The 56,081-nt window shown below is 46.2% G+C and overlaps 2 protein-coding genes across 3 annotated transcripts; both read left to right on the top strand.

Moving 5' to 3' along the window:
- Nucleotides 1–30,058: 30,058 nt before the first annotated feature.
- On the top strand, nucleotides 30,059–30,385 carry LOC140221648 (uncharacterized mitochondrial protein AtMg00820-like). The gene has a single exon (XM_072291384.1). The coding sequence runs from the start codon at nucleotides 30,059–30,061 to the stop codon at nucleotides 30,383–30,385; it is 327 nt and encodes a 108-aa protein (XP_072147485.1).
- Nucleotides 30,386–34,093: 3,708 nt separating this feature from the next.
- Nucleotides 34,094–39,220, top strand: LOC117852986 (putative zinc transporter At3g08650). Of its 2 annotated transcripts, XM_034735331.2 has the most exons (7): nucleotides 34,094–34,389; nucleotides 34,519–34,783; nucleotides 35,313–35,887; nucleotides 36,560–36,844; nucleotides 37,823–37,951; nucleotides 38,052–38,149; nucleotides 38,227–39,220. In XM_034735331.2, exons 3-7 carry the CDS (start codon nucleotides 35,477–35,479, stop codon nucleotides 39,038–39,040), a joined length of 1,737 nt encoding a protein of 578 aa, XP_034591222.1. In that variant the 5' UTR covers nucleotides 34,094–34,389; nucleotides 34,519–34,783; nucleotides 35,313–35,476; the 3' UTR covers nucleotides 39,041–39,220. The 2 variants fall into 2 exon arrangements, with proteins under 2 accessions (XP_034591222.1, XP_034591214.1); XM_034735323.2 differs by lacking the exon at nucleotides 34,519–34,783.
- Nucleotides 39,221–56,081: the final 16,861 nt, after the last annotated feature.

Raw genomic sequence — 56,081 nt, 5'->3', positions numbered from 1 at the left:
CTTTTCGGAAGCTTGATTAGCGATTGCAGCACTGCACTCTTCTGTCATCTTGATGTGATCTGTAGTGAACTGTGGAATCTCTCGCTTATTTGTCAGGATATCCTTGAAGTAGCGAGCGTAGGTTGGATCTTGTAGAGCGTCCAACAGTTGCATATTGATGTTCAACCTGTGCACAACTTCAATAAACTTCTCAAACTATTTGTCAGTTTTACCTAGACGATGGCGAGGTTTCTCTAGCAGAATCTTTGTGTCATCTTGATCGACCATCTCAAACTCTGGCTCCTCCATTTCAATCTCCCGAGCTGGGGTAGGTGTCTTCACCTTTGAAGTCATCTCTACTTCTGCAGCTAGTTTAGGCTTCCTAGCTCCCGCTGGACGTTCTGGATCTTCTGTTTCCTTGCCTGCGCGAGTTTGAATAGCTTTAGCTGATTCTGGATTCATCGGTTGTCCTGAAACCTTTCCTTGATTGTTTGTAAAATGCCCAGCTAACTGTGTAACTTGAGTCTCTAGCATCTTCATCATGTTTATCACTTGGTGGTTTGAACTTCCGACCTCTGTCACTTTGCTATCAATATTTTCCAGAATCTTGTCTATAGTCTTGAACTTAGTGACAGTATCTTTGTTGATCTTGCCTTGCTCCTCCATAAACTCCTTCAGCTGAATGCGAAAGGCACTATGTTCTGAATAGATGAGCTTGCATTGAATTGAGGTCTATTCTGTCCATACCAATAGTTGGATGGTGGAAACCACTCTCCCTTCTTCATGTAGCCTAGCAACTTTGCTTCCTCTGGACAGTTCTTCCCAACATGGCCGTAGTTGCCACACTCTTCACATGTTGATCTTGCTTCTGCTGTCTTTAGGTCTATAGCTTGAGCTTCCTTTATCTCCATCTTCTCTAATCTCCTCATCAGCGAGTCGATCTTTCCTTCGAGTAATTGATGACGCTCCACCTACAACACTCCTTGTGTATTTCCAATAGGTTGAGCTGGTAATAGGCACCCAGATGATGCCCATGCATCGTTGTCTGCAACCTTCTTGAATAACTTGAAAGTTTGAGTTGGGGTGAGGTCTATAATTGATCCTCCAGCTGATGCATTGATGATTGACCTTGATGCTGGTGTCAGCCCTTGATAGAACTTTTGGACTAGGTCCTCCTTTGGGTACTTATGGTGTGGAACTGCACGGATGTAGTCATTAAAGTGCTCATGAGCTTCAGCAATCGTCTCGGAAGCATATTGAGCAAAAGTAGCTATCCTACTTCTAACATTCTGAGTCTTGGCTAGTGAATAATGTTCAGTTAAGAAAGCCTTCATCAACTCATCCCAATTCTGAATTGTTGCCACCGGTAGAGAGTAAAACCAATGAAGCGCTCTTCCAAGTAGAGAGTAAGGGAACGACCTTGCCCTTAGTTAATTCTGAGTAACTTCATCCACGTCGAAGGTGTTGCCTAGTTACGTAAATGCTTGTAGATGAAGATTAGCATCCTCCTTGCCAATGAATGGTGAACTCTTCAAGATCCTCAGTCTTGAAGTATTGATCCCAAACTGTCGGCTGACGCTGCCCAATTCATGGATAGGTAAGTCATTGATGTTCGGAATGCAAAGTTTCCCAATAGTAGGCTCTCACTCCGGTTGTTGATCTCCCATTGCAGGTGCTTGCGGTACTCTGGACCAACTGCTGCTCCTCTTGGACTTGCTGGTGGTGTCAAATTTAGAGTGGACAATGATGATGATGATGTTTCCAACACTTCCAATTCTTCCTTAATAGCTGATCCCCAGCTTTCTTGCTTGTGCTAAACGTCTTCCTTGCCTGTAAAGTTTTTCTGGATCATCCACGAAAATTTTCAGTTTGTTGGAGAGGTAGTCGTCCATCTCCTGCTAGCGTTAGTGAAAGCAAAAACATATATACAAGAACTAGATCTGAAATTTTGATTGAGATTGCAAAAAAACAAAAAGATTAAAAAGAAAAGACTGAAAAATCATGAACAAAAAGTTATATCTACAGATGCATAGTTAAACTAGAACTTGACTTTTAGTTCCCGGCCAACGGCTCCAGAAAAGCTTGTTGACGGCTATTAGCACACCAATTTGTGAACCGCAAGCGTATAGATCAGTTGTACCTCATCCCTTAGAGTATTCCCCCAAGGTTTATCAATCCATGGAACTTATAACAGAAGATCTATTTCAACTAGCATTGTTAGTATTAACTTGGTGTTTATGAGAGATTCAGATCCAATCTACTAAGCATCTACAGAAAGATAACAAATAGAGCAAAGGTAACCAATCTAGAGCAACCTAGACTATGCGTATGTTGTAATTCTAAGCATGGATAGCAAAGTAACACAGATATGATGTTAGTAAAAAGTATCTTTAAATCTACACCTCCGTTCCAGATCCCAAAACCTCCCACCTTACACAAGAAAAATCCTATCATGATTGTCGGGCATACATCCATAGACCCACCAGAAGGTTTGTTTGGACCCATACGAGGAGAAGTACATCGAGACATACCAGGACATGGAGATTATGATATAGGGTGGCGTAGTCTACATGAACTACTAGGAGACTAGTCATAGATAAGGAAACTACTATTTCGAGTTAGAGTAGAACTCTGTAATCGTATCCGACTAGTACTCTTGTAAAACAACTACCCTGTAACCCTGCTCCCCCGGTATATAAGGGCGGGCAGGGACCCCCACCAAACGAGTTCAATCCAATACAAGCAAACAACACACAGGACGTAGGGTATTACATGATCTAGTGGCCCCAACCTATCTAAATCGCGTGCCAACGTATACCATCAAGCTCTTGATTTCAGTGACACCCACCAACCAAAACTCTACCTCGGGTACTCCCTTGGTATGTTGCCAGGTTTAAATACCGACAACTGGCGCGCCAGGTAGGGGCAAGATGCCAAAATTCTCTAGGCGAATTCGATGGCTCAAATCATCATCAAGCCTACGATCACGTTCGAAGCCGGCGCGACGTTCGTCTTCGGCTCCTAGGTCTGCATCGCCAACGGCACTGGAGGTTTCCATCGCTACATCCCAGAGGCCCCAGAGAAGAAGAAACTCGACGTCACCGTTTGTCGACATGCTACGGTGGATTTTGTTGAGAAATTCAGCAAAATTTTCAATCTGACAAATAGTGAGCTCAAGTACAACTCGGACTCTACAACAACTCGGACTGGCTGCCACGAGCAAGCAAACAGGCCATCGTGTGGACCGAATCAAACTCCAAGTCAATTCCCGTTTGGACTCCGAAATGCGACTTTGGTTTATCAAGCAGCTTTATCCAAGCCACAATCCAGATTGGAGGCGATTGAGAACCACAACCTCGACCTCTACTCGGATTCCATCAAAGAAATTCCTTTATCAGGTCCGCAGCAGGGTCTGGTGATCACCTCAACTCCTCAAGGCAAATTCATCTACTGGCCAAGCATGAAGCCGTCCTTCCTTAACCAGGATAACGAGTCACAGCTGATCGCCAACCTTGAGATCCTACCATACCAAGAAGGAACACCCTTGTCGCCAATCTATGAAGAAGATGGTTGTACAGAAGTCATCACCTCAAGCTCTGGCAGCTATACTCTAGAAAGAGAACTCTTCACCTTAATCACAAATGGGGAAGAAGGTGAACAACATCAACCAAGAACCCCCCAGCAAGAGTGTCACCCAAATGATGTCTCACAAGATAAATTATCAGCCAACGTTATTGAAGAAACCGAAAGCCAAAGGACTTGGTGGAGGGCAAGAAACGCACAGAGAGCAGAACGATGTCTTCAACTAGCCGCCCAACTTCCAATTATGAACGTCGATAGAGCATTCAAAGTAGTGCAAATGCGGCAACATAATACACCACTCACCACTATTGGCTCCATCGACCTCATCACTCGTGCTATGCCTCAAGACAAGTACAGTACTTTGATACCACAATTGGCGGAACATGCCTATGAACTACTCGAAAGAGCGACTCCAATTCCATTGGTATCTCACACCCCGTCGGGGTGTAGTATACATGGCAGCAGCAGAGACCATGCAGGACCTTCATCTCGACCACACGAAGATGCCAGACAATGCGGGGGCGCAATTGGGGCTCCGAGGCAAAACAGAGATGTACTCGAAAGCCCAAGACAACACAGGGGTGCGCCTGAGGGTAGTCGAACAGCTTCTAGGGGAGGCGCTCGCCACCATAGAGCTGACCCTGAACCCTCACCAGTCGATGGTGATCTTAGGAATAAAATCAACAGTAACCGTGATGCACGCAACATCATCAACAACCAGCGTCGGGAGCATAAACTTGAAGAAGACCACTGGGGTGATGACAATGATCACTTTCCCACCTTTACAAGATGGGTTAGGAACACAATCTTACCAGAGAAATTCAAACATTTGGGTATCTCCAAGTACGATGGCAAACAAGATCTAGTTCAGTGGCTCCGCTGCTACTCGCTAGCAGTCCAGGCTGCAGGGGGGACTGATGACATAAAGGTTATCTACTTTCCTGTATGCATTGAAACTACGCCACTGACCTGGCTTGAATCCTTGAAGCCCAATTCCATCAACTCCTGGCAAGACTGGAAACGAGCTTTCACTAGCAACTACGTAGGGGCAATGCATTGCCCTGGTAACAGGATCGACTTGGCACAAGTCAAGCAACAACGAGATGAGTCACTACACAGCTATCTACATCGTTTCTTTGACAAAAAGGCCACAATTGTGGACATCTCAGAACCAGACATGATAGATTGCTTTCGGAACAGCCTCTATGATCGCCACATATTCCAAGACTTTGGTAGGCGTCGTCCCGCGGATGTCAAGGCCCTCAAGATCATGGCCTAGTCAACGCGAGAAATTTGACTCAAATCGCAATCACGGCCGTGACAACAACAATAATCACGTCAACAACTAAGAGGAAGATAGAAACCACAACGACGATCACCGAAATAACTACTCGGGCAACCAAACCCGCAAACGCAAGGCTGACAATACCATCGCAGCAATGACGAACTCAAGTAAGAAAGGGTCTAACATAAATGATGTTAGGCCCGCATTCCGCGAGCTGCTGAAGAAGCAGTGCCCGTGGCACCCACACAGCAAGCATGTTGTGATAGATTGCTACAGCCTACGCGGGGTAATGAAAGATTTGCCAGAACCCCCTAACAACAACAATGACAACGGAAAAGGCAAGGTAGACAAAGGTGAAGATGGTGAAAACAAGTTCCAGACCCCATCCAAGACCGTCAACGTCATCTTCGATGGGATCCCAAGCACTTCCTCTAAGCGGTCCAAGAAACTAGTACGCAGAGAGATCATATCCATTGAGCCCGCTACTCCCATGCCCCTCAAGTGGTCTGAGGTACATATTACCTTCTCCAGGAAGGAGCAATGGACAAATTTCTTAGAACCAGAATGGTTCCCCCTCGTCCTGGACTCGGTTGTTGCTGGCTCAGGACTCACCAAAGTACTCATCGATGGTGGTAGTGGTCTCAATGTCATTTTCTCCACAACTCTACAGAAGATGGGCCTCGACATTACTAACATGCTCACCCCAACGAGCTCTCTGTTCTATGGGATCATCCCAGGCAACGCAGCTATACCGCTTGGACAGGTAGTCCTACCACTTACCTTCGGAACCAAAGAACACTACCGGATAGAATACATCCGATTCGAGGTGGTTGACTTCGAGACTTCTTGTCACGCTATGCTCAGAAGACCAGCATTGGCCAAGTTCATGGCCATTCCGCACTATTTGTACCTGGTATTGAAGATGCTAGGATCCAAGGGAGTACTCTCCCTTCGTGGAGACTTGCAAAGGTCATACGAATGTGACATAGAAGCTGTTGAGTTGGCGGCGACTACTCAAGTACCCAGTTCGATACAACAAGTCTTCACTGCTTCAAAGAAGCTCTCCCCGATGGAACTCGAAATCCCGGAGAACAAGTCGGGGGCTGCTAAGGTCAAACTAGCAAGTGGTGTGGACTTCAAAGCCATCGACCTTGAGATCGATGACTCCTCCAAGACAGCCCTGATTTGCACAGGGCTGGATGCCAAATAGGAAAGCACGCTCGTCAGCTTCCTTCATGCAAACCGAGATATTTTCGCATGGAAACCGGCAGATATGCTAGGTGTGCCCAAGGAGTTGATCGAGCACTCACTCAATGTACATCCTAAAGCTACTTCAAAGAGATAGCGACTACGCAGATTCGCCCAGGACAAAAGAGGAGCCATCAAGAAAGAGCTAGCAAAACTACTCATGGCAGGCTTCATAAAAGAAATCTTCCATCCTGAGTGGCTCGTCAACCCAGTCCTGGTCCGTAAGAAGAACAACAATGAATGGAGGATGTGTGTGAACTACGCAGACCTCAACAAGCATTGTCCTAAGGATCCCTTCAGGCTCGCAAGTATTGATCAAGTCATTGATTCGATAGCTGGATGCGCATTACTCTACCTCCTGGATTGCTACTTAGGATATCACCAGATAGCCCTCAAGGAAGAAGACCAAGTCAAAACTGCATTTATCAATCCTTTCGGAGCTTTCTGCTACAAAATAATGTCCTTTGGGTTGAAGAACGTAGGAGCAACATATCAACACGCCATCCAGATGTGCTTTGAGAAACAACACCACCGCAATGTGGAAGCGTACATGGATGACGTGGTAGTCAAGACCAGAAATCCAAATGATCTCATCGCAGACTTGGAAGAGACCTTCACTAGCCTGTGAGTGTTCTGGTGGAAACTCAACCCAACAAAGTGCTCTTTGGCGTTCATCATTAGCCATAGAGGCATTGAAGCAAACCCTAAGAAAATCACCGTCATCACCAAAATGCAAGCTCCATCCGGCATCAAGGACATTTAGAAACTGACAGGGCGCATGGCGACCCTCAATAGATTCATTTCAGGGCTTGGAGAATGTGACCTCCCTTTCTTCAAACTAGTCAAACGGCAAGACAAGTTCTAGTGGACAGAGGAGATGGACAAGGCTCTACTACAGTTGAAGGACTTCCTGTCAAAGCCACTGATCCTCACAATGCCAACCCTAAACGAGGACTTACTATTATACATCACTGCTACTACTCATGTCGTAAGCACGACAATAGTAGTTGAAAGGTTGAAACTAGGTCACGCATACAAAGTCCAGAGACCAATTTACTTCATCAGTGAAGTACTCTCAGATTCCAAGACCCGGTACCCACCAGTTCTGAAGCTACTTTACACCATACTACTCACCTCGTGGAAACTGCGACATTACTTCCAGGAACACAAGATCTCTGTGGTCACTTATTTCCCCCTATGCGAAATTCTCCATAATCGAGACGCCACGGGCAGAATCTCCAAATGGGCAGTAGAACTCGGAGTGCTATCCCTAAAATTCAGGCCAAGAACTGCGATCAAGTCTCAGGCTCTAGTCGATTTTATGGCAGAGTGGAGAGAAAATCAACTACCAACACCAGCAGAACGCTCAGAGCATTGGGTCATGTACTTTGATGGGTCACTCAAGCTCGAAGGCGCTGGTGCAAGAGTACTCTTGATATCCCCCAAGGGTGAACAACTCAAATATGTTCTCTAGATATTCTGGGAGGTGTCCAATAACAAAGCCGAGTACGAAGCACTACTACATGGGTTACGCCTAGCAGTATCCCTGGGGATCAAGAGATTACTAGTCTACGGCGATTCACTAGTAGTCATCAACCAAGTCAACGATGAATGGGACCGCAACAAAGAGAACATGGATGTGTATTGTAAAGAACTCCGCAAGCTAAGCTGGAAAATAAATTTTCAAGCCTGGAGTTCCACCATGTTGTCTGTGACAACAATGTCGCTGCGGATGTCCTGTTCAAGATGGGTGCAACACATGCTCAAGTTCTAGCAGGAGTCTTCATCCACGAATTTCGCAAGCCATCCATAACAGAGCAGGCACCCTCAGCAGCCACTGATCGCGGTCCCATAGAACCAGACCGAGAGGTTATGATGATTAATGTGGATTGGAGAACCCCTTTTATCGACTACATTAAGGAGCACAAACTACCCTCGGACAAAACGCAAGCAGAACAAGTCTTACAACGAAGCAAAAGCTACATACGCATCGGAGACAAGCTATATAGAAGAGACGCATATTCAGGAGTACTCATGAAGTGTGTTACACGAGAGGATGGCAAGGACATATTGGAGGAAATACACAAAGGGATCTATGGCAATGATGTATCTTTGCACATGATAGTGGGCAAGGCCTTCAGAGCAACGTTCTACTGGCCCACCGCACTAGCCGATGCAGAGGAACTAGTCCGTCAATGCCAAGGTTGTCAGTTCTTTGCAAAGCAACAACATGTTCCTGCCTACAAGCTCATCACGATACCTCCAACATGGCCCTTCGCATGCTGGGGACTCGATATGATTGGTCCACTTCCAACAGCACCCAAAGGATTCAATCGAGTACTCATGGTGATCGACAAGTTCACAAAATGGATCGAAGTGAAGCCTGTCACCTGCTCCAAGGCAGACAGAGTACTTGACTTCCTCGACGAGATTGTCCACCGCTATGGATTCCCAAAGCGGATCATCACGGATTTAGGCTCCAACTTCAACAACCACGAATTCTGGGAGTACTGTGAAAATAGTGGAATCGACATTCGTTACATCTCCATCGCTCCCCTAAGAGCCAACGGCCAAGTTGAGCGCGCCAACGGGATGTTACTTGACGCCCTGAAGAAAAGGCTACACGACATTGGCAACACCAAGGGAGGCAAAGTGGCTCAAGGAACTACCCAACGTTCTCTGGGGGCTATGTACTCAACCGTGCAAGCCTACAGGGCAATCATCCTACTTTCTGATCTATTGATCAGAAGCCATACTCTCTGCCGACATCATGTGGAAATCTCCCATAGTCGAACATGACAACGAAGGCGCGACAGAAGAAACAAGGCGTCTAGACATAGACAGCCTAGAGGAATCCCGATGTGCAGCACTTGTCCAGTCAGCAAGGTACCTTGAAGGACTCCGCCGTTACCACGATCGCAACGTCAAAGAACGCTTTGCTCTAGATGAGTTACCTCTTGTTCATATCTGCTCATGCTTCTTATCTATCCATCTCTATTCATGCCTGTTCACAATCATCTTGCAACTAGAATCATGTTTCCTGATGCTTAGTTAGTCTAGATCCTGTGACCTTGTTTCCATGGATTGATAAACCTTGGGGGAATACTCTAAGGGAAAAGCTACAACTGATCTGTGCGGTTGCGGTTCAAATTGGCGCGCTAACAACCGTCAACAAGCTTTTCTAGTGCCGTTGCCGGAGAAACAAGTGATCAAGTTTTAGATTAACTTTTGTATCTGTAAATATTTTTTCTTATTCATAATTTTCCAGTGGATATTTTTCTTGTATATTCTTGATCTTATATAGTTCTCGTATATATTTTTCTAACCCTAATATGAGAGGGACTTGTGCCTCTAAAAAAAACAAATATTTTCTTTTCTTTTTGTGCATGAGGAAAAAAAAGATTGCAGGCAAGTCAAGCGAGCAGCTGCAGAAGGAACATCAACAATGAAGGATGAAGAACCACCACTTAGTACTTCATCAAACAAGTTCAGCCAAACCTCAACAACAATTAGCAATGGGAGAACAGCCTGAACGCAAGCTTAGCGACCTCTGGACACCGAGCATCGAAGATCTACCGATCCTGAACATAGCTAAAGTTGAAGGCCCGTTCAAGATCAACACTTCAATCATTGAGAAGGTGCAGCACAACACACTCACTAGTAAGGAGGATGCCAATCTACATTTGTAGTCCTTCCAGCATATTTGCAACACCTTCAGATTGGACGACGTCGACAACAATCAGCTACGTGCAAGACAACTCCCGTACTCTCTGTTGGGCAAGGCACTTCGATGGTTTACATTCTGAAAGCATCAACGGTCGAGAATTGGGAGAGTCTAGTGCAAGAATTTGTTGAGAATTTAAGATGATAAATGAGGTATGCCACTGTGTCAATTATTTTTAAGATTAATGTTTCTTGGACATTTGTTTGTTCAAGCAACAGGTCTTGGAAGCAACCATGTCAAGAAAAGAGGGAAGATTGGAGAACCTCTCTGCATAGAAGGAGATGATCTAGAGGTGATAAGGACTGGAGGCAACAAGATTAGAAGCACCATGACACTATCAATCTTCTTCAATGGGATGCTCAAGAGCTTCTAATTGAGTAATGCAACCAAGGAAGAAAACTGCTCAGATCGTCAACACAAAGCCCAAGAGCCTCCTCTGATCCCGGCACCTTGGCTAAAGCAAGAATTATGGAGAAGACGCATCATTGCCACCATGCTACTCGCTGGTGAAGCAATGGTGATGACCTTGTAGCCAAATGGTGCACGACATAATGCTCCAAAGACCACAAGATTAAGATCACCAACATCTCCAGATCAATTCACAAGAAGCTACTGTTGTCATCAAGATTTTGCATGACCTCAGAAGAAAACAACAGAATAGTTTTGGATATTAAGAAGCCCCATGAAGTCTACATTCCAACGAATCAAGAACCAAGGCAATCGGAGATTCCCACAAGCGGTTATGGCCAAATCGTCGAACGTCATGCGTCCTGAAATCAGTTCTGGACATCACGCAGTGCTAAAATAAAACGGGCATAACTCTCTCATTTGAACTCTGTTTTAGATGAATGACCACTCCTTGGAAAGGTAATTTCATAAAATTTTCAATAGAGCTATATTTGGGTATATGTTCTGTTTTGTATGCAGGGGAAAATCCACGAGTAAGAGGAAGAAGCAACATGATGAGAACAAGACAGAGGAGATGAAGACGACAACAATGAAGAGGAGCTTGGGCAATACTTTCATCAAGCATACATGATCAAATTCAGAAGCTTAGAATATAAACAAAACCTCTGGAGTATTGGCAAATGAAGACACAAGCAGGCAGTATTCAACACATGGAGATGTTAGAAGCGAATCGTGATGGATTACAAAAGATTACATTAAGCTACATGGATACTTTGATTCTCGCCAAGTACTACTCACCAGGGAAGATGTAGATTCTTTGCAATCGGATATCAAGCTTCGCCAGTACACTATGGAGACAACCTCTAAGGCATTCAAGCGCTTCAACGACTATCCTGTCCACATCATAAATATCCAAGAAGGGACCTAGTTGTGAAGTTCTATGACGGGTTGACAATAGCTTCATGTGCAATCATCGATGCGTCCACTGGAGGTTTCATTGTTGACCTCCCTTCCACTTAGGCTAATACTTTGTATTTTGTTCAAGAAGGTTGGTAATAATGATGCCTGAGCATCAGCGGGAAACAGCAAAAGGCGTGCTAGAAGTGGAGCATGTTGATCATCAACATCTCAGGTTGAACATTGCTGTTGTGATCAATTTTTTGCCCATAATCAGAGATGTACAACAGAATAAAATTAGATATTCAGAAGCTCCATCAATTCTTCTTTCCAACGCATCAAGAATCGTCAAGTTTGGATATCTGTAGAAGGAGTTACGATGAAATCTTTCAACGCTACACGTTCTGAAATTAGCTCAGGACAGAAAGCAGTGCCGGAATAAACGGAGCGTAACTCACTCATCTGGAGTCCGATTTGGGTGAATGACCACTTGTAGTGGAGCAAAATTTTTGTACATGTTCTGTTCTGAAAGGAGGAATTCAATGAAGAAGAGACAGCAGCGAAGAACGGTGATGAAAAATGAAAACATGGAGGCAAAGATTGACCTGTAGATGAGAAGAATGGAAAAGCTAGAGATGAGAAGTCAGTTGCACAGCTCAGAGGTCAATGCAAGCCTATAGAAAAAAAATTGGAAAAGAGAAAATAAATAAAGGGGAAGAAGAAGACTGCAACACCACCACAGGATGCTAGGTAGAGCAGAAATCTGAAGGTCCAGCTGTAGACGATAAACGAAGTGCTTTGCGGGAGGCAACCCGACTGTCGAGTTAGGTAATAAGCTTTTAGGTGGACAACCCAATTTTCTTTGAGTCATTTGAATAGAGTTTAGCTACACTAGTCACTTCTTGATCTTATGGATGTTTTTGTTGAACACTTTGATGCATGATTCTTTGCTTGGTCGTTAACATTTTGTTACTTTTCAAACCTTTTAACCAAACCTTTGACATAACCCAACCTATTTTTTCTTTCTTTTTATCACCCTTGAAAAAAACTAGAACCAGATGAGTCAGGATGAAAATCTTTTTTGGTTTATGCTTATTGAAAATCTAGTTTTTCTAGTTAGAGTTTTCTAAGCTTTTTATTTTTGCTTCTTTCAAAATTCTCTCTTTGTTTTAGCTAAAATTAGGAACCCAATCCCATAACCGCTCATGGTAAAAATTAAAGATTATTTAGTCTAATACAATAGACTAAGATCTTTTATTTAACCTAAATTAATGTGATCAAGAATTCTTGATTTACATTGGTTTTTGACAATGAACTTCACCTCTGATTTAGATAATGGCTCGATGATTGCATTGAGCATGATTTTATTTTTAAGATCAGAGATGAATTTTCATGCTGAAAACAATAAAACCATGACCAAGCATTGATCATTTTTTAGCCATGGCTTTTGCGTTTTGCTTTGCTTGCTCGTGTCGCCAAGAAACCCTGGTGTGCTCTCTACAGGAACCATGAAAAAAATATTGAGCTAAGAAACGAGCATGATAATGAACATGTAATGAAAGTCCCCAATCAAAGGATCAGTGTCAAACCACTCTTCGAGTTGATGCAAGGACATGATAAGGAAGAACAACCGCTGGGTAATGGACAAAGCAACCATTGAAGAAGGGAGAAGAAGATGAAACAACACTCATACTCTTAGTTTGCATATCTTTCTCCCCTCCTTATTTTACATATCACAAGCTATGGCAGTGTTAGCATGTTTTCAATTTTGTTTTTAGCGTGTTTGTCGAACGAAACATTCATCACATTGAGCTTAATTTCATATGATTAATATTGATGATGTTGTTTATACCTTATGAAATATGATGGATGTTGTCGCCTTGTTGTTGTATTTAGTTATGCATAGCTTGATAGGTGCTCCCTGAACATGATTTAAAATGAATGAAATGCCAGCTAATTTTTGTGGAGGTTAAATGACTTTTATTAAGACCCACATAATTCTTGTTGCTCTCCTGTTTAAATTTACTGAAGGCTTATTTTTGTTTTCATGGAATAAAATCTTTATGCTGGTCACTTTAGTAATAATTCTTACAAGAGTTCTATCCTATCCAAAGCCATATTTTTGCCTTCATGATAAACCTTAGATTGCATGTTTATATTTCACATGAATTTGATTAGGATTCATTTCTATGGTATGAGACTTAGAAGCTGGTCATTCCTTTGCGAAACAATTCTTGCTAGCCTTTCTGTTCATGCATTGTGATTTTTCTACACTGAAAATTTTGCAAACCTCGCTGGGCATCCAACCAAAAACCGAAATATCCTTTTGTGATTACCCTCCTTGACCACAACCCAATATGAGTATGGAATAAATTCTCAACGTCAATTTACAAGATCTATTGGCACCTTTGCATGATAAACTAGATTTGGAGGAAGCTAGCTATGTGCAGAATAAATATGGAAGGAAAAAGAGGCAAGATAGGGCCAAGTCGATCGGCGTGGATACCCTCAAGCTAATCAGCCTGGGTGGTTCCCTCCTCTGGAGGCTCCAAATTTTGGCATGATGACCTCCCGGAAGAATCAAATAATTTTCTGCAGACCAAAGGATTTTATACTTACGTCAGCAGTGATTTATTCTCTTTCATGCTTGAGGACGAGCATCATTTAAGCATGGGGGATGGGGTCATTGCATTATCTCTGATTACTGCTGAGTAAGTATTATGTTGCAAAAAGTTCTGAGGAGGCAAAAGAAAAAAAAGAAAAAAAGAGATGAGAAAAAGAAGAAAAAGAGCAAAAATAAAGGAAGAAAGAAAGATGAACAAAAATGAGAATAAAAATGCTCCTCAGTTCTTTAAGCTTTATAAGATTTCTAGTGCCCTAAATGATAGTCCATACTCATTTTTTCGACCATGTGCAATCCGATAACGAGGACTTCATTTGTGCCTCGGGATCATTCACTTGCCACTTGCACATGTCGACTTATCTAAAAAGTTTGTGTTCCATTCTCTCCCTCTCCATAAGCAATTATTTCTCCATGATCTTTTTGACAAGTCTCAGTAAACCCAATAGAAGTTTTTTCTAGTTTGATAATATTCTGAATATAATACTTTGCTAGGACTGTTTCTACCCACCAAGCCCCAAATAAAGCCTTCCACTTATTTATATGAGTAGAATAGGTTGATAATGTTCTAGCACATGCTTTGAGAGACTTGTTGAGCTGAGAGTTCCCGATGAGTAATTGCAAGAATTTTGTTGCTGATGTTGATCTAGCTCTTTTTGAAAATTGTGCTCTATTGAAATAAAAGTTCTGAAGTTGATTTAAATTTGAGAGCACTGTTCTAAATTCTTTGTGGCTTGTTCATCACTGAAAAATGTCTATCCTCCATAATGATAAGCAGGCTACAACTTAAATATTAATTGAACATCTAAATGGAGCGCCATGTCTTGCTGTGTATGATTAAGTGCAGGGTTAACACTGAAGGGCAATGTTGATTTCTATTGAAGACTTAAGCTCGAGGACGAGCAAGGTTTAAGCATGGGAGGATTGTTTGTTGGCCCTGGAAGGGGAATCTCACCTCCCCTACCAGTTCCCAATTTTTAAAGAGCACTAGAGACCGTCAGGTCCTTCTGGGCCAGCTTATGCCGCATTATAAATTAACCCTCTTAGGGCCTCAGCCCCATCTTACCACACTCAAGTTATGATTTTAATCGAGGGAGCTTTGACTATGTGGGCTCGTAACCATGAGCCTCGACTATCCAGATAGATTTATGACGCTAAGAGGTGCAAGTTAAATTATTATCTTAGTAAATTTTAATGTCTATGTAAATATAGGATAAAAATATGATCAAGGGGTTGGTGCTAGGACTTGCCTTCATTAAAAATCCTTAGCATGTTTTCCTAGGTTGACCAGGGCCCTAGCTTCTCGTTGGAGTTGTTGGAGCTTCCGTTGGAATCTCAGGAGTCCGGATCTCCTCGTCGGGGTTGTAGCCTAGCCAGGCTAACGTATCTATGCGTCTTTTGGATGACCGACCCTTCGGCTTCATATCTTCTGGATTGTTGGACGGTTCTTGGTCGTGTCCTCGGATCACACAAGCATGACATCATACAAATAATTAACACTCAATTCCTAGCAATCAATATATGACTAAAGAAGATGGAAAAGGATGGATATTTTGGGAATTATTTGATTTCTAAGGATAATCCCCAGATAAAGGATGAATGGTTTATTAATTATTTAGAAATAAGTTTCTAAATAATTAATGGATAAATTTGATGAATTTATAAGAGAATTCTAAGAAATTAAGAATGTATTTTCTAGGGTTTTGGACCAGCGGCATAATGGCTAGGTTTTATTAATATCTAGGGTTTTGATTGAGCGGCATAACGACTAGGTTTGGTTGATAGAATCGGATAGCATAACGGCTGATTTTTGGAATAGATTTTTGGTGTTGGGTGGTGTGAATGGATTTCAAGGCTAGAAAACTTGTGTGATGAGCTCGGCTTCGACCTGAGGCCTAGCCCTTTGGCGGGTGGAGCGTTGACAAGTTTCCTAGGTCTTGGGTTCGTGTGGGCGCTGCTTGATTGCTAGGGTTAAGGGCTTGAGAGCTTGCGTGACGGGCATCACTTCGACCTGACCTGGTGCTAGAGGTTCGCTATCCAGAGATAGGTGGAGCAGGAAAGATCAAGTGGAAGCCAGGGAGCTGGTGTGACGAACTCACTTCGACCACTAGGGTAGAGTTCGGGCAAGGTGAGTCAGATGGAAAATAGAGGCCAGATCTTGTCGAGACGGACTCACTTCAGCCACTGAGGTGAAGCCTGGGTAATATGGGCATGGAAATAGGCTTATGTGGCCCTAAGATATTTTTAGGAATTTTCCTAAGATTTTTGGAATATGGATGGACAAGGTGCAAATTCCTAGGTACATTTCTATAGGGTTTTCTATTTAGGTGGGGGCTAATTATTTGGAAAATGGCATGATTGTGATGAAAAATAGTAAATGAAGGCATGGATGGGTTTAGAATACTATTTAGTATTTTTGGTAAATTTTTGAATAAAGGAAGGGCTCTAAGTAGGATTTGGGGTGTGCTTACCGGACGCAGGGGCTGGGTCAGCCCGGTGTACCGAGCGGTGGACCGGAGCCGCTGAGCCTCTTTTCCAGGTGAGCCGCGTCCACAGGGGGGTGGGGGCGCCGGGCTCGCCTGTCGGCCAGGGGGAAAGGGAGGAGGCGGATGGCAGGGGTGACGCCGTCACCCCCGGGTGGGGCCTACCTGGCGGTATGAGAGAGGAGGAGGGTGGACGGGGTGACGCCGGGGCGAACAGTGCCCCAGCTTCTTCTTCCTCGTGCCAGGGCTGCCATGGGAGGAGGCAGGAGGGTGACTGGAGGTTGGGGGAAAGGGTGCTCCGGGCCTCCTTTTGCCAAGAGGAAGGCATGGGGAGCAAGAGGAGAGCACGGGCGACCCGTTCTGATGGTTGGGAAGGGAGAGGCGCGGCCACCAGGGGATGATGGTGCTGCCCGCCTCCGTGCGGTGTGTGTGCTATGGGAAGGGCCTCACCTCCCTTTTATAGGCGGGGAGGTGCCGCGCGAGGACGCCACGTCGATTCGTATGGATGAGAACGGCCGGTGTAGTGTGGCAACGAGGGAAGGGAGGGGGGATGTCTCGGCCGGAGGGTATGAGGATGACCCGGGATGACGTCTTGACGGCGGCGAGGATAAGGTCGAGCTGGGGCTCTGCACGGAGAGGATGGGCACGGGTTGGGGGAGGCTTGCTTGCAGGCGAGGACAGGCGCGGGGGAGCTGCTCCTGGCGCCAATGCGTGGCAGAGCAGAGCGGCAGTGGCGGTGCTCTGCACGACGGGAGCGAAGGGGATGGCGCCGTGGCGCAGGGTGGTAGGGCAGAGGGATAGACGAGGAGGTAAGGTGGCCTGCGGGCGGCCGAGGGGGATGCAGCTGTGCGGAGCACTGGCTTTTTTTTTACCGTGGTGGCGTGGCAAAGCCACTGGCGGCGCGGAGGGAGCAGTACCGTGGCGGCGGCGGCGTTGACCGCACGCTCGAGCTGGGCCGCGAGCGAGCTAGCTGGGCTGGCGACGCGGCCTGCAGAGCAGGCTAGATGGGCCACAGGCGAGGAAAATGACGGGGACGAGCCGGGCTGAAAGCGCAAACGGGCCAGAAGGGAAGCCGAGTGGGCCGCGAGGGGTGGAGGCGAGAAGAGAGGAAGTGGGCTAGACTAGAAGGGGGAGTGGGCCATAAATGAGGTTGGCGGCCTGTTAAAAGTTAGAAATGGTTTTCTATTTGTTTGAATTTCAAATTTGAAAGGAGTTTGGGGTGTCAGCTCGTGCTGGGTATAAAAATGAAACATTTTGGGAGGGTTTGGGGGTTTAAAGTTGGTTCGATATGATCATGATGGCTAGTGTATTTAAATTTAATTTGAATATTGATTCTAAGATTTTGGAGAGAGATATGTGAGGTGTGAAGATTTGTTGGACTCAAGGATCGGAGTAATATTCAAAAGGAATTTAGAATAGGGTTTCTAAAGCAATCAAGTGCATAACATATGTAGTTTTAATGCATGGTTTTATTTGTAAAAGGAGTTTTGAATATTCGGGAAAAGAAGGTAGGTTTAGTTTTAAAGAAAAAATTTAAAAAGTTCATATTTTTAAATGCTCTAAAAAGTGGGATGTTACAGATGTACCCCCACTTAAGGGAATCTCATCCTCGAGATTCAAGGGTTAGCAAGAAAGACTAGGGTTATCTTGGCTTCTTCTTGATAGTTGCACCGTATTGCTTGTTCTGCGGTGCTCTTCAGAGGTCCTTATACTATCCCTATGCCTATTCTCATATCCAATATTTTCCTTTATTTCCGTATGCCATCCGTTTTTCTCCACATATTTAGCCTTTCTAGGTGTACGTTGGGTTGGGTGAATGAGTGGACATCTTTCTTTTTCTCCTTGTTTTAATCCTCAAGTTCTTGAGTTCCTATTATCCTTTTGTATCTGAGTTACTACCCCACTTAAGGAGACTCAACTTGGGATTCTCTTAAATTCCCTTCTTTTTCAATCTAAGATTTCCTTTTTCTTAGATTATTTCTGCAACTACCCAAGATTTTCTTCATCTTAGGTGATTTTCTTTGACCAAAATTCGTCCAAGGTTTCCTCCTACTTGAATATTCCATGGTTTTCTTTTATGGTACGTACCAAGTGCACCATCCCTATGATTCACTATTCTTGAGTTGGTTTATGGGTACCATCCCAGTGTTATCTATGCTTACTCTAGTGCTATGCCACTAGGTTAATGTCCTTAGATGAGGTACCAACTCTGGGTTACCATTTTCTTCTAGCAATTCTACCTCACTTAAGGCGATGAAACTTAGTGGGGGTGCCTTTTGAGTGCGGTTAGGGTTACATTCGTTCTTCCGAGTTAGGCAACGATCTCCAATTCTTCATAACCCTAGCTACGCTTTTAACCTTTAAAATTTTGTATGGTGATTCTTCCACCATAGTTAATATTCCAATTCAATATGATGACCTTCCTTCAATCATCATTTTTTTGGCGGTTGCCTCTTTCAGTTCCTATTTGCCTGGTAGGTCCTCAAGGGTAGGTCATCTATGGGAGTGTAGTGTTCCGGGTTTCCTTATTCTTATGGTGATTCTATCCTTCCTAGGATAGTCGAGCTTACGGGGTTAAGGCCCTTAGATATAGTCAAGATTATGTCCATCTATCCATATGTATTTCTTATAAATCCTGACCATATTTTCTTCCCTTAAACCTTGTGTGGTGGTTCTTCTAATATCTAACTTGCTATTCTAATTTGGCAGAGTGATTTCTCTTCAATCATTTCTGATGAGGACATCACTACTTTAGATACACATGACACTCCTCCAATTGTTCTGCAGGGACCAATCACTAGATCTCAAGCTAGTCAATTGAACCAATAGGTGAGCTCGTTCTTATGTACTTCTTTTAGTAATTTTGAGAATGGGTTGCTACCTAATGATGTTATTGTGCTTAGGAACAATGGAAATGACCAAGCAGTACTTGAGGAGAAGCATGGAGGTGGAGAGGTCTAGCAAGGGGTGTCCAAGTCACACGGAGGCCCAATGCACATCAACTTTGAGTCTACCTAAGAGTACAGGAGCAGTCTGCCTTAGATTGGACGCCCAGGCCGCATACGGAATCGGATTTCGACATTCTATGTATGGATGGAAAGATAATTTGATAGATCTTCCAATGGCTCTAGTCCCACATTAAAATTCCATCTAAGTCAATGGAAATCATCAAAATAAGTGGATGTCCAGAATCTTTCAGGGTGCTGTGCCACCGTCTTTCGGGCCGGTGGGCCGTGTATCGTGTTGGAGCCCATTAGGGGCGCGTTCATGGGTCTTGCATGCCCCTAAATACTTTATATTCAGTAGAGTTGGCCAAGTTAGGGTTTGATTTTTGCATAGATTCAATCTGTCATTGACAGTCGCTGTTCATCGGTTTGTGAGACCCCAACGTTGTGTGCTTAATCCAAGGTTTTTTGCAATTGAGTTGCGTTCTTCCTTGCCCTTGCTTCTGTTCTCGATTTGCATGCAGGGGATAGCCTTCGTGGAGAGGTCAACCAGGCTACGCACAGTTGATAACCAGAGGAGAAGTGGTGCTTTGATTGCAGAGTTCAGATCTTGCTGATCAGAAGCCTGATCGAGTGCGTTATTTCTCCACCATATTGAGAGTTACCCTCACCTGACAGAAGATCAGGCACCCTAGTTCCCATCAATTTCTCTCTACCTCCAGGGTTAACTATTTTTGGTTTTATGATGGGTTCTATGGTTTGATACTTCCTCCTCCTTAGGTTTGGGATCAGAGGCACACTATCCAGGGTTTTGAAATTGGGTGACTACTTCTTATCATGACTTGGTATGATCATTTTTCTGATAATTTAGTTTCCTAATGCTCTCCAATATTATGGTGGCCACAATCCTTCGTCTGTAATATCCATTGGCAGTCAAGGGTGGTTTTATCCTTAGTATTTGGGGTTGGAAGGTTCTTTTTCATCGAGGAAGCTGTTCCGACCGGATTGTCTTAATCTGACTTTTCTTAGAATCTTCCTACCATATCACCACCTTTTGTAGAAGGCTTTGGATTTTCTTTATGCGATGGTGGTATGTTTGTTTATCGGGGCATGCAAGTTTCTTGATGATTTGGTTCTAGGGTGACTACCTCTCATCTAAGGTAGGCGTGGTAACCTATCGAGCTTCTCCTTTTCCTATTAGCCTCTACGGTTTTCTTTATCCTATTACCTTTTGGTATGAATTATTTACTATTAAGGTGGCTTTTATTTAATTTGCCCTAGTTCATTTTTTTACTTCTACTTTTATCCTGATTTGATTATTATTATTATTGTTAGTATTATTCCTACGTTTGTTTAGGTTTTCTCTATTCCCTTTTATCTTGGGTTTTATTATCATCCCTATGTTTCTTATGTTACCTTTCCCTTCCTTATTTCATGTGAGTTATTTATTACTAATATGAGCCCTAGATTGTTTTGCTTTAATAGTATATCTACTCTCTTTACCCTTATGGCTATATTTGTTTTGAGGTATGCTATTATAATTACATTTTTAGTTTTTCTTTTATTTTTACTATTCCACCTAGTTTCCTAAGGGTTTCATTATTTAGGGTATATTAGTATAATTAGTTTTTATTTACTTTGTTTATGCTTCTTTTTTTATCCTAATTAACTTAGCCCCTTTTATGATTTCATTTATGGTTATTATATTTCCTTATATTTTTAAACTATATCTTTAAGGTTTTAGTCACCTTTATATGTTTGTATAGGTTGATACTACTTATTTGCAAGGATAATCATACTTAGGAGGAGGAGGAGGAGGACGACGAGACCTACATTGAGGAGAACTCGGACGAGGAAGATGAGGAAACGGCGGTGGAGGCCAAGAAGAGGAAGCGGGCGAAGGCGGCTGCGGCGCGGGCTGCGAAAGTGGCGTTGGCGGAGGTTGTGAAGGAGGAGAGGGCCAAAATGCGGTCTGCCAAGAAGAGAAGGGAGGAGGAGAGGGCCAAGAAGCGGGTTGCCAAGAAGAGAAAGGGGGAGGGGGAGGTGGACTCAGAGATGGCCAAGAAGAGGAGGCGGGTGGACTTCGACATCGGCGTTGGTCCCTCCAATGCCGGTCCCGCGGCTCCCGCCATTGTCGATCTCGTGGCTCCCGCCATTGTTGGTCCCACGCTAGAGTCATTGGGGAACTCCTCGGAGGGGTCGTTGTAGATTACTCCGATTTGGGGTTTTCTTTTGCATGTACATAGGTGTTCTTTTGGATGGAAAGATCAATGGATTGTATCCTTTTGGATGGAAGATTGATCCCCTATTTTCCTGCTCTGTGAATCTAGTAGGGAGATCCCCTGCTTTCTAGTCTGAAGATCAATCCCCTATTTTACTGCTCTGTTTGCTCTATGATGGGACATCGGCAAGAATCTGTTCATCTTCCTTGCTGCTTTGGTTTTCTCTGGTCATGATGCTGCGTCATAGCCTGCCATGCCATGTCTTGAAATATGATTTTTTTTATTCTTATCCCACCGCACCGCATTGCAGCAAAAAAGTCAATGTTTCCCGTTGAATGTTCATGAATGGACTCTCTTGTACTGTGTACTAGCAACAACGGCTATCTTGTCTTGTGTATTTAGAAACAAATAACTATCTTCCCTCATTGATTTTTTGAGTGGTTGAAAATTAATATGTGATGAAAAGTTTAGTCCGTCCTATTTACTTTTCCGACAATGGATCATACATCTGTACCTTGCCAAGAATCGCTACTTCTGATCATTGCGCCGATGATGTATTGTCACTTTGCTAATCAAATTGCATGATTTCATTTTGCTATTTCCAAGAGCTCCAACCTTTTCCTAAGGAGATTAATTAGATTGTTTATATCTGCTACGTTGTTCTCCTACTCACATAGCTTAAGAGGCCAAGATAGATCAAATTTTATGCTTCATTTAATGTGATTGTAGTTGGAATAGTGCATCGGTTTTTTTGAAGGTTGAAAATTGATGTGAGACGAACATTAACAAATAATGTAATACTATTTAGCTCTCTCTCAAAACTAAGGAAATCATTGCTCACCTTGCTAAAATTCAAACCATTTTTCCAACAAAGAATCGAACATTTTGGTCCGTCCTATTCACTTTTCCTCTAACGGATCAAACGTCTGTACATATTTTTTCCAAAAATTGTAACGGATTCTAATTTGTACCCAAGGATTAACATGGTTACCGTCCATGTTCTAACACCGTGTTATGTCAGATCCTCCACGTCCACGCAGCTGATCTTCCTTGGTTCTCGTGTAGGCATGGTTACTTGAAACGAATTTATGCTATTCCCTCAATTAATTCCCAATGGGTCGTTCTCCTACTCGCATGCCCCTAGAAACCAAGATGGATTTAATTTTATGTTTCATTTAATGAGATTTTTTAACAAAAACTGTGATCCTATTTGGCTATCTCTCAAAAGCAAGGAAATTCTTGCTCACCTTGCTAAAATTTAGACCAAGCATCTTTTTCCCAATAAAGGATCGCAAATGTTAGTCCGGCCTATTCAATTTTCTAAGAACGGATCATACGTCTGATTGATGCTAATATAATGCATAAGAAGAACATACAAATCTTTCTTGCATGGATCACAAAAGGATTAAGGTAGCATAAAAGTTCACATAAGATCTTCACGATTTATCTTGCAGTGAGAGCACTAACAGAAAAGGATTAAGGTTGCATCTTCTCCTTCAGCGATGATTCCATTGCGTCGAGGTGGCGTTGGACGTCGATCCTTAGAACCTCCAACGCCCTGACGAACACCGGCAGCTCGTCCACCTCCCACCTATTTTTTTTTTCCGCGCTCGTCTGAGCCGCCAAGATCTTTGACCATGCGGCAGCCTAATGCGCCCTTTCCGCCTCGACCGGGAAAGCGGTCTCCTCCACCTCCCGCTTCATTCTGTCAACCCTGGTGGTAGCCTCCCCCGTTGTTTCAGAACAAGCTGGAGATGGCGAGCTATGAATCTCAGGAAGGTAGGTGCGGAGGACGGAGTCGACGGTGGGTGCTCCATAGGCTTTGGGCTTGTTGGTGGGGGAGAACTCAACGACGGCGACGTGGCCTCAGAACTTCTGGGAGAGGTCTTTTTCCATGGAGAAGAGTGTGTTGGTGCACTTTGAGAAGCTTGTCTGGCTCTAAGCCATGCTAGTGGATTTGGGCATGAGGATGAGCAGCTCGTCAGGTAGCAGTGCAGATTGAAAAGATGCGAGGAAGAGAGTAGAGGCAGCGAACAACAGGGGATTTCTTTTGTGCCTTAAAAAGGGACCAGAGTATAAAGGACTATCATCTTATATAAGAAGATACACAACGTAAGTTCCTCTGTTCTGAAATAGTAATGAACAAACCATGACCGTTCTTATTAGATCATATTCTTAAGTACACATACATGATACATCCCCACATATCCACAGTCGTACAGTGGCACAGGCGCACGCACACACAACAACGAAACCATACAAATTTTAAATACTAAACTGGTGCACTATCACCACTCACCAGGCACTGACAGGCTAAAACCACTGATCCAGACGATACAAATAAAGTCATCTCTATTACACAAAAGTGTCACAACACGCAGATGCAATGCATCGAACACGGACATGGCAACGAGGAGACAACGGACACGATCATGGAGATGGATATGGCATAAGCTTATTGCGGCATACCTGCAGCAGCACGGAATGCAACAAAACGAGGTTCGCCGTGGAGATAGTCCTCCAATGAATGATGCCTAGCCCTCGAGTCCAGGGTAACACGACCCGAGTGACCAATGCCAGAAGCATGCTACTGGATGTCATGAATATGCCACATCCGGTGGGCAAGAAAGTAGTAAGGGCACACAAAGCGACCATTGCGAAGCACACGAGTGTAACTGTGGTCCTGCAGCCAAGTGAACTCAGATTTCTTCAGCTCCTCTATTTCATCCTCGTCCGCTTCTTCTATGTCATATAGATCATATGGATCAATGAAGCCTGGCTACTGCGGAGGTGGCATAGCATCAAAGTTGCCTGCTCTGTTCGCTTGACCAGCCATCCTCCTACAGACACTTACCAACAAAACTAAAAATGATAAGCAATGACCACAAGCAATGATGGTAACCTATAAACAAGATGCGGAAGCTATGAGCTCACCTCTCACAAAGTGCAGAACCAAGTAGGTCGCCTAGCACAACCACTAACAATGCGTGTAAGATGAAGAGCCGATGAGCAAAGGCCTTGGGGGCACACCTATTTATTGAAGCACCATGACTGATCAACAACGCAGTGCACCTTCTCCCAGCTCATGCCTCATGGGATTACAGTAGCCATGAAAATACGTGGGATGCTCGGAATACGCAGGCCTACACTGATTAGGAATCCTGCCACAAGTATAGAGCAGAATATGCAGGCTTTCGTTCATGGTAGGCATGCGAAATATTCGGTGGGTACACCAGTGCACTTTGGTCAGGATAAAAAGAAAGAAAATCCTAACATCCACATGAGTTAAAAAAAACAGGCGCGTAGGCATTATAGTTGGAGAAAGCAAATGTTCCCCTTTGTGGTCAGCAACTGGAAACGCATCCAGATTCACTGAAGCGTGGGCCTCTTCTAGATATCCATCTCCCATCTATGTTGTATGCAAGATGAAATGCACCAAGCTTCGATAACAAATGGGTCCGATAAGAGCGCACAATCTTGTCGGTGACCCCGCAGCAAGTGCAGCTTAACAAATTTTCATTTCGCACCCAAGAACTTGAAAGTGGGATCTTCAAATTCTGTATTCCCTCACCTCCCTCCAAATAATAAAAATATGGCTACCGCAGTGCCCCTCCGATCTCCAACCTTGTATTTCCAAAATCAGCACTCTCATCTCTGCTGGATGTAAAGTCCAACTAGATCTGCGGTGGCGGCTGACCTAGGCGGCCGTGGGGTACCTCAGCGGCGGCAGCAAGCTCCACGGGTGGCGAGCATCAAGGTACAGCATGGTCAGCGACACTCTTGGAGGAACATCTCAGCATCCTTGCAGCGGTTGCGCCCATGCTTGCGCAGCTGAGCAGTTGATCGAGGATGTCACGCAAGCACCGGGTGCCCCGTCCAACCATGAGCCACTGCATCTTCGAGCTCCACAAGTGAGAATCTCATTTATTTTCTCTATAGTTCTCTCAAATTTTCTAGATCTACATCTGCTTCACCGGCGAGCACTCTGCTCAAGTTTATTTCTATCTGGAGCGGAGCCTAGTTACGCCTAGATGTGGCCACAGCCCTTGTGCTACTAGAGTATTTTTTTTAGTGAGGTCATCAATTTCTCGGTGTATTGTGTTAGATTTGAGATTCTTCTCTTACCTTGGCTACTCTAGATCTATCTGCAAGGCCAGCATTTGTATTTCTATGGTCACGGTACATTTTGTTCCTTATATCTAATACAACTGACCAAATACTTATTGTGTAGGGCCTACTATCACGTTCCTACATTGCTGAAATTCAATCACATGTCGTAGTATGTAACTAAACAAGTGATTATCCTGCTCAAGTATTGTTTACTTTATTCGGTTACTTTGTTTCAGATTGAAGTTTGACTTCTGCTCCTTTCATTTGTAGGTTGAAATATTGAAAATAATCCTTGGGGTTGTAGTACCAAATTCTGGTCCTCATGATTTGTAGTCAAGTCCCTTGCTTGATTATGTGGCCATGCAGCCAGCCTCAACTACAAGCTCAAGATCTGAAGTTTTCTTTGGGAGGGCTACAAGAAGCTGCAGAATTAAGACAACAAGTTGTTGAACAGGAGTAGTTGTTGAGCAACTTGAAGATGAAGGCACAAGCTTCAGATGCAGCAATGAAAATGCAGTCCGAGGAGATTGAGAGTTTGAAGAAATCAGTAAGAGAAACTGAGTACCTCCTTCATCAACTACTAAACTTCAGAGGGTAAGGTCAATGTGTTTCTTAGGCATCGGCTCATTGCCTCCCAGCTGCTTGTGCTGGTTTGTGAGTATTGTGGTTTGTGCTCAATGTGTTTCTAGGCAGCTTTGTTCTTGTCAGAGAGATATCATGTGTAGTGGTTTGTGATCTCTTATAGATAATATGCTTGTGCTTGTTCTTTGGTCATGAATAATAATGTGTGAAGTGTGACGAAAAATATTTATTTGTATGTGTGGTATGTAAAGATTAATGGTGCTGTCAATTACTGAATTGATTTGTATGTAATAATAAATTAGATTATATTTTAATTAAGTGCTACCTGGGCTACACCCGAAAATAACTAGGCCCAAAATTTCATGGGCTCACCCCCTCGGCCCATTATTTTATTGGGCCTAAACAAAGTTATGACGTCAGCATATGTTGCGCTTGATCTAACAAGAATTGGGCCTAAATATTAGGAAGTATATGTGTCTATTAGGATGTATTTATCCTTTCCTTATACACTTGATGTATTCCTTATACTCCAAGCCATATTGGCTATATATAGAGAGGTCACCCCCCTCATTAGGGTGTGTGGTGTTTCCCATCTACTTCTCTACATGGTATCACGAGATTAGATCGTGGACCTCTCCTCCTCTCCCTCGCGCCTCCCTCCTGTCCCGCACGAAACCCTAGGACGGTGCCCCTCCAGTTGTGCCGCCGTCACCCCCTCCACTGCACCTCCTGCCCCACGCACCATGGCCACCCACTCCTCCGCCGACTCCTCCCTGTCCGGCGGTGACCCCCCTCCTACCGGCGATGCCACCGCTCCTCCTGGCAGTTCTGGCACCCCTCTGCCGCCTCCTGGGTGGTCCTCCTCCTGGCGGCGCGCCCCTCACTCCCCCAGCCGGTGATGTGCCCAGCCACGGCGGCGGTAGCTTCCTCCTGTACCAGGCGCCCATGCCCGCCGTCCACCCCTACACCACCGTCTCCGTCAAGTCTCATATTCCCATGACGTTGATGATGAAGTCCTCCGCCTACTCCAAGTGGGCGTCCTTCTTTAAGTCTATGTGCGGCAAGTTCGGCCTCAAGTCGCACATTGATGGCATGGCGGCGCCTCATCCCCAGGACCCCGACTAGGATAAAGCGGATTGCTACGTCCGCTCTTGGTTCTTCGGCTCCGTTGACGACTTCATCCTCGACCTCACCATGACCGACGACGATCAGACCGGCTAGGATCTCTGGCTCTCCATCGAGGGACTCTTCCGCGCCAACAAGCAGTCCCGGACAATCTTCCTCAACCACGACTTCCACTCCATGACGCATGGCAACTCCTCCATCACCAAGTACTATCAGCGCATGAAGACCCTCACCGACACCCTCTATGACATCGGCGATCCCGTTCAGGACTCCCAGCTTGTCCTGAATCTCCTCCGTGGCCACAACCCGTGCTTCTCCAACACCTCCGACGACATCGCCAACTCCACCGTCGGCTTCCCGTCCTTCGCCCAGGCGTGTGACATGCTCGCCTTGAAGGAACTTGCCTCACCAACGAGGAGAAGATCTCTAACTCCACTGCCTTCCTCATCGGGAACTCCTCGTCGTCTTCATCCTTCGGTTGTACAGGCGGGTGTCGCCCGCCGTCTGGTTCTGTTTAGACTAGCGGCAGCGGTGGTAGCAGCAGCAGCGGCGGCTGTGGCGGCAGTGGCGGCAAGAAGAAGTGGCAGAAGAAGAGCAGCGGCGGCTTCCAAGTGCCCCCTGGCGGCGGTGGCTCTCACCGCGGTGGGCCCCCACTGCCCACCGGCCCATGGTTCTGTTCTAGTCCAAGGGCCAGCTCCTACGACGCTACGGGCTTCCAGCAGGCTGGTGGTCAGCACCCGTCGAGCGGTGGGGGCTGGCGCCCCGGTGGCCCTGGTCTCCTCAGCTCCCCTCCGCAGGCCCACGCCACCTATGCCCCTGTTCAGGTGCCCACTCAGGCGCCAACTTGGGACCAGGGGGTCTGGTTGCCGCCCTAAACCAGATAGCGTTGCAGAACGGCGACTAGGTAGTTGAATTAGGTGCATCCGGCCACATGTCATCCTCGGATGGTATTCTTCTTTCCCGACTCCCTCCCTCTTACTCCTCCGTTACTGTCGGTAATGTTCACGTGCCATGGCAACTCCACCCTTACCACCCCTACCTCTCACTTTCGTCTTAACAATGTCCTTGTTGTTCCTTCTCTGATTCGTAATCTGATTTTTGTTCGTCAGTTTACTAAGGACAATAACTGCACCATAGAGTTTGACGCTTTTGGTTTTTCTATCAAGGATTTTTCGACCAGAAGCGTGATTCTTCGCTACAATAGCATTGGCGATTTTTACACCATGCCTCCAGCAGCCAGCTTTGCAGAGCCCCACACCAGCCTTGCCATCTCCTCCAGTTTGTGGCATCTCCGTCTTGGTCATTCTGGTCCTGCCGCCATCGCCACACTTAGACAAACTTCATCCATTGCTTGTAATAAAGATAGTCATATTCTATGTCATTTGTGTCAGTTAGAGAAATTTGTGCGGTTACCTTTCTCACATTCTAGCCTTGCAGTTCTGCTCCTTTTGAGTTAGTTCACTATGATGTTTGGACTTCTCCCGTAGCTAGCATCTCTAGTTATCGCTACTACCTAGTCATTTCGGACGACTTCTCGCATTTTTGTTGGACGTTTCCTCTGGTTCACAAGTCTGAAGTCGCCTCACACATCACTGATTTCTACGCATATGCTCACACACAGTTTTATCTTCCTGTTCGAAGCGTCCAAGCTAACAACAGGACCAAGTTTGTCAATACGACTCTCACATCCTTTTTGACTTCTCGGGGTATCCACTTGCGCCTCTCATGTCCCTACACTTCTCCCCAAAATGGGAAAGCCGAGTGTGCCCTACGCACCCTTAATAACATGACTCGCACATTGCTCATTCACGCCTCCATGGCCGCCCCATACTGGGCCGAGGCGCTCGCCACCGCCACCTATCTTCTGAAGCGGCACCCCTGTTCTGCCGTTAAGAATGACATTTCCTACCACCTCCTCTACTCCCAGCCTCCCGAGTACTCTCACTTGCGTGTCTTCGGTTGTCTTTGCTACCCCAACCTCTCAGCCACGGCACGCCACAAGCTTGCTCCTCGCTCCACAGCCTGTGTCTTCTTCGGTTATCCCTCCTCTCACAAGGGGTACCACTGCCTTGACTTGTCCACCCGTCGAGTCATCATATCTCACCATGCTATCTTTGACGAGTCCGTCTTTCCCTTCTCCTCCTATCCTACTCACCCATCGTAGCTCAACTTCCTCTTGTCGAACCCCTTTGATGTTCCTACTACCATCTCGGTCGCTCCATCATCAGACGTTGAGCAGCCGCGGCCCTCACCACTTGTTTTGCAGGAACTCACTAACGACGACCCCGCCATCCTATTACACGGGCCGACCGTATACGCCACTCCATCTGCGGGTGAGTCGCCGCTCTCCACCATGCTCCTGACTGCTCCGATCACGACCGCAGCGCGCTCGTGTGCACCCCCGACTGCTCCGACCGTGACCGCGCCACGCGCGGGTATGACCTCGATCGCGACTGCCGCGCTCCCGACTGCTCGGACCGCGACAGCGGTGCGCGTGGGTGCGTTCCCGACTGCTCCGACCGCGACCGCATCACGCGCGGGTGCGGCCCTGATCGCACCGTCCGCACCGGTGCGTGCTCTGATCGGTCGGGCGAGCGCCCCGACCGCACCGGCATGCGCTCCAATCGGTCGGGCGAGCGCTCACGGTCCTCTCCCCGCGCCCGCGGCCCTAGCGCCTCTTGCACCCTCCTCATCACCACCTGCCCCTCCGCGCCCTGTCACTCGGTCTGTGATTGGGACAATCCAGCGGGTCCAGTACAAGGGCATGACAACCTCAACTTCTTCTCCGCCCTCTCCGATTCCGGCGAACTATCGCAGTGCTCTGGCTGACACCAACTGGCGTGCCACCATGGTCGACGAGTTCCAGGCTCTCATCGACAATGACACCTGGCGCCTCATCCCGCGGTCGCCCAGTGCCAATGTCATGTCAGGCAAGTGGATCTTCCAGCATAAGTTCCATATCGATGGGTCCCTCGCCCGGCACAAGGCGCGCTGGGTGGTTCGTGGCTTCTCCGAGCATCACGGCATCGACTACGATGAGACCTTCAGTCTGGATGTCAAACCGGCAATGATACAGATCGTCCTCAACATCGCCACTTCTCATACCTGGGCGATCCACCAACTAGACGTGAAGAATGCATTTCTTCATGGACACCTCATGGAGACTGTCTACTGACAGCAGCCTCCCGACTTCATCGACCCCACCGCCCCCGATCACACCTATCTCCTGCAGAAGTCCTTGTATGGACTGAAGCAAGCCCCGAGGGCGTGGTACCAGCGGTTCGCCTCCTTCCTTCAACAGTTCGGCTTCGTCGCCTCCACCTCCGACCTCTCTCTTTGTATATAAAGAGGGGCCAAGCATTGCCTACATGCTGCTCTACGTCGATCATCCTCACCGCCTCGTCCTCGACTCTTCTTCAACACATCATGGGGTGTCTTCACTCCGAGTTCACCATGACGGATCTTGGTGACCTACACCACTTCCTCGGCATCTCTGTCACACGTTCCTCACAGGGCTTGTTCCTGTCTCAGTGACAGTACGCCCTGGATCTTCTTCAGCGTGCTGGCATGGCTGAATGTCACTCTACAACGACTCCCATTGACACTCATGCCAAGCTGTCGGCACACGACGGCGCCAAGCTCCAGGACGGCTCTAAGTATCAGAGTCTTGTTGGGCTTCAGCGTGCTGGCATGGCTGAGTGTCACTCTACAACGACTCCCATTGACACTCATGCCAAGCTTTCGGCACACGACGACGCCAAGCTCCAGGACGGCTCTGAGTATCAGAGTCTTGTTGGGGCTCTTCAGTACCTCACTCTTACTCAACCTGACCTGGCGTATGCGGTTCAGCAGGTGTGCCTTTTTATGCATGACCCGCGCGAGCCCCACATGGCCCTAATCCAGCGCATCCCGCTCTATGTGAAGGGCACACTCTCCTTCGGGCTTCACATCGGCACCGACCCTATTCAGTCTCTGACTGCCTACTCCAACATCGACTGGGCTGGCTGTCCGGACTCTAGACGCTCCACCTCCGGCTTCTGCGTCTACCTCGGCGACAATCTGGTGTCTTGGTCCTCCAAGCGCCAGACCACGGTGTCTTGTTCCAGTGCTGAGGCAGAGTTTCGAGCTGTGGCTCATGCTGTGGCAGAATGTTGCTGGCTGCGTTAACTTCTTCAGGAGCTTCATGTCCTGCTTGCTTCGACCACTGTTGTCTACTATGACAACGTGAGTGCTGTCTACATGAAAGCCAACCTGGTGCATCATCTGCGCATGAAGCACATCAAGATTGATATTCATTTCGTTCATGAAAAGGTAGCCTTGGGTGAGGTCCGGGTCCTCCATGTGCTGTCCTCTATTCACTTCGTTCGTGAAAAGGTGGCCTTGGGTGAGGTCTAGGTCCTCCATGTGCCGTCCTCTCACCAGTTCGCGGATATCATGACGAAGGGCCTGCCAACTCCTTTGTTTACTGAGTTTAGGTCCAGTGCGTGATCCTCCTACTTCGACTGCGGGCGGGTATTAGGAAGTATATGTGTATATTAGGATATATTTATCATTTCCTTGTACACTTGATGTATTTCTTGTACTCCAAGCCGTATTGGCCATATATATAGAGGTCACCCCCCCATTAGGGTGTGCGGTGTTTCCCATCTACTTCTCTACACTAAACCAAGTTATGACGTCAGCAATTATTGGGCTCGTTTCAAGGAGAATTGGACCTAAATCAATCTATGATGATAGTAATTATTGGACTGGGCACAACAAGTTGGGCCTAAATCAATCTATGATGACAGCAATTATTGGGCTCGGTCCAACAAGAACTAAGCCTAATTCAATTTATGACGAAACAGTTCGTCACAACCGTCATGCCACGTCAGACTGTGGTCCAATGTGGCATGCCAGTTTATAACGACATGTGGGATGAATTTTCATCATTATCTTAGTGGCGCACCGAAATAAGGAACGTCACTAGTCGTGGTTTATGACGCTCGACTAATGATGAAGTGTTTTCGTCACTCCCACGTCATAAATCACGATTTATGATAAAAAACGCGTTTATGACACTTTTTGGTTAGTCACTAGTCTTGTAGTGCTACGAACCAAGCTAAGCTGCTTGGTATGCTTTCGCAGAAACCTACTGCTCGCTGTGCTTAAATTGGATTGGTAGGATGGATGCTTAAATTGGATTGGTAGGATGGATATGGATTTCAACGGCGTGGATTGGACTGGATTGGATGGCAGCATCTACTATTAGGATTGAATAAGATGGTAGCGTTGCATCTATAGGACTTTAGTTCGATATCGCTGGTTGGATTATGGATATCATTCCAATCCCAGATCTACTTGGGATAACCATGCCCTGCATATGTGAAAGGAAGCAGTGCCCAAATGCCCTAAAACAACTAAAATCTTAACATATATATGACCTACACTACAAAATGAACCTAAACAGTTATATCTAGATTGGTGACTTAGGTTTATCTAGAGTTTGCACCCACCCATAAAAGAAATTTGCAACCTAAAAAGTCAATCCTAATTACATGCATACAGGTTGTAAGTATGAAATGTAGAAACATTAAGATGTGAGTAAGAAGGTGCAACTTTGGTACGACAATTATCATACGGTCTACTAAAGCACTACCAAAGATATGGTTCTGGTCACAAGTGTATACTGCTCAAGTTCTTAGGTTTGCCACAAAAATTACTAGAATTCTAATCTTTGCCTTAGTTTTTTTGAATTCCACAAGTGGCTGAGGGTTTCTATATTTCGTGCCCATACCATTGATATCTATCGGGTATTAGGTTGTACGTCAAGGGTTTTTAATGCCTGATTATTTTCACCATGGCTATCAACCTTTTACAAGTATGCAACGTTCTTAAAAATGCCGTGTGTACATTTGTTAACCGTCTCCTTTTATGCTTTTGTCTGATTGAGTTTCCAAATTTTGTCCTCACATGGCAACTGGAGAAACATGTGGTGGAGCAGTGCCAAACATCTTCTAAGATGTCTTAGAGGTCTTTTGCAAAAAAAAAATTAACTTCTCTCTTTGCAGGGTAGTTTTTTTTAAACGCCATGCCATGACAGTTGATACTACTACACGTTTCAAATTAAATATATCCATTAGATTTCTTCTATATCTTAGAATCTAGTTGAGTTGCCCACATTTTCATAAGGTTAAACTTTTGGATTGAAATGCTGGTGCATGTAATTTAATATTATATTGGAACTAAAGGTTCAAGTTTAAATCTTGATTGGCATGATTAAATAAAATAATTACAGAAGACTCCTATTTTCACGTTTGAGGCATGTGAGAGTACGCATGTTAGAGGGGGGTATTGAAGTGGCTACACATTGACTAAGCACAAATGTAATTTACACTGGATCAAAGAAATACCACAACCAGACCAGAGTACAAGGATAGCAGTCGAACCACCGATCCTTTGCATTATTGCCTTCCTCTCATGGTTGACTTGGTGTTCTAACAGAGCAGTCAAAGTCATATGGTCCGGATGTTTGAAATAGAAGAAAACTAATACTCTATAAAACTAAAGTGAACTATATAGTTTATAATAGGATGAGTAGAAATACACGATGGATTGTACTATTTCATTTCTCAAAAACATATAATAATTAACTATTTACTGCTTAGTAGTAACGAGAAAACGATTTACCTTATCAACAAGTTTTTTTATAGGAGGACACCACCCGATGAATCGATTCGAAGAAGTTTTGGCGCGCTGACGGCGCTGTTATCTCCGTCCACCCGCAACGTACGGTTTGGATGGGCCACCGCCACGGCGCCGCGCGCCCCGTACGACACGACACGACGCGACAGCGACACCACGCCACTCCATAGACGATAAATTTCCGACGAAGGGCCCACCCGTCCCGTGGGAACCGGAGGCCGCGCATCTGACAGCCGGAGATCGCCCGCGGGGTCGCCGGCTGCGACCCCCCAAATCCGCGTGCGCCGCCGGCCCCGTCCCCCGCCCTAAATCCGCCTGGCAGACGGCAGTAGAAGCGGACGAGCGGGGAGCCGGGGACTCGGCGCCGCTCCCTTCCTCGCCCACGACGCACTGCGGGCTGCGGCCCGTCCTCTCCACATCTCAGCTCGCACGGTGGAGGGTGGACCTCGCCATCAGCGCAGCGGCAGCTTCCACCTCCTCCGTCTGGCTCGCGAGGTCTTTCTCCAATCTGATTGTGCTTTCCGTTGGAACTCGCAAGCTGGATCCAGTACACTTGGTTTTCTTCTTTGATTCAATGTAGGAAAGATCGATCTACTACATCTTAGAATCGTTGGATTTTTGCAGTAGTCCGGGATCCGTCGGGGACGGGGCTGGGGCGAGTTTGCCCCCCGAATTTCACTTTGTGGCCGGAGCGGGGATGCGTGTTCGGGGCTCGGGGCGAGCACGGTTTTGCGTGGCCCCGGCCCCGCCCCGCCCCTTTGCCACCCTGACTCCTCTCCACATCCACAGCCGCGCTTTCTCCGTCCGAGCTCAGCCGCTCTCTCTTCCTCCCCTCCTCCGATTCGTGCTCGTCCAGCTTGGTGGGGAGTGGTAGACGGACGGCGACGAGGTGGGTTCTCCTCCTGCTCCACCTCCCTCTCTCGGATTGAGTCATGGTGGTGGCTGGGTTAGGGTTAGTGTTTGGGGTTGTCGGGGGAGGGCTCAATGGCCGGCGAGCTTAGAAAGCATCTGGCGTCGGCAAGCTCAGAGGAGCGTCTTGCGGTGGCGGTAGGCATGGCTGACGACAACCAGCTGGAAGGGCCGGGGGTTGGGGGGGGGGGGGGGGGGGGGGGGGGGGGTGGAGCGGTCTCAGTTAGCTAATGGTGGGGTTGGAGGGCGACTTGTGGGTGGCGTGGCTGGTTGCGTCACTGCAGGCGGCCAGGGGCGGCAGTGGCAGGAGCAGCCCGGGTTCATTGACCTGGACTGTGCATGCCGCCCCAAATCTTGCATGTGCAGGTGTTAGTAAAGTCCCAACTTTATTTATATTCACCAAACTGCTGGAATGGGATCTCAATTGAATCCCCATGCTTGCGCTGCTCAATTCGTGAACTGCGGTGATACAGACAAAATGTGCTAAATGTGCCTTCTTTCTGCTGCAGGGTTGGAGCAACTTCCTAGCTCCACGCGAAAACTGTGATATGCTGTTGCACTGCTGAAGAGGATGATGATGATGGAACGGTTGCTTCTTTGAGCAGCAGGCCTCCTACCCACGCTACCCTGGCAAGTAAAGTCAGGGGGTGTGGGAATAACCCGGTGAATAATCATGGACAGAAGAGCTGGAGCAATCCTAGTGTGCCTGCTCTTCGTCCTAGTCCGGGACGTGTCGGCCGTCGCTGAGACCGAGGCCGGCAATGTGCTTTTAGTGCAGGAGGCGCCCAATAGGAAGATCGAGGGCACAGGGAGGCAGGATGGTGGTAAGGTGGGGGGGAGGGTGTCGGTCTCAACAGTTGCTTGGTCTACGCTCATCATGGCTGCGGCAACTGGATTGGGAGCAGTGCCCTTCTTCTTCATGGAGCTGGAAGCTCAGTGGGCAGGCCTTTGCAATGGGCTAGCAGCTGGGGTGATGCTGGCTGCAAGCTTTGACCTTGTGCAGGAAGGGCAGGTGTATGGCAGTGGGAGCTGGGTTGTTTTCGGAATTTTGAGCGGAGGAATATTTATTTGGCTTTGCAAGAAGGTACTTCACGATTCCTGCTCTTCATCTTTCAGATCAATGCCACATTTCAATAGCTTTAGATTTGAATGAACTATTTGTTGTTGCTGTAGAAATTTATGCAATATTAGGTTTCTTTATATGGTACCTATGATATACTTCTCAATACAAGAACAGAATTCAAGACTGGTACGCACTAGATAGCTTAGATTTTACTTAAAGGCTATAGCTCAAAATCTGTTACCTGTAGCTAAACAAAAGTTTCATGTCATGTCTGAAAGGCTGTGTATGTCAACATAATGGTGCTTAGAAGTCATACAGGTACTTATAGTAGTCTTGGACCCAAAAAAATGCTAGTTGCCAGAGTCAATAATTGTTGGTCTGAACAATTGAATGAAGTGCAATACTCAAGCTCATGTTTATTCAATGGAAGAACTGAACAAATCGAATGGGCTCATGTGAACCCATCACATGCTTACCCTCATTCGTATGCTGATAAGAAGCTTGTGTAGGCCAACTAAAACTTAAACATCAATGCATGACCTGGGCTACATCAGTCTCTATTCCACTTTGCACTTGCTTGTTGAGTGTATCCATCATCATATCGAGCTCAATTGATAATTGTGTTTTCGGAACAATGAAGATAACCCCCTTTCATTGTTATAATATTTTCTTATACCATTTCCTTGTGCACAGTTTCTTGAGCAATATGGAGAAGTAAGCATGCTGGATATAAAAGGTGCAGATGCAAGTAAAGTTATCCTTGTTGTCGGAATAATGACTCTCCATTCTTTTGGGGAAGGCTCTGGTGTGGGTGTTTCCTTTGCTGGCTCGAAAGGATTTTCTCAGGGTCTTCTAGTTACTATAGCTATAGCAGTGCACAACATACCGGAAGGCTTAGCTGTAAGCATGGTACTGTCATCTAGGGGTGTAACCCCACAAAAGGCAATGATATGGAGTATCATAACATCTCTACCACAGGTGTCGTTTCTTGAGATGAAATATTAAATATTTCTATAAGTTTATTGTTTTGTCCTTGAGTGAGTAATGATAAATAAATAAACTTTTTAGTTATCTTGACTTGCAACTATAAGCAGCAGAATGAATCTTTGTTTTGTGCACTGACTGAACTATTTTGCTCCCCTTTTTCCTATATTTGTCTCTGTCTGTGTTTGTAGACTTCTCTAGTTATTCAAATTAAGGAACCAAACTGAATTGTAGAGTGAGTCACATGAACCAGCACTACATGATTTGGTATAGGTAACAAAGGTAACTGGTACATGATAGTGAATCGGTGCTAGCAAGGTCTTGAGCTCCCAAGAAAAAATGTACCTAGGTCAGGGGCATGGGTTGGTCGACAACTTGACCAAACTTGTATCCTTGGGAATCGTACATGCACCTTTGTTTGGAACTTTGGGCTGATTGAATATCGTTACAATATGAAATACTTGAAGGCCACACACAATATGTTTTATGCTCCAACCTTGGCTAATTTTCATCGCAATCATATCCTTTACAATATCGTATCATTCCTGCTGGTTTTTTAGAAACTACCATGTATTAATTTGCTAATGAACTGATAAGTAACAGTAGTATAGCGTGAATAAGTGTTTAACACTAAGAATCTTGCACTGTAGAGCTCTATATTATTGTAATAGTAATTTCTGTTATATAGTAGTAGTTAGTCTCTTTACTTATTTTAGTCTATATAAATATTGGTGCCTAGCAAGTGATAATATTTGTTGACATTCTGAGGCCAGTGAGAACTATAACTGTCTCCTTCTTTTACTTGCTTAAACATGGCCAAGTTCAGCTTTGTCTCAGTATTATGTTGCGAACACAATATTATCCATCACTTTATGTGCAACTGCTGTCTAATTCAGTTTCAAGTTACACTTATGGTAGTAAACATTATTTGCTTTTGCTCTAATGCTGCTTTGTTTTCATTTGTAAATCCAGCCAATTGTTGCTGTTCCTGCTTTCCTTTGTGCCGACGCATTCCAGAAGGTGCTACCCTTCTGTACTGGTTTTGCTGCAGGATGCATGATATGGATTGTTATAGCAGAGGTTCTTCCTGATGCTTTTAAGGTGGGTATCCTATTCACCTGACTGTTAAGAAAACTTGAAGGACTGAAGCTGCTGTTTTATGCCCTGAGAAAGCAGTTTTGACATTCTCTGTTATACGCAGGAAGCGACTCCATCACAAGTTGCTTCTGCTGGAACACTTGCTGTTGCTTTCATGGAAACATTAAGTACTGTGCTTCTGGGATTTACTGATGGCAACAAGTAAGTTTGCTATTAACATTTCGTGGTAAGTGGGTAAAAGTTAACTCTCAGCTAATGTTGTTGATTTTAACTCGCAGCTCAGAAGATGCATCAGGTTTCTTGGTATCACTTGTATTTGGACTCGGTCCACTTATTGGAGGAATTATACTTGTCACATTCTCTCTTGCCTTCAGCATGCCACACCCTCTTCTTACTGGTGTGGCATCTGGCATTGCTTTCCGTCTTGCGGCATGGAGACCCGTACAGCTTCTAATGTCCTCAAAAATGGGTCTATTTACCACCCTCTTTCTCCTCATTGTTGGTTGCCTTGTCTACCATGCTGCCACATCAAGCATCCTTAGGGTGGTTAATCGCAAAAGGTCTTCTGTTAACGTCATTACATCATCCTCTGGTTTCTCTCTTAGTGTCCTCACACTGCATTCTCTCCTTGCCTGTGGTTCTGTATTCCTTCATGCATACGCCGAAGGACTTGTGCTTGGTGTCGCGGCACGCAAGGCTTATGGCCTTGGCCGTTACATGGTTCTCCCAGCTTCCCTCCATGGTCTGCCACGAGGTGCTGCTGTCGCGAGCTGTGTATATGGTGCCACAGATAGCTGGCGCGGGGCCCTTGCAGCTGCTGCTCTGACCGGGCTTGCAGGACCTAGCGCCGCCATCAGTGCGATCCTTGCGAGGATCGACTACGATGGACTCGACTACTGGATGGTGATCGCGTGTGGGGCTCTGATCCCCAGCTTTGGCCGTGTTTTCAGGCGGTCTTTGCGATTGGACATGCGGAAGAGCATCGTGGGGCTGCTGATAGGTATCGCCTTCGCCTCCGTGTGCTTGATGTCGACTAGATTCATTTGCTTGCACACCCCTTACTGCAACTCGGCTCCAGAAGCGGTCACATGACTTGTGTAACTGTGTTGTATACGGCGATGTTGTAAAACACATGTAATACCAGTGTAATGACTTTTGACTATACAAAGAATGGAAGGTTATATTGCACTTGCAATCAGGAGGCCATAGTTAATATACGGTGAAATCTGTAAAAGTTTTTCCAATAATAAAGCTGGATCACTAATTTTGGGCGCTGGACTTGTAAAGAAGTTTCAATTCATGGCTAGTGTTGGTGAATGCTGACTTGCTGTTGGTGAACACTAATATGACGCCAATACCTAGCTACTGTAACGTATTTTTTTGTTGTTGAAATGAGTTTCATGGTAATATGCCTGTTGGGGAATTCAGAATTGGCTCAAGATCGCGGGCCAGAGGGATCGTCCCTGTCGGAGCACTTCCGAAGGTTCGGAAACCCCAATTTCCCTCGTGGAGAGTTCATCCCTTTTCTCCCTTTTCCTCCTCAGCTGTAGGGATTCGGAGGGCGAGGAGCCGTGGAGGCATGGGAGAGGGGGCCTCAGAGCCTCCAGAGGTCCTTCGGACCTTGTGTCCGAGAGATTGTCGCCGGCTCTAGAGTCCCCGGCAAAATGTGACGGGAACTGGATAGCCGGTAGAACCGCAAGGAGGGTACTGGCCAAGCCATTCGGGACCCCTCCGGAGGTCTTCGACTCCTCTGGGAGCACCACCCTTCTGGGAAAGGTAGAGGAAATGGGAGGCTCGGGTCAACCCCGAGGGGGTCCCGGGAGAAGGAACTTTAACTTTGTGCATCACCTAAAGGGAAAAGGAGTGCACCCTCGTCAGCCTTAGGCACTACGGGCTGCCATGCCCACCCCTCATGCGGAAAGTCCTCGTACGAGGCCGCCATGTTAACCCTAGGTATGAGGACCTCCGTATCCGGAGGAGGCTTTGACCTTGCTACCCCTAACGCTGCATCCCAGTGGGTTCAGCTCCACAGGAGCCGTACGGGGGGCACAAGGGTCCTTTGCCCGAAAAGGCCCCGTCCCCTAAGGCTATAAATAGAAGGGCTATAGGCTCAATCAAGACACAACATTCTAGCCACTCAGTCCCCTAGGAGCTCTTCTAGACAGAGGTCTTGTCCAAGAGCCACCATCTACTGTTTGGGTACTTTGTAACCACCAACAGTTGGCGCCATCCGTGGGGCGCCGTCCGTGGGGAAGAGAGTGACTGAGAAGCCACATGGTGCCGTAGCGACGGAAGGGGAAGGGAACCGCGGACCTTCCGGTAGATCCCCTCCTCACGACGACCACCGACCCCTCAGAGACCGTGGCCCCGGAGAGCGAGGGAGCCACTGGAGCTGACTCAGAAAGGGTTGACCTGGGTGGCGAGGAGGAGATGGTGGCGGTCAACGATGATGACCTGAAAGCTGAGGAAGAACCTCCCACTGGGAAGGTGGAGACGGGAGACGTCTCCAGCCTTGATGCAGCCGGGTACCGAGAGGAGCGGCTGACCCAAGAGGCAGAGGCTGAGGCTGATGATCTACAAGCTCAGCTGGAATAGGCGCGGAAAGAAAGTGAGCTGAGGGAGACGGCCAGTCGGGAAGCCATCGACAAGGAGGCTCGAGCCAGGGAGGAGAAATACTTGCACCGGAGGGCCGACTCTATGCGGAGGGCTAGGGAGCTCCGGAAGGAGTTGGATGCCCTCCAACCCACCAAGGCTCATCGGGACGCGTTAGGGAAGGGAAGCATGGGCTAGGTGGAGTGTCCCCCTAGTCAAGTCATCTCTAACATCTACGCCCATTGGAGCACCCTCTACGACCCCAAGGCCCCCCTGTGTCCCAGCCTCCAGTCCATCAGCTGGCCGCAAGGGTTCAAGATGCCACAAATCGCTCCCTATAATGGGAAGACCGACCCCAAGGCCTTCATCATGAGCTTCGAAGCCGCCATCTAGTCTGTCAAAGGAGATGAAGCCATCATGGCCAAAAGCTTCGTGATGGCCATGACGGGCATCACCTGCACCTGGTACACCACCCTCGAAGCCGAAAAAATCTTTTCTTGGGAGTAGCTGTGGGAAGGAATGCTCAAAAACTTCCAAGGAAACTACGATGACCCGATCACTTCGGGGCACCTCTTCGTTGTCAAGTAGGGGAGAACGGAGACTCTCCGAAACTTTGTCAAGGGCTTCATCAATGTAAAATGCCAGGCCAACGGCCGGAGCGAGAGGACCATCATGGATGCCACCCAGGGGGGCTGCATCACGGTTCCCTCCGCTCACACCTCTCATGACGCCCACCCCAGACTGTGTCAGAGCTGATGCGCAAGATGGAGGAGTACGCGCGTGTGGAGGACGACGAGCTCTATGAAGCGCAACGGAAGCCTCCCATGGATGGCCTACCCAAGAGGCAGGAGAGGAAGCACCATGACTCTCCTCCAGAGCACCCTCGAGAGAGGGAAGATCCACGCAGGCGGCGGGATCACCCCGACGCACCTATCGGGAGGTCCAGGTAGTGGATACCTCCTGGGGAGGAGTCCCATGGAGACCGGAAGAGGGAGAGGACCTCCGACACCCGGAAGCCATCTTCCAACCCTCGGAGCACCAAGCCCTGATTGGAGTCAAGGCAGAATCGATACGGGGACTCATTGAGGTCATACTGCATCATCCACGAACACTTTGGGGGCACACCACTCAAGAGTGCTCCTCCATCGACGCCTGTAAGGTGGAGGCGGCTCCCGAAGCTGGGAGACATATCATTCACACCGCTCAGCCTCCACCGATGGGCTGGGTTGATGCGCCTTCGCCGACAATGCCACATCCCGTCTACCCATGGCCGCACACAGTCCCGTACGGGATGCCGCCACCGCCACCACCACCGGAACAGCCACAAATCCCCCTGCTAGCCCCGAAGCAAGAAGCCCCAGCCCGAGATGTGCAGCATGTGGTGGGGTCTCACTGCGTGGTCCTCCCCATCTCCTGGGGCTCTATACAACAATTGGAGTCCAAGCGGTAGCGGCGTGCATACATTTGGGAGGTCCAACATATGACCTCGAGGCCACATGTCCTGCTCCCCCACTACACCACCATCCCAATCACCTTCGGAGCGAATGACTGCAACGCGCTGTTCTACCCACACGCCGATGCCTTTATCATCTCAGCCAACATCATCTATGTGGAAGTCTTGAGCATCCTCATCAATGGAGGGAGCTTGGCGGACCTCCTCTTCACCTCGGCCTTCAATCAAATGGGGCTCTCCCGCACCCAGCTCACTTGTGTTGGAACCCCTCTGCGTGGTTTTACAGGACAGGCAATCGAAGCCTTAGGCCAGATCCAGCTGCTGGTGTCTTTTGGCCTTAGCAAGTATGTTGTACATACATCTATGGACCCACTAGAAGGTTTGAATAGTCCTAGAAACAGGGCTGGACACCGAGACATGCCAGACATGGAGGCTACGGTGCAGGACGTAGTAGTCTACGTGGAGGATAGAAACTAGTCGAGGATTAGGAAACTACTCGCAGTAATTAGAGTAGGAGTCATCTAGTCGAATATGACTAGTTATTCTTGTAAACAACCGATATGTAACCCTGCTCCTGGCAATATAAGGCGAGGCAAAGACCCCCTTCAAAGCAATTCAATACAACCGACACACAGGACGTAGGGTATTACGCGATCTAACGGCTTGAACCTGTCTAAATCTTGTGTTTGAGTTCACCTTCGAGTTCTTGATCTTTGCAAGCCCCACGCACTAAACCCTACCTTAGGCACCCCCCTCGGTAGGTTGCTGGGTCTAAACATCGACAGCTGGTGCGCCAGGTAGGGGATCTCGCTGAGAATCCACTGGCAAACTCGATGGCCCAAGTCATCACCAAGCCAATCATCGTGTTCGAAGCAGGCGCGATGTTCATCTTCGACTCCTAGGTTTGCGTCGTAGACGGCACTGGAAACTTTCACCACCACATTGCGCCAGCCCCGGAGAAGAAGCAGCACGCCATCACCCTCCAGCGTCAAGCTTTGGAGGATCTTGCCGAGAAATTTGATGAATTTTCAATTTCTGACTTAGTCAGAGGCTGGGGGGACGAGTCAAAAGTACAACTCAACTTTTCCCGCTAGTCTAACTGGTTTTCACGAGTCAGCGCTTAAGCCATCATGCAAATCGGACTACGACCCAAGTCGATTCCCGTTCGGACACCAAAACACGGGTACTGTTTACCAAGCTACCCTATCTAGATTACAATCCAACATGGATATGATCGAGGACTCCGACTACTACTTGAGCTCGGGTGAGAAGACTCTTTTATCAGGTCCGCAACAGGGCCTGGTAATTACATCAACTCCACAAGGTAGATTCATCTAGCCCAACAAGAAGCCACTTGCTCTCGCCAAGAACAACGACCCACGCCTTATCGCCTACCTTGACAACCTCCCATACTAGGAGGGAACTCCTGTGTCTCCCATCTACGAAGAAGACGGCTCCACGGAGGTCATCACGTCAAGTTTGGAAAGCTATTCTCCAAAATGAGAACTCTTCGCTCTTGTTGGTGCACAAGAAGGCGAAGAGGAAGATCAAACAGAGAGAAATCCACGGCATGACCTTTACCCGGATGATGTCTCCCAAGATGAGCTCACCACCAACATTGTCGGAGAAGAAACTGAAGCTCAAAGAACTCGACGACGAGCAAGAAACGCTGCTAGAGCAGAGTGTCGTCGCCACCTTGCAGCTAACCTGCCAATCATGAACTTGGATCACGCGTTTGAAGCAATTCAATCGCGTCAACATCATACTCCTCTTGCTACCATCGCATCCATTGATCTTATTACCCAGGCAATGCATCAGCACATGTACACTAGGCAACTGACTGAGCTGGCAGAGCACGCGTACGAACAACTCAATCAGCAAAACTCAATATATTCAGTTCCACACACCCCATCCCAGCATGGCAGTAGCCACAGGCGTAGTCAATCCAGACCAAGTCAAACTGGAGGCGCCAAACCAAGTCAAGCTAGAGTAGAGGGTAGTTGAGCGGGACCCTCGGGAGGCTGTGGCCATCGTGGGCCTAACCCAGAGCCTGAACACCCAGTACAGGATCTCCGTCACAAGATCAACGCCGGTTGCGATGCCCGTACAATCATTGACAGACGCCACCACGAGCGTGAGCAAGGAGTCGAGTACCTAGGAGAGGATTTTGATAGGTTCCCCGCCTTCTCAAGACGAGTAAGGAGGACAGCTTTACCTGAGACATTCAAACCTCCGAGTATCACCAAGTATGATGGCAAGCAGGATCCAGTCCAATGGCTGCGGTACTACTCACTATTAGTACAGGCGGCAAGAGGGAACGACGACACCAAGGTCATCTACTTCCCCATCTGCATGGAGGAAGCGCCACTCATATGGCTCAAGTCATTAGACAAGAACTCCATCGACACGTGGAAGGATCTCAAGGTGGCATTCACCAACAACTTCGTAGGGGCAATGCAGCGTCCTGGCAAAAGGATCGACTTGTCTCAAGTAAAGCAGCAGCAAGGTGAGACCCTGCGTAGTTACCTACGTCGTTTATTCGATAAGAAGGCCATAATCATGGACATCATAGAGCGTGATGCCATAGATTGCTCCCAGAACGGTCTCTATGACTGCTGGATATTCTAGGATTTTGGCAGGAGACGCCCCTAAGATAACAAATCTCTCAAGATCATGATATAGGAATGGGCAGATTAAGAAGATAAGGAGAGCAAGAGGTTTGAGTCTAGTTGCAACAAAGGCTAGAGCAACAATAACCAGAATAATGGCCAGCGTAGTGACAAGAACCGCAATGATCGCCCCATCAATGACAACCGAAATAACTATTCAGGAGGTCATAATCGCAAAAGGAAGCCAGACAATACTGTCGCAGCAATTTCACAGTCATCTAAGAAAGGTGGCAGAAATCAAGAAAGGACTCCGTTCAATGAGCTCCTGAAGAAGCACTGCCCATGACACTCGTACCATAAACACTCTAGGATGGATTGCTACAGATTACGCAGAGTCATGAAAAGACCTGCCAGAACCTTCCGGAACTAAGGACAAGGGCAAGGCCAAGGAAGACGAAGATGATGGTGACAATGGCAAATTCCAGAACCCTTCCAACACCATCAACATCATCTTTGGCGGTCCCAGAAGCTCGCCCTCCGAGAGATCATGTCCATTGAACCAGCAACACCTACATTCCTCAAATGATCCGAGGTGCCAATTACCTTTTCTAGGAAAGACCAGTGGACTAGTATCTCAGACCCAGGACGGTATCCTCTCGTCCTGGACCCAGTAGCTGCTGGCTCCAGACTCACCAAAGTACTCATTGATGGTAGTAGCGGTCTCAATGTACTCTTCGCCAAGATATTGAGAAAGATGGGCCTCGACATTACTGATATGCTCAACCTGGTGAAATTAAATTTTCTATAGGCATTGGATAGGATAGGCAAAACTCTCAACCTGGTAGAAAACTTGATCAACCTTGTTTTTGCAAAGGTTTTAGATAAGCAATAAAAAATTTAAATCACCTCCAAATCAGGCCTTACTCATAGAGCATAATCAAAACCAATGTACTAGATCATCATGAAGCATGGGTATTGCATAAACAAATCGATTACCAAACTCCACAAGAAAGATTTGAAATTCAAGACAAAGCTCATGATCCAATATTGTAGAAGTAAAGACAAACAAGCAAAGGTAGACACCAAAAATACTCGCACGATCCTTGAATTTTATTCATGCTTCTTCTCACAAAGATGCTAAAGTAGAAATCTAGGCCTAAGTCTTCGCAAAAGTTTAAGAAGACTACTACTTTATCTACTTTTGATTGAATAAAAATACTAATTTATACTCTCACACGACTCGACTCAACCAAACTAGATCCAAAAACTCCATACGAGCGGTGATCTCTCCCTCCCCCTCCCCCCGCTTAAAATCTATGACGTCCTCATCGTAACCACATGAAGTACAAAGGGAAAGATGCTCATAAATGCACTAGTGACATTGCCCGCATTGGTTGCACACGGGGTGGCTACTACTTCCTTCACCATGGGGCTTGTTCTTCCTTATGTTGCAGCACATCCCGAAGAGCTTCCTCATGTTCCTTTGCAAGAACTCGAAGTCATCCTCCTAGCAGTGATCATTCTCTTCCACCTTGTGATCTAGCTCCTGCATGGTTTGCATGAAGTCGTCGACAATGTTGAAGAGGTACTGGATGTTCTTACAGCAAGTGATGCAACATGTGCGATCATGTTCTTCTGATTCCAGTCGTCGTCTTCTGGATCTTCTTAAGCAAGCGATGCAACATGTGCGATCATGTTCTTCCGGTTCCGGTCATCGTCTTCTGGATCTTCTTCCTTTCCCTTGTCTTGACGGTGGCCATCTTGCTCCTTGCTCTCCTTCTTTTCTTCATCCCAATCCTAGTATGTGCCATCATCTTCTCCATCATCATGCCCTGTAGCACCCCATCATCCTAGGCTCCTATCGTCTTCCCAATCGCTATCACCTTCATAGTCAGCTGGCGTGTACTCAGGCGTCTTCTCCATGTAGCTCTTGTGCTTGATCCCGAGGAGCCTTGCTGAACGCCTTGTGGGAGCGATGACGAATTCCTTCTTCTTCTTGGGCACTTCATCTTCGCTCGAGAGGATGATCAACTTGTGATCTGCAAGCTTTCCAGATGGCGCCTTGCCTCCAATGCTAATGCGAGCATTACGAGAGGTCCTTGGTGGAGTTTTGGGACCAAAGTCACACCTCTAGACTTCCACCCGAAGGGGAACACCGGCGTCCACCAAAGGGGGCTGGGCCAATCAGCCTGGCCTCTCCCATGGCCGCCAGCTCCCCCTCTCATCTCCCGAGCTCCTGGTCAGCTCCATTACACTTTCTTCTGGTTTTGGTGGATCTGAATTGCTTGTGTAGATGCAAAATTTGACCTCCAATTGGCCTCCATTATATACTCCTGAAGTCTTGGCCAAGGATCCACATATTTCCAAAAACCTCTTCGCCCCTTCCCGCAAAAATTCACTTCCATATTCTATCATTATCAAAGATGGGGAAGGGGATCCGAAACTAAGGCTGATCGGCCCAAGGAGTTTTCAGCCCCTCTTCCTCCCAACTTTTCGTGGCAGCGCATACGTGTAAAAATATATCTAATTTTTTGAGTCCCACACAAAATTTGAAAGAAAAACAACAAAATTAAGATAGAGTATGTACATGGTACCTGTTTTAGTGTCGTCAGGCTTAACGTGATAGGCACAATGTTAGGTTCTAAGAATACCTTTAGTCGCTATCCATTCACAATATATTGATCTTCCTTGACGTCCATGATTGTTACCACTCTAGTAGGTGATATAGAATGAACCACGTATGGTCCATCCCATTTGCTCATCAATTTTCCTTTACCGAAGAGTTTGAACCTAAAGTTGAACTATAGCACTTTGTCCCCTTCTTTGAATTCCTTCTTGTGAAGTCTTTTATCAAACCATATCTTTATTCTTTCCTTGTAAATGCTTGCACCGTGATGAGCTTTAAGCCTCATCTCTTCCAATTCACTAATTTGAATCCTTCTTTTCACTTTCGCAGCATCACCATCAAGATTCATCTCCTTTATAGCCCAATAAGCTTTATGTTCGAGTTCGACGGGAAGGTGGCATGTTTTTCCATAGACGAATAGATACGGGGTCATACCTATAGGTGTTTTATGAGCCGTCCTATATGCCCATAGTGCTCCATTTAGCTTCTTTGACCAATCCTTCCCTCCTTTGATTACCGTCTTCTTCAAATATCTTTGAGCTATTTATTTGAAGTTTCTACTTGGCCATTTGTTTGAGGATGATAAGCTATAGATGCTCTATGTTCGATCCCCAATTTTAATAGACATTTGCCAAAACCCTTTCCTATGAAATGCGATCCTCCATTGCTGATCAAAATCCTTTGCACTCCATATCTAGGAAATTTACCGTCTTGATCAAATGATTTGAGTCTTCCGTTGATGCCTTCCGACATAGAATAGCTTCTACCCATTTAGACAAATAATCAATCATGACCAAGATGTGTTCAAATCCATGCGAATTTAGGAATGGTCCCATGAAATCTATACCCTAATCGTCAAATAAATCCACTTGCAAATTGTAGATCAATGACATAGAATTTCTAGCCCAAATATTTCCTGTTCTTTGGCATTCCAGGCAAGTAGCAATGAACCTCTTTTCATCTTCACGCATCTCCAGCCAATAAAATTTGCTTGCCCAAACTTTTTCCTAAGTTCTGAAGCATCCATAATGTCCTCCATATTCTGATGAATGACATTTTCTAAGTACTGCTTCCCTTTCTTCTCTTGGAATGCATCTTCTCAACACCCCATCTACTCCATATCTATACAGATAAGTTGCAAACCAATAATATTTCTTGCTTTCAACAATTACTTTTCTTCTTTCATTCCTGTCCAAGTGATTCAAGGGAGCTCTTTTTATTACTCTAATCATGTCATTCATCCAACTATCTTGGTCAAGGATTCTGTATAGATGATTGTCTCTCATTCGATCTTCAATAGGTTCTTTTCCATCATCTTGTTGATACATTCTCGACAAGTGGTCAGCCACTACATTTTTTGATCCCTTTTTATCTGTGATCTCCACATAAAATTCTTGTAGTAGCAATATCCAACGAATCAGACGTGGTTTAGCATCTTTCTTGGACAAAAGATATTTAATTGCAGCATGGTCGGTGTACACAATCACTTTAGAGTTAACAATATAAGATCTAAGTTTTTCAAAAGCGAATACTACCGCAAGCAATTCCTTTTCTGTAGTTGCATAATTTATTTGAGCTTCATTCAAGGTCTTGCTAGCATAGTAAATTACATGTACCTTCCTTTCTTTTCTTTGTCCAAGGACTGCCCCAACAACATAATCACTTGCATCTTACATTATTTCAAAAGGTAGATTCTAGTCTGGAGGTTGAATGATGGGTGCGCTGATAAGTGATTGCTTTAAAGTTCTGAAAGCTTGGAAGCAATCTTCATCAAACTCGAAATTCACATCCTTTTGCAGGAGCTATATCAATGGTTCTGTAATTTTTGACAAGTCCTTAATGAATCTCCTGTAAAATTTAGCGTGTCCAAGAAAGTTTCTTAATGACTTGATGTCTGTAGGTGGAGGTAGCTTTTCCACATTTTCAATCTTTGCTTTATCAACTTCTATCCCTCTTTCGGAGATGACATGCCCAAGTACTATTCCTTGCTTCACCATAAAGTGGCACTTGTCCCAGTTCAGGACTAGATCAACTGCTCCACATCGTTTAAGAACTTTATCAAGATTTTCCAAGTAGTTGTCGACGCTTGTACCATGTATTGAAAAATCATCCATGAATACCTCCATAATATTTTCAATGAAATCCGAGAATATAGTAATCATGTAGCGTTGAAAAGATACGAGCGCATTGCATAAATCGAAAGGCATTCTTCTATAAGCAAAAGTTCCATTTGGACAAGTGAACATGGTCTTATGTTGGTCATCTGGATGTATAGGAATCTGAAAGAAGCCGGAATATCCATCAAGATAGCAAAAGTGAGAATTCTTTGCTAATCTTTCGAGCATTTCATCAATGAAGGGAAAAGGGAAGTGATCCTTCCCAATTGCCTTGTTCAGCTTCTGGTAGTCAATGCACATCCTCCATCTTGTCACTGTCATCTGGGGATCAGCACATTCTTTTCGTTTGTCACAACAGTAAGTCCCCATTTCTTTGGTACATAATGCACTACACGCACCTACTCACTGTGCGGTACTGGATAAATTATCCCAGCATTAAGCAATTTGATCACCTCTTTCTTTACTATGTCACGCATGGCATGACTTACTCTTCTCTGACTCTCTACAATTGACTTATATTGATATTCTAATTGTATCCAATGAGTGCAGAAGACCGAACTGATTCCTTTTAAATCTTTGATTGTGTACCCAATCACTTTTTGATGTTTTCTCAATAAATTCAGAAACTTCTCAGTTTCTTCTTCGCTCAACTCATCCCTAATGATGACTGGATATATTTTGTTGTTTCCCAAACATTCTTATTTTAATCCCTTGAGTAATGGCTTCTGCTCAACATCTGGTGCTTCTGATTCCCGTTGCACCAATTCTCCAATATCTTTAAATTTTCCTTCTTCCAGAGTTCCATATTTTTCAGCAAAGCATACAATGCAACGGTTGCTTCTCCCAATTCATTAGCTTGGTCATCCTCATTATTTTTCATTGCTCTTAGTATAGGATCCCTGAAATTTTCAGCAAAGCATACACTCTCTACCTCCTCGTTATCAGGAGATAGATGCAAATTTTTCCAAGATGCACGCAGAAAATCATAAGTGTATTTAGCACCATCAAGATTAATTGTTACTTTGCCTTCTCCCGCATCAAGCACAGCATTTACCAACCTAAGAAAAGATCTACCAAGGATTATATCATCGTGTTCATCGTGGTAAGCATTAATAACAAAGAAATCAGTTGGTATAGCTTTATTTGAGATTTTAACTTTTAGATCTCCAAGCACACCCAAAGGTTCGGTTGTTTTACCATCTCCCATGATCAATTTTATCGAGATTGGAGAAAGTTGCAAAGTCTTCCTAAAAAGTTCATCATACAGTTTCGAAGACATGACACTTACATGTGCTCCAATATCGCAGAGTGTCTTGTCAATAATCACCCATTAATCATGCAGTCAATATGCGGTGTAGACAAATGTGCTCCTTCATCTTGATTGGTTCCAATTGTGTATATTTGAGCCAAACTAGTGAACGGTGATGCTTCAGGCTTTACTCCCATGACTTTCTTTACTTCAACAATGTATTCTGGGTCTACTTCTTCTTCGCTGAAAAGTTTCTGAATAATTTCTCCAGCTGTTTCTTTGTCAAGCACATACCCAGTGTGTGTCTCTGGTGGAAAATCTATCTTTATTGCTCTGATTGACCCCTTTGGATTTGGATATGGCCTATGTTTATCAAATATCTCACTGAAATCAATTGGGATCCAATCCATTTCTTCAAACTCACGCAGGGGTTTTGCATTCGCCAGACTTCGAGCTTCTGATCTTTTCGATTTGTCATTTTCGATGCACCAGGCTGGTTCCTCCTTTATGTGTGCTAGTTCTTCTTCTTTTGCATCATTTTGGAGTTCTTTTCTGAAAATTCCAGCAAGTATTTGTCCTTGATTTTGTGGCTCTTGTGCTCCAGAACGATAGCTATCCTATTCTCTATTTATGGCTGCTCCTTTGTTGATTTTCTATAAAAGTTGTGCAGCCTCCCACAGTGTTTTCTCCATAAGACCTCCTCTTGCACACACTTGTACGAACTCCCAGTATTTTTGGGTTAGTGAAAAATAGAATGTATGCAACAACACATCACCTGAGAATCCAAGTTAGGTCCTTGTTCGAGTAATCTATTGAATCTATTCCAGGCTTGATCTATTCCTTCATCTTCCCCTTGCTCAAAATTGAGTACTTCCTTCTGAAGGTTTTGGACTTTGCTTACAGCAAAATATCTCCCACAGAATTTTGTCATCAGTATCTCCCAATTCCCCTTTGCATCAAAAGAAACTTCTGTATACCATCGTTTCGCTTCACCTACAAGTGAAAACAGAAACAGATTCCACCTGAACCAAGCTGGTGGAAACCAAGCTGGTGGAATTCCTTGTTGTTGTAGTGTGTTCCAAAGCATCGTGAATCGCTCAATGTGTCTATATGGATTATCAGTCTCCACTCCTTGGAAAGGATTTCTCTCAGCCATATCTATTATTCCTTTATTCAAGTTGTAGGCTGCAAGTACTGAGTCGAATTTCTGCATGCTGAATTGATCAGTCAATGGTATTGCATAATCCCTCAGCAATTTTTATCCTTCCTCCTTGTACTGATTGATCAGAGCCGTCTAGACACCAAAAACAAAAATAAAAGTTTTTTTCTAGAGAAAAAGTTAGATGTTAGAGGTTAACAAAAATTAATACAAAGTTAAACGTAGCAAAACTGATTCATTCCTCGGCAACGGCGCTAGAAAAGCTTATTGACGATAGTTAGCACGCCAATTTATGAATCGCAAGTGCACGGATCAGTTGTAACTCTTCCCTTAGAGTAATCCCCCAAGGTTTATCAATTCGTGGAACAAGTGGATTTACACGCTTAACTAAGCACTAATCTATGTAACCGAAGATTCTTTGTATAAGATATGATTGAACTAACAAAAGAACTAAGCGATCTAGATTAAAGCAGATAGAAAGTATGGATGCGAACAAGATAGATAAAACACTTGTCCTAGGGATTTAGGATCACTAGTAGATGCAATCACCAAGCATGAAAGGACTTGATCTAAGGGTTATCGTAAGTGGATGTGAACCATGCCCAACACTTTCCCTCTCGCAAGTTCTCACTACACACAAGGGTACTCAACTATTGGACGATAAGAATATGGCATGATGATCATTCTAGGTAAGCAAATAAGCAACCCAAAGTAGTGCTGGCCAGCCATTACATGAAAAAGCATCATCAAGATATGATTGATAACAAATAGATCTTAATCAAAAGGTTCAGCGATTACAAATCAAGATCTCCATACAACCCCGAGGACAAACAGAGACTTTATCCCATGATCTTACACATGTTGACAGAATTCTGGGTAAAAATCACCTACAGATCAACTAGACCGAAGACGACGAAGAACGGGGGAGGAAAGCTCCAGGCTGATCAGACTAGGCACCTCCAAGCCGATCTGCTTGAGAGGTTTTCCCCTCCTCTGGTGCTCCGCTTCGCGTGGCTTCTTGTAGATCCAATCTTCTCTCCGTTTTTCCTCCTTGTGGTGGCGGTGGATGGTGTTTGTGTGGTGTTTTCTCCTCTCTCTCCAACTCCCCTTCAAGTAATTCGTGACGGGGTATTTATAGTCTCTAATAGGCGGCGGCTCTAGGTCAATGGTCGATGGAAAAACCCTAGAGATGTCATGGACGTCACGCTGAAGAAACGGGAGACCAACCGGGCCCAAGAATGGGCCAAGCCGATCGGCCCAAAGGGTCCCAGGATGATCAACTTGGGCCCTTTCTAGCCCTCCTGGTCATCTCCTTCCTCGTGCTGGCTTCCCTCGATGACCCATGTCCAAATTTCCATTAAGCTCTTTATGTAAACCCCACTTACTTATGTCGTATTTCCTGTCATAATGCAATATACTCCAAAATACAACACATATGCAATAATGGGGTTATTTCAGGTGCCAAGTGGTGGGTTAGTATAAGATTAAGCATGAAAACACTAGTTAAATAGCACTAAAAGTGTATAAATAACGAGCACTAACACCAACCACGACGTGAGGTCCCTTCCTAGATGGGCCGGCTCTAGGATTTTGAGGGCCCTTGAGTGAACCGTATCTTATAGGCCCTTTAAGCTAACTATATTTTTCATTTGTAATATGGTAAAGGAGATAATACTAATAATAATATTGAACTTCATTGACATCAACATTACTTGAACCTGCAAAAAACTAGTGTAAAGCACTCATTTGCGATTCAACCAATTGATCATCTTATTTTCCTTCTTTTTCATTTTTTGAACACATGATAAGTGCTTCTTCTGCAACATCTAAGACCTAAATTATATAGGAAAGTAAATAATTGTTACTGGGATTCTGAAGATCGAGTATGTATTATCTAGGGATAAGTGCTTCTTCTACTAAATAAACAATTGGGCATCACAGATTCACAATTTCAATGTGCCGCAACAAATAGCTTCCTCATCTCCTCATTATTCGAGACTTCATTGACTCCTTGTACGCGACAGTGAATAGATGATCGTGTTGCGTGCCTGAATGCTGGAGCAATACACACAGCTGTAGGCCTATAGCCTGGAGGCCTGCTGAGCACAACACACACGGCTGGAGCAGGGGGCTTTGCTGGATAGATTACCTATTAGGCCCCCTTCTAACGTGGGCCCCTGGCAGTCGCATCCGATGCATGGGGCCAAAGCCGACTCTGCTTCCCGGTTCCCAACTAGGGCTAACAGAGGAGAAGCGGGGGTATGCCCTGAAGCGGGGGTACGCCCCGGCTCCTAGCTACTCGCCAGGTCGCAGCGTATCCCCGGAAGCGATCCGGAAGGGCCCACAAAAGGAAAAAGAAGAATGCCTTTATTAATCAGCTGTCACACCTCAATTCTAGAAGAATCGCTAGTATAAGAACCAATTTCATATAAGGAAGGAGACGGAGACGCTGCTTCGGCACTCTAGCGGGCGGAAACACTCTGTCTAGTGCCCTCCCTCGACGGAGAGGTGGGGGAAGGCATGGAGGAATCTAAGCCCCCAAAGAGGGGGCACAAACAGGGAAACCAGTTTGGCTTCAGCTGGTCAAAGAGGCGGCCGCATTCCTCGATGAAGTCAAAAAAATCCTCCTCTTCGAACCCCATGGAGTCGGGGGGTCAACGTTGATGCCCAGCAGAGGAAGGATGGCCCTTATGTCCTCCACGCCTTTCTATGCAACCGAAGCCCCTTAGAGAAGCTGAGAGACGGCCATGGCAGCCTGCCGCTCAGCGTCCTCCCAGGCCACTTTCTCGATCGCCTTCAACCACTACATTCCGGTCATGCTCCGCCCGTGAGGCTCGAGCGGCAGCCTCCTTCTCACCCAGGCGGGCCTCTTCCAATGCCGCTACCAACTCTTCCACGCGCGCCTCGGTGACGCTATCCCGGGGCGCGGTGGAGGCCGTAGAGGCACTTGGGCCAACACAGCAACTTGGACGAAAGATGGCCCCTATCCTCGGGGAAGGGACTCTCCGTCCCTCATCGTCAGCACCCACTACCTCCTCTTCCTCCTCCAAAGTAGCCACCCTCTCCTTCCCGAAAGGTGGGTTGACAACCCATGCAGAGCACAACGGAAGAGCCCTTTCAATCATCCAACAGGGAAGTGGAGACAACATGCCTAGCTCAGGGGAGTCCATCTTCCTCCTCGTTGTCGAACTCGGGGCAGGCCCCCGGGATGCGGAACACAGAACGGGCCCCGATAGGGGTGGAACGTGGTCCTCCCGAGCCGGGAGGGGAAGGGACGTAATGAAGAGGGGAGGCCGGGAGCAGTGCATCCTCGAGAGGAATGATATCCTGAAAACTCGCATATCTCCATATGCACACATCCCGAATCCAAAACTAAGCAGCTACGGCTCTGATATCACTATTGGGATACGAGGTAGGCTACACTAGCGCAAATCAAAATTTCTACCGCGTATAACCAGGAAGAACTGCCGTATAAGGATCACGGGATTACCACTCGACGCACTACTGGTGCGGAAGATGTAGATATGCGTCGATGCAGTGAAGACGATCACGTAGTCGTACGTAGTCGATCAACGTAGTCGTACGTAGTCGATCACGTCGCGTCCAGCAGCTCCTCAGCAGCTTGTCCACGTGCAGCAAGATCGCCTCCGGTGCCGCGGCTCGTCGTCGGCTCGTCGTGGCTCGTCGGCGGCTCGTCGATGGCTCGTCCAAGTGCTGTAGGCGCAACACCTCCAAGGTATCCACACGTGCAGGGAGGAAGTGTCGCAAACCGGACTGCTAGATCCGCGAGTTGCAACAGGCGAGGGCGTGGGAGGCGCGGCAGGTGTGTTTCGCCAAAAGGTGTAAACCCTAGGGCGCCCCCACCCCTCTATTTATAGAGGTTCCTGACGGGCCTCTGGGTCCGAGGCCCATTAGTACTTCTAAACCTAATCCAACTCGGATCAGATCCGAATTGGGCTTCCAGCCCCTTAAGTGTGTGACCCTATGGGTTCGGATACGTATAGACATGGCCCGAGTACTCCTACTCGGCCCAATAGTCGGTAGCGGCCTCTAGCAAGACGTGCCAACTCCTATACGCACACGAAGATCATATCAGACGAACCATCACAACATAATATACATGCTATTCCCTTTGCCTCACGATATTTGGTCTAGCTTCAAGCCGACCGCTCTTTCTCGATCCTGTGATTCGGAATCCCTTTGTAGATTAACTCTTAACCGTACGTAGCATGGCCATGCATTTTCGGATCCGATCACTCGAGGGGCCCAGAGATATCACTCTGAATTAGAGAGGGGCAAATCCCATCTTGATTGACCATGTCTCATAG

The sequence above is a fragment of the Setaria viridis genome, chromosome 1 (genome assembly GCF_005286985.2).
Source record: "Setaria viridis chromosome 1, Setaria_viridis_v4.0, whole genome shotgun sequence".
In the NCBI taxonomy this organism is placed as follows: Eukaryota; Viridiplantae; Streptophyta; class Magnoliopsida; order Poales; family Poaceae; genus Setaria; species Setaria viridis.
This window is presented reverse-complemented; position numbering and strand designations above follow the sequence as displayed.

Excerpts from the sequence above, each read along its gene's own strand:
- LOC140221648 (XM_072291384.1), top strand. The coding sequence starts at position 30,059 with ATGGTCGACGAGTTCCAGGCTCTCATCGACAATGACACCTGGCGCCTC.
- LOC117852986 (XM_034735323.2), top strand. The coding sequence starts at position 35,477 with ATGGACAGAAGAGCTGGAGCAATCCTAGTGTGCCTGCTCTTCGTCCTA. Across the intron at positions 37,952-38,051 it reads TTCTTCCTGATGCTTTTAAG|GAAGCGACTCCATCACAAGT; the intron begins GTGGGTATCCTA and ends TGTTATACGCAG. Across the intron at positions 38,150-38,226 it reads GGATTTACTGATGGCAACAA|CTCAGAAGATGCATCAGGTT; the intron begins GTAAGTTTGCTA and ends TTTAACTCGCAG.